General features: G+C 49.8%; 2 protein-coding genes across 7 annotated transcripts; one reads left to right on the forward strand and one right to left on the reverse strand.

The window, feature by feature from the left end:
* The first annotated feature begins 1,172 nt into the window (after positions 1-1,172).
* Positions 1,173-42,017, forward strand: Evi5l (ecotropic viral integration site 5 like). 6 transcript variants are annotated; one of them, XM_027415821.2, is made up of 20 exons: positions 1,173-1,369; positions 17,579-17,763; positions 20,355-20,544; positions 21,724-21,948; positions 22,057-22,131; positions 22,769-22,894; positions 24,918-25,061; positions 25,290-25,379; positions 26,781-26,878; positions 26,967-27,027; positions 33,565-33,618; positions 34,806-34,838; positions 35,779-35,919; positions 36,928-37,056; positions 39,282-39,422; positions 39,544-39,699; positions 39,790-39,936; positions 40,033-40,128; positions 40,212-40,307; positions 40,480-42,017. In XM_027415821.2, exons 2-20 carry the CDS (start codon positions 17,612-17,614, stop codon positions 40,771-40,773), a joined length of 2,448 nt encoding a protein of 815 aa, XP_027271622.1. In that variant the 5' UTR covers positions 1,173-1,369; positions 17,579-17,611; the 3' UTR covers positions 40,774-42,017. The 6 variants fall into 6 exon arrangements, with proteins under 6 accessions (XP_027271622.1, XP_027271624.1, XP_035299112.1 ...); XM_027415823.2 differs by having other exon boundaries at positions 40,418-40,640; XM_035443221.1 differs by lacking the exon at positions 39,282-39,422.
* A 3,151-nt stretch (positions 42,018-45,168) lies between these two features.
* Prr36 (proline rich 36) lies at positions 45,169-50,194 on the reverse strand. Its single transcript, XM_035443219.1, has 5 exons — positions 49,924-50,194; positions 49,712-49,814; positions 48,943-49,054; positions 46,787-48,860; positions 45,169-45,722 (listed from the first exon to the last, which is right to left on the reverse strand). Exons 1-5 carry the CDS (start codon positions 50,192-50,194, stop codon positions 45,181-45,183), a joined length of 3,102 nt encoding a protein of 1,033 aa, XP_035299110.1. The 3' UTR covers positions 45,169-45,180.
* Positions 50,195-60,103: the final 9,909 nt, after the last annotated feature.

Raw genomic sequence — 60,103 nt, forward strand, 5'->3', positions numbered from 1 at the left:
GCTGAACCAATGATGTCACCTTTCCTTCTATGACACATCCTTCCCTGCCCTACCCTGTCCAAGGCCCGCCTGCTGGCGGTCCATATACTGTCTTTACCCTCACTTATTAAAAGAATCTGGGGTCCCGTCAACGTGGTGAATGGGAAAGAGGTGGAGGTGGAGGTGGGAGGAAAGGGAGCCCAAGGTCACCCTCTGTTACATAGAAAAGTTCAAGACCATCCTGGTCTACACTGTCTCAAAAGAAAGGAATCAGAAAGGGGGGGGGGGAGGCGGCCGCAAAACAATCATGGGCCCATTCATTCAGTCTTCAAGCATTTATAAAAACAGCTCTCACGTGAGCGGCTCCCGACCTGACTCCCCACCCACCCCCCCCTCGCCCCCCTCTCCCGCACCCCAGAAGAGGTAATGCTGGAGCAGGTGGAGGATGCAACCGGAGTTTCCATGGCAGATTCGCCCACAGCAGGGTGGGACATGCATGACCTAACCGCTCAGCCCACCGCCCAGACCCTGGCTCTCAAGATGAGCCTTTCAGTAACGCCCCTTCCAACGCCCGGCCCTAGTCTGATCCCGCCTATCCTTGCACTGGGACACGCCCCCTCCATCAGCCCCTCCTTCATTTCATTCAGCCCCTGGCCTCAAGTCCCACCGCCCAGGACGCCAAACTCATTCCCAGTCTCATGACTCCATTGGTCAAACACCATAAGAGTCCACCCTCCATCGGCTTCATTGGCCAATTAGATGTCAATCTTCTTCATGGCCCACCCCTCCCATCTCAACAGTTGCCAGGGCTGAGGTTTGAGGGGCCGATAATAATGGACGTCTCTGCACCTCTCATGATTGGGTAGAAATCCCAGGCTCTGGGTGGGGCTTAATGCCTCAGCTAAGGGTTGCTCTAGGCCACAGCCTTCCTTTAGAAGCATACTGCTTGCCCATCACTATTGATAGTTTAAGATGTCAATCAATGTCATTCCTTATTTTGATAGGCAAAATTATACGTCTATCACAGCTTCTCTCGTTTCAATTCGCTCCTCTCCTCAGAGAACCGTAGCCAGGGCCCGCCTCATGGAGTGGCTATGGATTGGTCAGGGCTTCTGTCACTCTTCCACAGTGGGCGGAGCCAGTGGCCTAAGGGGGCGGTGAATTGGTTGACCGGACTCCAGGGGGGGCGGGGCAGCGGCTCCTGTCAGCGGGTGAAATGGCAGCGGCTGAGCCGGTGACGGCTGCGGTCCCCGGGGGCGGCTGAGTGAAAGGGGCCGGGCCGCGGGGTTTGCGGGACCCTAGAACAGGCGCGACCACGGGCGGGGGAATCGGACGACGCAGTGCAGGGACGGCAAGGCTCGGCGCGGCGATGGCGGCGCTCTCCACGCAGGTAGGGAGGCCTCGGGCAGGGCCTCTTCTCCCGGGGGGCGTCAGTGCTGCGGGGCCCCGTGGGGAAGCCGAGCCAGGAGCGTGACCTGGGGTCGCCTCGCCTCCCGAACCCGCGCTTGGAGCCTCGGCATTCCCAGCCCTGGACCCTGGAACTCCGGCCTCCGCCCACCCTCGCTCCCGATCCCCCCACCCCCGGGATCACTTCCAGAGCTCCTAGGACCCCATGTCTCTTCCTCGTGGTGCCCCCCACAGGCTCGGCACCCCTGTACATCTTTCCCAGGGCCCCTAAGAGCCTGTCCAGAGCTTCCCCATCCCCCCAGTCTGTAGGCCTGGCCCCACTTTAGCGCACCCCTCCAGTCCTCAACCCCAGTCCCAGGACCCCTCCCATCTGCACATCCCTTGCCTTTACTACCCCCTCAACCCCTCGCTTGGGTTCTGAGTCTGCCCTGCACCCTCATCCTCTCCAAGGAGACCAAGCTCAGAGCCCTGTACGCTTTCCTTGTGACCCAACAGAAACCCATGCCTCACCTCCTAAATGGGAAGATTCCCAACTGAATCCACAGACATCAATCAGCTCAGCCTGCTCACTTGGCACCCCCCACGTTCAAGGGCACCACTAAAAAAAAAATCACTTGTAAGTCTTCTGAGAGGACCATACACTGTTGCTGATCTGGATCCATCTAGATCCCAGGTTTCTGAAGAAATGAACACTAAGGACTTCCCAAAAGATAATGCTGAACCGCATCCCTAATAGACACACCCTCCCCACCCATCTTCCTGTGAAACGCACAGAGTGAGTTCACTTAGATACCCCTATACATACAGAAACCTAGGAGCTCAACACAGACCAAGCACATGAGTGCTCTCCCTCCCTCCTCCCCCCACCACAACACACACACACACACACACACACACACACACACACACACACACACACACACACACACACAACACACACACACACACACACACACACACACACAACACACACACACACACACACACACACACACACACACACACACACACTGCTTAGAACTACACACCTCCTTGAACCAACCGCACAGCCCAGCACCCTCAACAGGCCTCCTAACTCAGACAAAAGACAGAAGATTGTGAGATGATGGCTCTGTCCCAGCAGCTAGCCTGTCCCTTCCACCCCTTCTCTTTGAGCTGGGACCACACTGGTACTCCCAAGGTGTCAGGACCTGGAATCTACTATCACAGATCTCTTCCCCTTGCTCCTGTATCTCCCTGCCTTGCCCTTTTAAATAGGACAGCATTCTCTCCTACGCCAGTGCCCAGAAAAGAACCAAGGCCCATTCCCAAATATATGGCGCACACACACCCTGACCATGGGGAGTGAGCTGTTCCAGCTGCTCCTGGCCCCAATCCTAAAGTCTGACCAGACTGATGGGACCAGCATCTCTGAGCCTATGGCATCTGCTGGCCTCAGATGTAGAGCCTGTGCTGCCATCCAGGGTGTTCATCAAGGCCAGTTCCTGACAACCCTTGTGAGTTCTTTCACCCACCACCAATGTTTGATCAAAACAACAGCTTTCTCCTAGCATTTCTCCTAGCTTGACCAGGTTGGACCTGCCAGAAGCAAACACCTCTTTGTTTAAGGAATATTTTCAGAAAGGGAAAAATGTACTAGAGAAGAAGGGGATGGGGTAATGTGAAAGGAAGGAGTGCTCTATTTGACCCCCACCCCACCCCCAAGTGTGCCACCCCCAGCCTGTCTGCCATTGGGCCTGGCTCTTTCTTTCATGTTTGTATTGCATTGGTTCTTCTCACCTGTTCTGCCCCACAATTCCTATCCTGGGGTCCCACCTGTGGGTTCCCTCTGGGTTCCTGTGGTTGACTGAGAGTGGTTTGGAAGAGATCAGATGTGGCTTGGCCCTGGCACAAGAGCTGAGGCAAGACAGAGAGGCAAGAAGAGATCACAGCACTGGCTGTAGTTTGTAGGACTGCAGGGTGTGAGGAGAATCCAGAACAAAACCAGTCCTAACTAAGCATTTAGTATGACTGGAAAGACTCAGATAAAAACCCTAGGCTTCCGTGTAGAATGTTTACAAGCAAATTCTGGACAGATATGGAAGAAACTCTCATTTTGGCTCAGAGCCTCAACTTCTCCATCTGGAAAATGGGGGGATAAGCCCTTAGAATAGTATTCAGTGCTGCCAGACAGTCAGTGAGGTTAGGGTGTGGCCTTGTGTGTTTCCTGGGAGCAGTATAAAAGGGAACTGTGGGGGTTAGCAGAACAGACACCATACACAGCTGTTGAAGTTGGTAGCATCACTGCAAGACCTTCTCCCATTCCCCAGAGGACTTTGCACAGACGGACACCGCAGGGTAGAAAGGCTCCCTGGGATAGACTGTGAACTCTGTAGAAAGTGCCTGAAGGCTTCAAGCTTTTGAGTGGAACCAGAACAGCTTTGCTGCAGCCTGAGGATATGGATCCATTGTCTTTTGTGTCTGAGATTTGATAGGTACTGCTAGATCAGAAACATCACAATTTCCTCCAATAGAATGTAATGTCAGTGTTTATGGGTGATGCCCCAGTGTACCCCTAGGGAATTGAGGTGTCCTGTATCTAAGGCCTGCACAGCCAGATTGGAGAGAGGGGAAGAATTGGACCCAAAAGCACACAGTGACTGGCCTCATGCCTTGCATTCACAGTGCCAAGAACCATTTGCATATCATCTCATTTAATCCTCTGAACAACCCAAAGAAGCCAGCATTCTAGTGTGTGCCTTTGCCATCACACCCTGCTGCAGCAGAAGGGATGCAGGAGACAGAACTGCATAGCCTGTGCTATGCAGAGCTATGAACAAGGACCAGTGCATCCCCAGGGCATTCAGGAAGGTGTGGCAGGGGTGACTTATGGATTCAGTCACCAGACAGGCATGGCAGGTTAGGGTGTTCCAGACGTACTTGGACAGGGTCCCTGGAAGTGGGATATGTGACTTCTTCCGAGCATGGATGGACAGGCTTCACCCTTCAGGACAGAATATACCAAATGTAATCCATGTGGCAGAGATGCATCATCAGGCATTCATGGACAAAAAGAGATCTGAATGGGGAAAACTTAGAGAAGGCACAAACTACATCATCTCCAGGAAAGCTGGGGTCAAGTGGTGGGAGTTAGGAAGTTGTTGAGAGCTTGCATGCTCCCCCTGCCATCCCCATCCTTTAGAGGGACATTCCAGTGCCCTTATGCCTCCACTTTACTATCATTTCTCAGCATGCATCAAGGTACTTGTGAAATCTTGTTTGTAGGTAGTATGATGGATGCACATAGGTATTTCACAAATGTGTAAAGGCACATGTGTGCCCGTGCACATGTGGAGTACAGGGATCAACCTTGGGTGGCATTCCTCAGTTATCTGTCCACTTTGGTTTCTTTTGTTGGTTTGTTTGTTTTTTTATTATTTGATGTCTATGGTGTTTTACATATCTGGTGCCCATGGAGTCCAGCAGAGGGTGGATAGATCCCCTGAAAAACTGGGTTACAGGCAGTTGTAGCCACCCTGTGGGTATGGAGAATTGAACCCTGATCTTCTGTAAGAGTAGCCAGTGCTCTTAACTATTGAGCCATCTCTCTAGACACTGTCGACCTTATTTTTTTAAATAAGTCTCTCAGCTGGATGTCAGTGGTGCACACCTTTTATCCCAGCACTCAGGAGGCAGAGGCAAGTTGATCTCTGTGAGTTTGTAAACCAGGTCAGCCTGGTCTACAGAGGGAGTTCCAAGACAGCCAGGGCTACACAGAGAAACCCTGTCTCAGAAAACCAAATAGTAGTAGTAGTAGTAGTAATGTTAAATTTAAAAGAAAAGAAGAAATAGGCCTCTCACTGGGCCCCAGGGACCCTTCTGTCTCTGCTTACCTGTCACTGGTCTTACAAACATCCACCACCATGCCTGGCTTTTTACATGGATGCTAGGGCTTGAACTCATGCTTGCATGGAAAGTACTTGATTATCTCCCTGGCCCTATAAAGTAGGGTTGTTGAGTAGTTGTTTTTTGCCTGTGTATATGTATGGTATACTTCTGTGTTCTCCTGTACACAGGCACAAATGTCTGTGAAGATGCACTTGTTTGCATGTCCATGTGGAGGGTAGAGGTTGACATTGTCGGCTTCTATTGCTCTCCACTTTCATTTACTAAGACAGGGTCTCTTGCTGAACTTGCAGCACTCTATTTTGTCTAGTCTAGCCAGCCAGCCTGCCTAGGGATCCCATCTCTGTCTCCCAGGTGTTTGAATTACAGATGACTACCATTCCGTCTCTGCTTTTTTTAAAAACATTTTTTATGTGCTTGGCCTACTTGTATGTCTGTCCATCATGTACAATGCCTACAGCTAAAAGAAGGGCATCAGATCCTCTGAAATTAGAGATAGACAGTCATAAGTCTCAAAGTGGGTACTGGGAACTGAACTTGGGTCCTCTGCAAAAGCAGCCAATGCTCTTAACCACTGAACCATCTCTCCAGCCCCTCCTGCTCAGCTTTGACCTGCAGTCTGTGAGTCTAAACACTGGTCTTCATGCTTGTACAGCAAACACTTTATCCATGGAGCCTTCTTCTCAGAACCCCCATGAAATGTCATAGATATCTGTCTCCCACATAGTCTCTGAGCAAGTCCCATGAGAGGAGGGTACCTATCTGTATTTTTCACAGGTGAATCAAGATTCATACAGCAGTTTCTCAATAAGATGTGTTTTGTTTTACATGCTAATGGGCTTCCCTCCCTCAGCCATTACTGAAACAGAAAGATGTCAGATCTGTCTACCTTGCTAAAGATAAGGACCAATCTCCCTCACCTAGACCCACCACCCAGCAAAACAAGCCCAGGAAGCTGGCACAGATAGCAGAGAAATACCATCTTCACCTGCGCACTTGCTACAGGAAGCCCTTGTGAAAGGGCTTTGATGTTCTTCCTCTGTCATTTTCATGGCCATTAAAATAGAGAATATGGAGAAAGTTGCTCCCAAATGAACCTGTTAATGGTGGCAGAAAAGGATACATAGAGAACATGAACTTGTTTTTTTTTAGGTCAGATGAGAATCTGTAGGTCACAACAGTCCACCCTTCAGGTTTTCACCTGAAGGTGTGTTGCTGCTACTACCACTGTTAGACCAGTAGCAGTGATCATAGTTTTGCAGTGTTTAGTCCTTAAAGAATATCACTATATAAGGGGCAGTTTGCAGTGGACTGTGGGGACTCTCTCTACAATGGCCTTGACAGCCCCTATCCTCAAGGAACTATTCTTCAAGCAGGGAATAAATATAGGTCACTGCTGATCCTAAACACAGGACAAAAGTGGGAGTGGCAATAATACAGAGGAGAGAGGGGGAGGGGAGGAGAGAGGGAGGGGAGAAAGAGAGAAAGAGAGATTCAGATACTATCATTAGCCCTGTTTACAGATTGAAATTGCATGGTGCTCTGGATCACAAAGGGAGTTTATGAAGGATTTAAATTCATATTCCTGGCTCTAAGGTTTCAGCTGTAAGCCAGGAGAGCTAGAATAACTCCCCATATTCCAAGAATGTGGAAACTTGCAGACCATATTGCAGGAATGACTAAAGCTGATAGGGTATATACTGCCATTGGTAGAATGCACAAAGCCCTGGATTCAATCTCCCGCATGATTAAAAACCAGGCTTGGTGGCTGTTCCACTTTCATTTCTGTTGGTGGGATAAAGTACCATGACCAGAAGTTTGAAAGATGGCTTAGCAGTTAAGAGTACCTGATGCTTTATACAGGAACCAAGTTCAGTTCCTAGCACCCATGTTGGGAGGCTCACAACTGCTTAATTCCAGCTCTGGGGACCTAACTCCTCTTCTGGCCTCCAGGGGTACAAGCATTCACATACATGTACCCACACAGAAAGACACAAATACACATAATTAAAAATAAAATGAATATCATTGGGCATGGTAAGCACAGGTCTTTAATCACAGGACTGGGGAGCCAGAGGCAGGTAGGATCTCTGAATCTGAGGACAGCCTGATTGTCTACCAAGCTAGTTCCAGGAGATCCAGGGCTATACAAGAAAACATGTCCTCAAAATCCAAAATAAATTTTAAAAATTGGGGTGGGGTCAAAACAGGGTTTCTCTGTGTAGCCCTGGCCATCCTGGTACTCACTCTGTAGACCAGGCTGGCCTCAAACTCTGCCTCCTAAGTGCTAGAATTAAAGGTGTATGCCACCACCATCTGACAACAAAATGAATTTTTTAAAAGATTTTATTTATTTATTTATTTATTTATTTATTATGTATACAACATTCTGCTCCCATGTATATCTGCACACAAGAAGAGGGAACCAGATCTCATAACAGATGGTTGTGAGCCACCATGTGGTTCCTGGGAATTGAACTCAGGACCTCTGGAAGAGCAGCCTGTGCTCTTAAACTCTGAGCCATCCCTCCAGCCCAAATTTTTAAAAATAGTCTGACCAAAAATTACTCAAGGGAAGAAGGGTTTATTTTGCTTATAATTCAATTCCAGGGGACAGTTTACCAGGAAGTCAAGGTAGGAACTTAGGTGGTTAGTCACTGTCAAGAGCAGAGAGTGAAGACTGTACCCATGCTGCCTACTTACTTGACTTTTCCTCAGCAAGATTTCTACACTCTCATACATTCCAGGGCCCAGCATAGCGAATGGTGTCACCCACAATGAGATGAATCAGTTAACAATTGACAGTCCAGTAGGTTGGTGGTGGCACAGACCTTTGGAAGACAAAGGCAGGCAGATATCTGTGAGTTCTAGGCCAGCCTGATTTACAGAGTGAGCTCCCAGGACTGCCAAGGCTACACAGAGAAAACCTGTCTCAAAAAAAAAACAAAAAACAAAAAACAAAACCAACAACACCATCAAGACAGTCCCCAACAGATATGCCCACAGGCCAACTTGATCTAGATAATTCTGAAACTGAGACACTCCACCCTAGTGATTCTAGGTTACAGCAAGCAGACATTTAAAACTAACCAGCACTGTGGTCTACATCTGTCATCCCAGCATTCAGTAAATGGAAGTAGAGGATCAGGAGTTCAAGGTCATCCTTATCATCATATCAAGTTTGAGATCAGCCTGGGCTATATGTGATCTATCTCAAATAAATAAACAAATAAATAAATAAAGCTGAAAATGGGGATAAGAGAGCAATCCCCAATACTGTCCTTGTCCCAGGGACTATGTTGCCTACCCTTTGCCAAACAAAAGAACCTGGAACCCAGCCAGACCATTGCCCCAGGACTTGGGGACAGCCACAACAGTGATGGTCTACTGGCCAGTTTGGGAAAATTGGGGTCAGGTGGCACCTTTCAAAGCTTTGGAACTGAATATGTGTTCCCAGTGATCATGAGAGGGAGGGGATCTGTCATGAGGAGGCAAAATAAAAAGGAAATTTTGTTTGTAATGCCATGCACTCCATAGAAGATGCCTACATAGGCTCTCTGGCTCACTGTGCTGAAAAACAATGACTGATTTACCACATGCCAGCTGCACTCAGTGTTCTACATATATCAGTTCTCCCTGGGTTTTTTTGTTCTGTTTTGCTCAAGACGGTTTCTCTGTGTAGCCCTGGCCATCCTAGAACTCAATCTGTAGACCAGGCTGGCCTCAAACTCAGAGATTCTCCTGTCTATGCTTCCTGAGTGCTGAGATTAAAGGCATGAACCACTATGTCCAATTCTGTTTTTGTTTTTTTTTTTTTTTTTGGTTTTTTGTTTTGTTTTGTTGTTCTTGTTTTTGTTTTTTTTGAGATAGGAGAGGGTCTCATGTTAGCCTCAAATTCCAAATGTAGCTGAAACTGGCCTTGAACTCTTGGTCTCCCTGGCTCTGCTTCCTGTGTGTTAAATGACAACCATGCACCACTGTGCCTCATTGGGGGAGTGGGGGGAGTGTGCAAGTGCACATACTTGTACATGTTCATGGATGCCAGAGAAGGGCATCAGGGGTCCTCCTCTATCATTCTGTGCCATATTCCTTTGAGGTAGTGTCTCCCCCTGAACCTGAAGCTCATATTTTTAGACTAGACTAACACTGAGGTAATCTCAGAAATCTTCCTATCTCTGACCCTTACAACACTGGGGTTATACTAGCTTGTTATGCGGCTGCTGGGATATGAACTCTGGTCCTCACAGTTAAGCAGCAAGTTCCCTTAACCAAGGAGCCATCCTTCTAGCCCACACACTTGGTTTTATATGGTGCTGGGAGTAGAACCGAGAACTTCATATATGCTAGGCAAGCACACTGCCAATTAAGCCACACCCTGGCCCAGATTTATGTTGTTTTTTAAAAATAAAAATGTAGAGAGGGTAGAAGTATCATGGGTAAGCTTAGGGCAAACCAAGTTCAAACCCTCCTTCTATGACAGACCTGGGGTACCAACCAGTGACCATGTACTCAGCATAGTACTGCTTGCACGGCATAGTAGTCCTTTGCTTCTCTAACTACCCTTGTACACAGTCTTTTTGGAAAACATTTTGTGGGGCTGGAGTTCAGTAGTAGATCACTTGTCTAGTATGCATTAAGTCCTCTTTGATCACAAGCACCACAAATAAAAGTTTTATTGACATATATATATATATATATAGTGTTATAATTTATTTTTATAACTTAGAGTGTTTTTTGTTTCTTATGATTTTTGCTTTTGTTCTTGCTTTTTTTGAGACAAGGTTTCTTGTAGCCCAGGCTAGATTTGGATTTATTATGTGGCCAAGGGTGGCCTTATTACATTTTTATTAATGTATTTTGTGTGCAAGTGTGTATGTGAGCACATGTCCTCTACAAGAGCAGTACATGTTATTAACTACTGAACCATCCTCCAGTCTCTAAAGATTTATTTTTATTACTTTTTATTCATGTGTGTGTGTTTGAATTTGTGTGCATGTAGATACTTGTAGAGGCTAGAAGAGGACATTGGGTCCCATAGAGCTGGAGTCCAGGCTGTTGAAAGCTAACTGACCTGGGTACTAGGACCCTAATTCAGATCCTCTGAAAGAGCAGCAAAAGCTCTTAACTGCCAAGCAGTCTTTCTAGCCTAACACCCTTACTTGTTAATATACCTTTTTGTTTATTGGATCAATGTATGTGTATGTCTGTATAATGTATGTGTTCAGGCATGCAGGTTCATACTACTTTGTGCATGTGGAAGCTAAAGGACAGCCTCCATTAACTGACCACACCTTCCATCTTGTTTGAGACATAGTCTCTTGCTATTGGGTTAGCTGGGTCTGAGAGCGTCTGTGGATTCTCATGTCTCCACCTCCTGTCTTGCCATTGGAATGCTGGGATTACAGACAGGCACTACTTGTCCAGCTTTACAAGGATGCTGGGAATTCAAAGTCAGGTTTTCATGCTTGCATAGCAAATACTTTACCCATTGATCCTTCTCCCCACCTACCTCTAATGTCCATTTTCTATCCCTATAATATTTAGTTATCACATCTCCTCCAGCTCCTATGGGCTTTGGCATTTCCTCCTAATGCCCTTGTTTCTGATGACCTTGACGGACAAGAGGCCTCATTGATATTTCATGCCGTGTCCCTTCATCAGGACCTGTCTGGTATTCTTCTCATGGTTAGAGTAGGACAATGACTTCAGTGGAAAAAAAACACAGAATTGAAGCACCCCTCCCCATCACCTCCTGTCGAGGGTGTATAGTATCATTGTGAGATTACTGTTGCTGCTGACCCTGATCACCTAGCTAAGCCACATGAGAATTTTTTGTCTTTATTCACTCAACAGATGTTTATGGAGCACCTGCCAAATGCTAATAATACATTAAGGGCTTAGAGCAGAAAATTAAGATACTGCTTTGTCCTCAAATTGTTCACAAACTTATAGGGCAGGCAAGGACAGAAGAATTGCCAGAGAATGTGTGTTGGGGGCTGGGAAGACATCTCAGTGGTTAAGGCTTGTGCCATGTGTGAGGACCAGAGATCAGATACCTGGTACCCACTCAAGTGCCTGATAGGTGTTGTGTGCCACCTGTAATCCCAGCTGTCTAGATAGGCTAGCAATGTAGATGAACTCTGGATCCAAGTGAGAATTCCTGCCTCTTTCTGTAATGTCAATAACTGAGGAAGATGGAAGATACCTGACCTCAATCTCTGCATGAATCCTATTGCATACGAATGCCCCCTGCCTGTGCATGCAGAAAGATATTGAGCTGGGGTAGGGGAGTATTTTCAGGGGAAAAAATCAGGATGTTAGAATAAGGTTGACAGAAAGATTTTGTAATAAGCATGCTTACAGTGGGGGTAGACAGATGGTTTAGTGGTTAAGAGTATTTGTTGCTTTTTCATAGTTCAGTTCCCAGCAGTCACTTGATGGCTTACAATCATCCTTAACTCCAGTTCCAGAGAGTACAACATCTTCTTCTGACATCCAAGGGTAGCAGGTGCACACACATTCATCTAGGCCAAACACGCATACTCATAAAACGAATCTAAAAAAGGAAAAAGGAATGTTCAGAGCTGGAGAGATGGATGGCTCAGTAGGTAAAAGCACTTACTGGCAACCCTAACAGCCTGCGTTCAATCCCAGGGATGCACATGGTGGAAGCACAGAACAAACAGTCCTTGAACCTCCACATATGTGCCATGATACACACATACACACCACTAATTAATTAATTATATGTTTTTATTGAAAATAAAGGAATTCTCAGCCAGGACCAGGGCAGCAGCTCAACTAGCAGACTGCTCATCCAGCATGCTCCAGGCCCTGGGCTCTGACCACAGCACCACACAAAATTGGGAATGATGATGATGCCTGTAAACAAAACACAAAATAGAGAAGGAATGGATGGAAGAAAGAATGTGCTAGAGTCAACTGCATGTAGTAGGCCAAAGGAACCATTCTAAAATCCTACCCTAGCCCACAGGCCCTGAAAGAAAAGTTATGACTACTGCAAAATTGTTCTACTTGTGGTGTTCTAGCCCTCTCCCTTTGTTTTCTGTTTTGGGGTTTTATTTTGTTTGTTTTCTTTTTCAGTACAGGGCCTCATGCATACTAGGCAAGTGAGTTACATTCCCACTTTATTATTTTTTTTTAATTTTGAGACAAGGTATCATGTTTCCCAGGCTGACCTGGAACTCATTTTGTAGCCAGTAGCAGTCTTGAACTTGTAATCCTCCTGCCTCAGACACCCAAGTACTGTGATGGTAGGCATGGGCCATCATGCATGATTTCCCAACTCATTTTATTTTTGGGGACAGGGTCTCACTGTGTTGTCTTGAACTCACCCTCCAGCCCAGTCTGGCCTTAAACTTGTGGTCCTTCAGTACTATCTCCTGAATAGCTGTGACTACAGGCCTGCCCACCAGGCCCTGCCCTCTGTCTTCTGTCTTCTGTGCATAGTTCCTTTGTAGCCTAACTTATCCTTCATCCTTTTGATTGAGGTGTAATTGATAAAACGTAAAAGGTGTCCACCTAAAGTTTAAAACATGCACAGTGTTGTACAGCCATCACCATTATATAATTCTAGACATCCCTTATGCTCTAGGCAGTCATTCTACTTCCTTCAGTCTCTGCCAGTGGAAAACAGTAATCTATTTCTTGACACTACAGAATCATCTAATCTGCATATTTCATGTAAGTGGAAACATACAACTTGTAACTGGATTCTCTCACTGAACGTAAGGTTTTTAAAGTTCACCACGTTGTAGAATATGTCAGTGTACCATTCCTTTTTGTGGCTGAGTAATATTCTAGTGTATGTCTTGTTGAAGCATTCGTGTGATGATGGCTACTTGCATCAATTGTACTTTGTAGCTCCTGTGAGCAGTGCTGCTATGAACACTCACTCATGTGGACACTTGTGAATATATCAGCTGTCTTGGGTAGACCTCTAGTGGGGGGAGTGTTGGATCCTGCTGTAGCTTTTTACTTTGAGAAGCTCTGGCTATTTTCCCATTCCAAATATTTATCTGGATCTATCATAGACATTTTGGATGGTTGTTTCTTACCAGAAAGATCAAGGGTGACTCCTGCCTTAGTGTGGCGGGCCATCAAGTCCTGCGAAGGATCTGGGGAATGGAGCTGTTGTGAGCCAACTGGCAATCTTGGCTATCCCCTGGTAGAAGGAAAAAGCAAGGGATGAGAGTTTCACCTGTATTGGCTAGTTTAAACTTCATGGTTAAGGGCACTGGCTGCTTTTGCAAAAGACCAGGTTCTAGTCCCAGCACCCATATGGTGGCTCACAGCCATCCTTAGCTCCTGTTTAAGAATACCCAGTGCCTTCTTCTGGCCTTCACAGCACCAAGCACACATGTAGTACACTTACATACAAGCAGTAAACATTCATACACAGGAAAAAATACATATATTCAAAAACCCACTATATATATATATATATATATAGTGGGTTTTTGAGACAGGGTTTCTCTGTGTGTAGTAGCTCTGGCTATCCTGGAACTGCTCTGTAGACCAGGCTGGCCTTGAACTCACAGAGATCTGCCTGCCTCTGTCTCCTGAGTGCTGGTATTAAAGGCATGTGCTGCCACCACCCAGCCAGAAAATAAATCTTAAAAAAATAAAATTAAAACTCTAAAAGTGTACCAGGAATGTAGCTCAGCTAACATGCACACAACCTTGGATTCCATCCTTGCATAAACCTGGCAAGACTGCAGAGGCCTGTCATGCTAGCACTTAGGAGACAGAGACAGGGAGATCAGGAGTTCAAAGGCATCCTTGGCTACTTTGTGAGTTTGAGGCCATCAGGCTACAAGAGACTCTACACGGTGATGGAGGGAAAGGTGACTAGGATGCCCTAACCAGAGAAGTAGGAAGATAAGCAGGAAGCATTCCTTATTAACTAGATAGGAGAGGGCTTCAAGAAAAAAGAAAGGATGGCCAGCAGCACCCAAATGCCAATGAGGAAGAAGAGGAAGGAGCTCAGAGACACTTGGAAGTGGGGCTTTTCTATCTATCCCTCCCTCACGATCCTTGCCCACCAGCAGCATCTTTCCCCAGCCCTCTGCTCTGACTCTGCTTCAGAAGCCAGGAGACAGATGTGGTGGCTGACACCTGTGAATCCTAGTACTCACAAGACTTGAGGCCAACCTGGACTGCTGTCTTACTTTTCTGTTTGTTGTGATAAAATATCTAGACAAAAGCACCTTCAGGAAAGTGGGAGTGTTCATGTCACTCCATCATGTCAAGGTAGTCACAGCAGCAGAGACTTCAGGGACACATTGTATTCATAATCTGAAGCAGAAAGCTAAGCTTTAGTGCCTTAGTCACTTTCTCTTGGAACAGTCCACCCACAGTGGGTCTTCCCACCTCCATTAAAGTAATCAAGAGAATCTACCAACCATGCCACAGGCCAAGACAGCTGAGGAATATGGATATCTGTGAACTTCAAGAGAATATGTGTGAGCCACAGGTACCCTGTGTATATTCGGTATGTCTGAGTGTGAAGGAGTACGTATGTACCCCAAGAGTATAAATCTGAGTTTGTGTTTATGTGTTGTATATGTGTTGATATTTATGAATGTATGTTCGTGTGTATATGTGAAACTACATGTACATGAATGTGTGTATGAATATGTATACATCAGAGTGTGTGTGTATGTGTGTGAAAGTCTGTGTAGGAATATGAATGAGGAGAACAAGTGTGGAGCTCACTCTGAGGCTGGGCCCTCTCTGCTTGTCAGACACTGGGTAGTCCCAGGCTACCTCATAAGTGCTCTTTCCCTGATCCAGCAGTAGTTCTGGAGCCCTCATCCTGCCTCTACTGCCTCTCCTGTATTCTCCCAATTCTGAGGCTGGCCCTGCCTAGAAATATCGTTCTGCCTCAGCACTTTGTGGTCACAGACCTGTCTAACCACAGACTTTGACACTTCAAGAGGTCCTGTAGCATCCCCCTCTGTCTCTCCCTCAGAAATTATTAACCCCTAGTTCAGCAATTTACAACTGCTTGCAAACCTTTAGGACTGGGGGTCCCCAGCCAACCTGGCTCTCACAGAAACCTATAACCTGGACTGAGAAGGGATTAAAGCACCTGCTATGCAAGTTTTGGAACTGGTGTTCCGATCACCAGAACCCACATAAATGCCAATGCAGGGAGTCTGCCTGTACTTCCAGCTCACAAGATCTGGGTTTGATTGACAGACCCTGCCTCAATGAATAAGGATGATTCCTGATGTCAACCTCAGGTCTCCATATGCAGGGGTGGTGGAGAGGGAGAGAGGGGGGTGCTCTGCCTCCAAATAGAGTTGGGGAGCACTCGGGGATGGAGATAGACCCTGGATCCCTGGTCCTGTGGGGAGCCAGGTTCCTGAGGACAGATGATTCTGAGATCCTCACAAAATGAAATGAGATCTGTGAAACCCCAAGCCCCACCCACAATAGAGCATTAGTTGAGAAAAGCCCAGAACTAAGCTCATGACTAGGGAGAAATGCAGCTGACCTGGATCCCAGGAGTTCATTGGAGACTATGGGAGGGTGCTCAGTGCAGATGGGTGACCAGTGTTCTTATCTCACACTCTCTCTGTTCCCCACTGCCTAAGGAATCAGATGTGCCTCTGCAAAGACCGTGTGGGGCCCTTTCTGTGGTCACGAGTCAAAACTGGGTCAGGTTGGGTTCAGAACACAAAGCAGACATGAGATAGAGCACAGGAGGATGTGGGCAGGCATGAAGGTACCATGCTCTGTAACCAGGCTGGAGCAGAGATTTCTTCCTGCCTCCACAGCCCCAGGATTCTCCTTGTTCTCAGACCCTGCAACCTGGCTGGCCTCACCAAGAAGAAATAAATACAACCAGGCAAGAGGAACATGTTTCCCAGCCTCTGCTTTCCCTCCTTTTCCTTTTTTATTTTTAATCTGTGTGCCATATATATCTCAGTGTGTGTTTATATGTGTGCGTGAGAGAGTACAAGTACACATGTACCATGTTGTGCATTTGGAGGTCTTAAAGAATGTCTTGCATGTCAGGGTCTCCTATTGGTGCCCACTGTGTACAGCAAGCTAGCTGGCCCAAAAGTTTCTAGGGATTCTCCTTAGTCCACCTGCCGTCTCACTGTAAGAGGGCTGAGATCACAAAAGTGTATTGATACTATGTCAGCTTTAGGCAGATTGTAGGCATCCAAACTTATGCCTTCATTGGTATGTGTTTTATTCACTAAGTCATTTCTTCAGACAGTTCCAAAGCATTTTTGGACCCAGAAATGCCAACTCTGCCCCCAGTCCCCTTCATGCCATAGCAGACCCTAGTAACTTCCACTCTCAGCAAGACCTCCAGCCATGGTCCCAGGATGTGCTTGGTTCATAGCCACCCTTTGAGACTGGTCTTTTGGTTTTTAATGGAGTCTAGTCTCTAGAGACCAGAGAATCTCACTAACTGGCTAAAGTCACACAGCTCATTGACTGAGAGCCAAGCTTCAAACACATGGCTTTATATGAGTCTACAACTTTTTTTGCTTTATTTTTGACAGTGTGTAGTATGTGGGTGAGTGTGCATGTGGAGGCCAGTGGACACCCACAGCTGCTGTTCTTTAGATACCATCCACTTGCTTTATATCTATTTTTAGAGTTTAATTTTGTATGTATATGTGTATCTGTGTGAATGTACACCATGTATTTGCCTGCCCTTCAAGGCCAGAAGGAGGAGTCAAATCCCTTGGAGCTGGAGTTACAGGCAAATGTGAACCATCTGATGTGGGTGCTGGGAACCTTCAGCCCCACTATGTATCCACTTAGGGCACTGATTCCTGGCACTTTGATGTGGCCTTGGCTTCCCAGCCAAGGGGACATTATTGTTCCAGGCATTGACAACACAAGACAATTAACAGTGGAGAGTAACTGCTTCATGTGAGCCAGCAGCACACTCTTCTTGATGAGACAGGATAGGTCAAATGCCACCATGAGGCTGCCAGAGCAAGCCACTGCAGAGGACAGAACACAGTCAGAGAAGGTCACCAGAAAAGGGACTTCTGTACCCCTGAAGTTTTACATAGAATCCTTAAGACCTCCAGTGACAGGAAGCCTCTGGCCCAGGCCCTGCTACTGGCTGAGCTTTGGCTGTTGGTTAGATTGCAGCACATAGAGTCTGTGGTACAACTGGAAGTGGACCAGAAGCGGGAAGTCTGGGATGATGGAGTGTTCTCGGGTTGAGCAGGCAGACTCTGCTGGCCCAGAGCTGACAGTCCACGGTGGGCATCCACCCAGTGCTAACTACATGTATCTCCAACCCCAGACAGAGCTGTAACCTGGCTTACCCTCCTGGCTGATGAGCCTGCCCACCATGGCGAGCCCCACTCTGAGCCCCGACTCCTCATCTCAGGAGGCACTGTCAGCACCCACCTGCTCCCCAACCTCTGACTCTGAGAACCTCAGCCCAGATGAGCTAGAGCTACTGGCCAAGCTTGAAGAGCAGAACAGGTGAGGGGGGGGGAAGGCTGATTCCTGGCTTCCCAGAAACCTTCCTACTCAAAGATGGACCTGGGCTACACAGAGTTACAGCTACCAGAGGATGCTTAAAGAATGGGCTTCTCTTTCATTCTCCCAGACTGGGCTGGATAAATTGGTTCCCTCATTCACAAGAGGAAACCTACATTTCCAAAGGTCAAATGAATGTGGCTGCCACTTACAATGCCATTTTTGAAGGAAGAGGTGAAAGCTCCCACCTGACCCTGTCTTATTTTGTTTTGTTTGGGGGGGAGGCTTTGATTTTTTTTTGTCTGTTTGTAGGATTCCCTCACTGGGGGATTCAAAGTAGGACTTGCTGAGCCATACTCCCAGACCCTCAGTGGAGGACTCTAGGGGCAGGCTATACCACAGAATCATGCCAGCAACACCTCACTGAGGTATTCTAGGCAGGGACTCTGCTGCTGAGCTACAACCCTGGACTCGTAACATTACTCAGGAAAGAAGTAAATCCAGCAGATCAGGAGACACTAGCCACAAAAAGGTACTTTATTACTTACAGTTCCAAAAGGAGAGGAAACAACCTGTCAGTCAGGAGGCAGACCAGAGCCTGAGGAAAAATGCTGGCAAGAACCCTTGTGTTGGTTTCTATGAGCAGGCAAGCATACCAATCACTGACTTGAAGCATTTCAGTTAGCTCCAGCTAAAGGTCTGTCCCTGGATGCTAGGCACTCAACCCTGGGGTGATATTAACAGATGGATAGTGAGCAGAGTGTAAAAGCTTGATGGAGGAAGTGGTTAGGGTGTGGGTGCTAGATTGGGCGATTTGCATATGAAAGTTCACTCACTGGCAGGTGGGCCTTTCCTATTTTTAATAACTGCCTAGCCCTAGGAGGGACCATCTCAGTCCCTCCAACTACCCAGTGTCTATAAAGCTGTCAAAAGTGTCATAAAAGGTCCTAGCACCCCAGCACATGGAGGGCAACAGCAGAAGGATCAAAAGGTTGAGGCCAGTCTGGACTTTGTAACCAGATTCTATTTTAAAATAAAGGACTAGAGTTATCAATGGTAGAACACTCACCAAGAATGTACAGGTCTATAAATTCCATTCCCATTTCAAAAAATAATGGAGGGAGGGAGGCTAGAGATATGGCTTAGTGGTTAAAAGCCTAGCTAGTTGCTCTTCCGGAAGACCTGGGTTCAATTCCCGATATCTTCATGGTGGCTCATAGCTATTTGTTAACTCCAGTTCCAGAGAATTAGATTCCCTATTCTGATCTTTGGTTACTAAGCACATAATGGTTTACAGGCATGAAGGCAAAACAAAATGAGTATTTAAAATAAGAATTATTCCAGGTATTGTGGTACACACCTTTAATCCCAGCACTCAGGAGGCAGAGGCAGGTGGGTCTCTGAGTTTGAGGCCAACCTGACCTACACAGTTAGTTCCAGTACAGACAGGAATACACAGAAAAATCCTGTCTTGAAAAACCAAAATATAATAAGGAGAAAGAGGAATAGAAGAAGAGAAGAAGACTTATTTTTTAATAAAAAGGAAGGAAGGTTGGTTTTATTTGTAAAGTCCTTGAATATAATCCCAAGAATCCACATTAAAAACTAGTCACACCAAGCATTTAATCTCAGCTCTCAGGAGGCAGAGGCAAATGGATATCTGTGAGTTGAGGACAGCCTAGTCTACATAGGGAGCTCCAGGACACACAGTGAGACTCTGTCAAAAAAAAAAAAAAAAAAAGTAGTCATGCTAAAAATTACATATTTGTAATTCCAGCCACAGGGAGGTAGGGACAGGCTCATTGACCAGCCACCCTCACATAATTGTGGAGATGCAAGTTCATGAGAGACCCTGTCTCAAAAAATAATACAGACTCCTGAACAATATCCAAGGTTGACCTTCAGCCTCCATGAGCATGTGAACATCCATGCACAGGCACATACATATGCATATGAAGAAAGAAAAGGTAAAAAGGAAGGAGAGAGAAGAGAGAGAGAGAGAGAGAGAGAGAGAGAGAGAGAGAGAGAGATGGCTAATACAACCCCACAGTGTCCTCAGTACTCTATAATTGCCCTCAGGCAGAACTTGCACTCTGAGCCCCTCTATAAAGTGTAGACCATCCCTAAATCTGCTGGGCAGAGTTAGTCTGAGAATGAGATGACAGAAACACACTTGGCACAATGCCTGGAACAGAAGAGGAATACACCAATGACTTTCCAAGGGCCAGTAGATGAGGGTCATGGCTCAGGCAGGTTAGGTCACTGGTCAATGTCACTTAGCAAGAAAGGCAGCATGGGGGCTGGAGAGATGGCTCAGCAGTCAAGAGCACTTGCTGCTCTCTCAGAGGGTCCAAATTCAGTTCTGAATACCCACATTGGGTGGGTCACAACCACTGTAGCTCCAGGAGGTCCAATGCTCTCGTTTGGCCTCCACATGCTCATATACACACATCACATACACATATAGAGATAAACATTTTTAAAGAATGGAAGGCAATGAGGATCCAGTCTAAGAGGTCAGGCACTCCAAAGGGCCCTGTGTCCAGGACTCACTGGAATTTTCTGGCCTCCTCTCTCCCACCCTTCCTGCCCAGGCTCCTGGAAGCCGACTCCAAGTCCATGCGCTCCATGAATGGCTCCCGGAGGAATAGCGGCTCCTCACTAGTATCCAGCTCCTCAGCCTCCTCTAACCTGAGCCACCTGGAGGAGGACACGTGGATTCTCTGGGGCCGCATTGCCAACGAGTGGGAAGAGTGGCGGCGCAGGAAGGAGAAGCTACTCAAGGTGGCCTGAGGCAGATGTGGGATGAGCGTGAGTCTGGCCAGCCTGGTCCTTTATCCACCAGGCAGGGCCAGGTAGCCCAGCACAGGCAAAAGGGCCAAATCTGAGATGTACAGATGGGACACAGGGACAGGAGAGAGGGGATAGGATGGGGAAGATCCTTGTGTCTGCTTGCTTTCTGCTCTAGTGTGATGGTGAATACCTATGACCCCTGCACTCAGGACGAAGGCAAGAGGCTTGCAAGTTGAAGGCCAGTGAAAGTTTGTGTCAAAAAGCCAATGGCTTAAAAAGAATGTGAGGGGGCCCAGCGGTGGTAGCACACGCCTTTAAACCCAGCACTCGGGAGGCAGAGGCAGGCGGATCTCTGTGAGTTCGAGAGGTCAACCTGGTCTACAAAGCTACACAGAGAAACCCATTCTCGAAAAAAAGAAAGAAAAAAAAAAGTATGTGAGGGCTGGGGAACTACCTCTGTCTCTAAAGTGCTTGCTGTATAAGCTTGAAAACCTCAAGTCCATTCCCAGCACCTGTAAAAAGATGAGCATGCTGGCACATGCTTGTAATCCCAGCACTAGGGAGGCAGATCCCTAGAGCTCCCTGCCCAGTCAGCCTAGCCCAATGGGCAAGGGCCAGCCTAGTAAAAGACCCTGTCTCAAAATACACTATGGACAGCTCAGCAGGTAAAGGCACTTGCTCTCAAAATTAACAATCTGAGCTTTATCCTCAGGTCCTATATGGTAGGAAGGAATTAATTCCTTCAAATGTAGATGCAAGTTGTTTTATGACCTCCACATGTGAACTGTGGTATACACTACCTACACACACACACACACACAACGAATAATAAATAGATGCAATTGAAACTGTAACAATAAAACAAGAACCAAGGCAGATACCTCTGGGAAATGACAACTGAGACTGACCTCTGACCTCCTGTGCATGAGCACATGCACATATGAATATGCACACACACACAGAAGCTAGGCATGAGAATTGGGTTTGTAGCTTAGTGATAGAGGAGTCACTTTAGGATGGGGGAGCCCAGTAAGCACCATGACTAGTGACTAGATGTCTCCTGTACCATCCTAAACACATGGATTGGGTTGGCTTTGGGAAGGCTGCAGTACACCGGGCAAAGTCCAGCCCTGGCCTCCCTCTCCCCTATTTCACCCCTCCACATAACAGGAGCTGATTCGAAAGGGCATCCCACATCACTTCCGGGCCATCGTTTGGCAGCTCCTGTGCAGTGCCACAGATATGCCTGTCAAGAACCAGTACTCAGAGCTACTCAAGATGTCCTCACCATGCGAGAAGCTAATCCGCAGGGACATTGCCCGCACCTACCCAGAGCATGAGTTCTTCAAAGGCCAGGACAGCCTGGGCCAGGAAGTCCTCTTCAATGTCATGAAGGTAAGGCCCAAGCATTGGTTCTAGCCACCTTTGCAACAATCCCCACTTGAGATGACTCTGTGGGGGCTAGTGGGAACTCTGTCTTCATCCATCCTCCTTCCCTTCCAGGCATACTCCCTGGTTGATCGGGAGGTGGGCTACTGCCAGGGCAGTGCCTTCATTGTGGGCTTACTTCTCATGCAGGTAAGTGCCCACCCTGGGGTTCATCTCCAAGAGATGGGCACAAGAGCATTCCCTATATCCAATGGCCTCCTAGGGCCAGAGCCTTCCTCAGCAGCCAGCTCACTGTGACCTCTGACAAAGGCCAGGCTAAGCCCCCAATGAAAAGATATAGAGGGGCTAGGCATTTGTGATACCTGGGTCCTGATACTGTACTATCCAGGACAGGGACAGGGCTTAAGGGGCAGTTAGACAGGCAAGAACTATGGGTCAAGGATTTGGGTGTTTATGGGGGGCTTGGAGACTCCTCCAGAGAAATCAGAAGGCATAGGACAAGGAGGAGACAACTAGGAGTGAATGGGGATGTCCCAGCCAGGTAGATGAGACTAGGGTATTAGCAAGGTTTAGGTACAGCTTCATTGTTTCCTGTCAGTGACCCTCAGCAAATAACATCAGCCATGGATTTTCCATCAGTAAACAATACTGACCATATTTATGGTTTATTGGATGGGTCCCAGTAGCCAGGTACAGTTACAATAGATACAAATGGGACAGAAACTGGTCCCTGTGTACCATGACACAGTTCAGAGTCTAAGCATGCCCTTCCCATCCTTCTGTCACTCAACACACACACACACACACACACTGCTGGTCCCTCCAGATGCCTGAGGAGGAGGCCTTCTGTGTGTTCGTGCGGCTGATGCAGGAGTACCGGCTTCGGGAGCTCTTCAAGCCCAGTATGGCTGAGCTGGGCCTCTGCATCTACCAGTTTGAGTACATGCTACAGGTAAGCAGGCCAAGGATGGCTACCCTGAAGCTATCCCAGAAAGCCCCCAAACTGGAAATTCTAGGCCTGAGAAATCACCCTTGGGAGGTGGAAATGTGTCTTGCTTAGTAGGATACTTGCCTAACATGCATAAAGCCCTGGGTTCCATCCCCAGCACTTCATAAACTGGGCATGGAGTCCACATCTGTCATCCTTGAACTTGGGAGGTTGAGGCAGGAGGATCAGAAATTCAAGGTCAGTCTCAACTACATAGGAAGTTCACAGTCAGCCTGAGCTACATAAGACCCTGTCTGAAAGAAAAAGGGAGTGGGGGGGGGAGGTGGCAGAGGTAACATGCCTGGAGCCTGGCAAGGCGATATATACCCATGATCCATGTGCTTGTGTTTATGAGACAAGATAACAAGTTCGTGGTTACCCTCGGCTACTTAGTGAGGTTCTGACTCAAAATCTAAGAGCTGGGAGGTTGGAGCATGGGTCAATGGTAGAGAACTTGTTTGGCATGTCTAAGTAGTCCTGGGTTCAATCCCTAATTCTGTGGAGGAGGAGAAGGAAGAAGTGAAGGGAAATGGAAAGAGAGAGAAGGAAGAACAGAAGGAAGGGGGAGGACGAGAGGCAGGCCCAGAAAGGGACTCCTGTCCTGTCCTGTTCCCCAGAGATGACAGAACACAACCCTGGAGCATGCTGGGAGGGACCTGGCCGGGAAAGGGGCCCCTTGACTCCTAAAGTGGCTCCCAGAGCCACTAAAGCAGAATGGGAGGAGGGCTGGCTCCTTGTGCTAAGGGTGTCGTGGAAGGAGGAAAAAGTGTTGTCTGCCTGCCTCTGCTGATTACAGGGAAGCTGCAGACGTATGTCTCCATTTATAAATAGCAGGTCTCACTCCTGGCTGACAGACAGAACTGAAGTGTTTATGCTGCACACACACGCATGCACACACCATCCTTACACTCTTATACACACTGGCCAGCTCCAGAAGCCCATGGTGAGAGAACTGTGCCCTCAGTGAGTTATCAGTGAAGCTGTTTCAGGGTCTAAGGACAGGGTGGGAGAACTCCGTAGGAGCTGATAGTTTCACAAACAGGCCAGGCACCTACAAAAATAAATGCAGAGGGCTAAGACAGCATGCTTGCCTAGCATTTGTGAGGCTCTAGGTTTGATCCCCAATATCCTTCCCTAACCCCCCCCAAAGAAACTTCATGGCTGGGTATGGTAGTTCATGAATCTTTTTTTTTTTTTTCCATTTTTGAGACAGGGTTTCTCTGTAGGCTATCCTGAAATGCACTTTTTCAACCAGGCTAGCTTTGAACTCACAGAAATCCACTTTCCTCTGCCTCCCCAGTGCTGGGATAAAAGACAAAAAAAATAGGTAGAAACAGCTGGACATGGTAATGCATACCTTTAATCCCAGCACTTGAGAGGCAGAGGCAGCCAGACCCCTGTGAATTCATTAGCCAGCCTGATCTATGTAGCAAGTTCCAGGACATTCAGGGCCCTATTGTGAGAGGCTGTGTCAAAGAAGGTAGCAGTATCAACCTCTGGCCTACACAAACACCCCTACACATGCACATACATATGAACAGATGCACACTTCCTCCACATACCCACAAATAGAAAATAATTTGATTCCCAGAATCTACCCCCTCAAAGTTAAGTGATTACCCCGGGCTGGAAGGCCTAAGACCTTCACAGCCTAAGATTTAAAAGCCCAGCAGATGTGTAATCTCTAGTACAGAGACTCCCTGGCTAAAGGAGGAAGCCCAGGGCTCTGACACCCTCCCCAGCCCTGGTTTCCCCAATGGTCTGCAACTATCTAGCAGCAAGTCAATCACACTTTAACAGGCATTTCCTCAAGATGTCACTCAAAGTTCCAGTATGCCTCAGCTTCCCCCAAACACAGTAGTCAAAAGAGGACCTAAGGGAGACCTAGGTTGCCCAGGGTGGGTCAGCAAATGCTCCCTGGAGGTGAGAGACACTGGGGCTCAATACCTCCCTCTCCATGCCCACCAGCCTCCCCCTCCCCACACAGGAGCAGCTTCCGGACCTGAACACCCACTTCCGATCACAGAGCTTCCACACATCTATGTATGCGTCCTCCTGGTTCCTCACACTTTTCCTTACCACCTTCCCCCTGCCTGTTGCCACCCGGGTCTTTGACATCTTTATGTATGAGGTGAGTGCCCCATAGGGCATCCCTGTCCACTCCACTCTGCATGTGGAGGGAGTGACATCCCACCCCAAGAAAGAATCATGACCAACCAACTGGACAAAGGACAGGCTAGGTTATCCTCTGGGGAGGACAGGAAGCTCACTGGTAGGGGGACAGGGGGTTCACTGATGGGAGGACAGGGACCTTTGGGGGGAGGATGGAAGGCTCATGGGGCTATGATTGCTTTTGCAGGGACTGGAGATCGTATTTCGAGTTGGCCTGGCTCTGCTGCAAGTGAACCAGACAGAGCTGATGCAACTGGACATGGAGGGCATGTCCCAGGTGAGTCAGGATGGCTGGGCAGGTGAGGCTGTCTCTACTGAAGGTGACAGGCACAGGAAACCTTCCCCTATGACAAGAAGGGAGCTAGAGATGTGGCTAGTTGATTGAGTGCTTGCCTAGCATGCATGTCGCCCTGAGTCCCATCTCTAGCCCCACATAAACAGGCACAGAGATACATGGCTTCAGTTCCAACACTGAGAAGGTGGAGGCAGGTGGACCAGAAGTTCAAGGCTAACCTGAGTTGAACAAGATTCTAAGTTGTGAGGGCCTGGCTTCCCAATGGAAGTCATTCCTGAGCATCTGGGATCATTTCTGCTTTCCCCTGAGGCCTTCCTGAGGAACCCCAGACTCTGTCAAATACAGCCCAGAGCCACCAAACAAACTAGCACTGGGGAGAAAGGGAGGCCCACACTCAACTGATAGGGAGAGGTGCTATTCACCCCCCCACCCCCACACACACCCCACACCCCCACCCCCGCCGACTTGTTGCCAGTTCCCAAAGCTTGCTTGCAAAGTAACCCTGGCTGAACTGGGAGACTTTCAAGATGGTTTCATCCCATCTCTCAGCCTGGGGAGTATGGGAGGGATGGCCTCCTGCCCTGCCCCTCCCTGCCTGCCTGGGCCTGCCCCTGGCACAGTCTGCTAGAACAGAAGCTAGCTTTCCCCTCACCACAGTTTCCCTATCACACAGGCCCTTACCCCCTCCCGGCGGCTTCCAGCTGGTGCTTCAGGAAAGAATGCACAAAAGCCACAGTTGTGTCTGTGAACACGGGCATCCATTGTCCAAGACTACCCGAGGGGGCCAGCTGGGCAGAGGAACAGGACCTGTTGTCCATTGGGCTTGTCTGCCCCCTTCCTGAGGAAGGTTCCCCCATGCTCAGACCCCATTCATCCCAGCCCTGCCTTCAGAAGGTCCTCTAGCCTGATTGTTTTAACCTAAGTTTATTTATTATTATTATTGTTAGTGTAGGGATTAGGGGGAGGAAGAAAGAGGGAGGAGGGCTCATGGCCAATGGTCAGATCACAATACTCACAATTCAATTCTCTCCTTCCACTCTGGGGTCTGGGGTTCAAACTCTTCTCTCTTTCCACTGTTGGCTTCAGGGACGCAACTCAGGTCAGACTTGGACAACTAGCCAAGTTGATCCCCACCCCCACCCCGGCCTGATTTTCTCAAGTTTCCCCCAAAGGCATCCTGGGAAGGCAGGCCTTCCCGTCTTCCCCAGCTGTTCCTTCTCATACAGTCATTCATTTGCACTACAGATGCTGTCTGAGTAGCCAAAGTCAACAGCCTAGGGGGAGAGACAGGAGAAGCCCCAGGCAGTAGCAGGATTCAGTGACAGCTCAGGCAGACCCTGATGGTCAGGACCCATGTGACAGTGACTCCCTGTATCCCCACAGTACTTCCAGAGAGTCATCCCCCACCAGTTTGACAGCTGCCCGGACAAGCTGGTCCTCAAGGCTTACCAGGTCAAGTACAACCCTAAAAAGATGAAGAGGTCAGTGCCTGGGAATGGAGACCCTAAGAGGGAAGCCCTCCCCAATCCTGGGAGACGGGGACGGTGACCGCATGCCCTATCCCCACAGGCTGGAGAAGGAGTACGCAGCTATGAAGAGTAAGGAGATGGAAGAGCAGATCGAGATCAAAGTGAGTTCCTGAGGCATGGGGGAGGGGCAAAGATGGGCGCCCTGGAGGCTTTCCCTCGCAACTCCAGAGCTGGCCGCTAGAGGGCAGTCCTATCCAGCGCATGGATGGACCGGGCTGGCCTGGGCAGACAGCCTGAGGCTCCTGATGACCCTTCATCTGCTAGCACCGCGTGGGAGCGCCTGTCCTAACTGGCACATCCTCAGAGCTGGCCACACAACAGTAAACGAGACAGTCAAAGTTCCTTGTCTTCGTGTCCCCGAACCCCCTGTCATGGGCGGGCGTCAATAAATCAGTGAAATAGTGTGAACTCCACAGAGTGCTCTGGTTATAATCATACTAGAGAGAGCCAGACGCGCCTGGGAAGACACGCCGAGTCCAAGAGTGCAGTGCAGAGGGCCTAGGGTAGCAGGGATGTTCCTGGTGGGCAGGAGGCTGAAAGGACAGGGAGCCTTCGAGGTTGGGGGCTAGGAGGAGAAAGGCTCAGGCAAGCAGGAAGTAGGCTAGAGTATGGGCGCCCACTGAGGGGGTCCTGGTTGCGCTGGTAGCTGATCTGCCAGCCCATCGGAATCAGTCCCTTGAGTACACAAAACCTGAGTCCAAACTCACCTCTTGATGCCCTCTGCTTCACTCCTCTTCATGGGATTTTAGCTGTTCACCCCCAAAAACACTGATTGAAACAAAGAAGAGACCTGGTCTTAAGTGATAAGGACCTGGCTTCCCAGATAAAAGCACTCTTGAGCTCCAAGAGTCCTCCTACACCTCCCCCAAGGAGCCCCAGGCCCTGCTAAATACATTCCGGGGCCAGGATTTAGAAGATGAAAGAGGAAGGCTCATACTCAGCTAACCCTTGGGAGGCCCCACCTACTCCAACCCACCAACTAGTTACATGTCTTCAAAGCCCACTGGCCAAGAATGAGGGCCCTGCCACCCAGTATAGATAGGACAGACAGGGACTTGGTTCTGTCCTCTCCAGTTGATGAGTCAAAGTGGTTAGCACTGATGTCCCTAGCAGGTGAATTCACCTAAGCATAGAGGCCCCATCTGCAAAATGGGGCTTTTGCTGTGCTGTTCCTACTACTATCAACCTTGTGGTCATTATTTCCACCTCCTATAGAAAGTCAGGGGCAGAGCCTAGATGATCCAAATCACCTGCCACCTGTGACTGTAAGCTGACACACCTGGCCCTGCTTGAGGGTTCCAGAAAGCTTTCTATCCTGGGTTTGTGAATCATCTCACAAGGAAGGCCGCTTAGGTATTGCACCAGACCAAAATGTGGTTCTTGCTGTGTGCAGACTAGGAGCCTGCAATTGACAGATATGCCCACAGACCCTTGGGGCCACAAGCCAAACTGAAAATATCCCCTGAGAGTTCCCTAGAGGCCTTGAAGAGTCAGGTAGATGCCATCACATAGGGCACAGGTGTCCTGCAGTTTTGTCTTTCACCTTTAGCTTGTTTTAAAACATTTGATTTGATGCTGGGCAGTGGTGACACATAACTTTAATTCCAGCCCTCTGGAGACAGAGGCAGGAGAATTTCTGAGTTCAAGGTCAGCCTGGTCTACATAGTGAGTTCCAGGACAGCCAGAGAAATCCTGTCACAAAACAAAGCCAAACAAAATCCTTATTTGTTTGAATCGGGTAAGGCAAGATGACAAGTGCATGGACAACTACCTTTGAAAGAAGAATGTATTGGGGCTGGGGCTGTAGCTTAGTGATGAGCATCTGCCCAGCATACACAAGTCCTTGGGCTCTGTCCTCAGCACAGAACAAAAGGAAAAGAAAAAAGAGGCAAAGGGTAAAGTAAAAGAGGGCTCAGGGGGTAAAGTGCTCGTTGTGCAAGCATGAGGACCTGAGTTCGAGCCCCAGAACCCACATAAAATGGCCAGGGGTAGTAGTCTCCATTTAATCCCAATCCCTGGAGATGCAGAGACAGGCAGAGAGATGCCAGGGTTAGCTGGCAAGCCAGCTTAGCCTAATTGGCACATTCCAAGTAAAAGAGGAAAGGTAAGGCTATGGAGATGCCTTGTTAAGTGCCTGTCTCTTAAGCATGAAGACCTGAGTTCAGATGTCTCAGAACCCAACAGTAAAAGCCAGGCAAGGTTGGTGTGCATTTGCAACTTGGGGTCAGGGTAGGTAACAGGCAGATCTGTGGAACTCATTAGCCAGCCAGTCTAGCTCAGACCATGTTTCTAAAACTAAAGTGGAACAGGTATGGTGGCACATGCTTTTAATTCTAGCTGTCAGGGGGTAGAGGCAGACAGATATTTATAGGTTCAAGGCCAATCTTGTCTACATAACAAGTTCCAGCCCAACCATAGCTATGTAGTGAGACTATCCCAAAATAAACCAACAAACCCCGGCATGGTGGCACAATCTTGTCATCCTAAGACTCATGAAGTGGACTTGAGAGGATCAAGAGTACACAGTCTTCCTCAGCTATATGGCAAATTAGGGGCCAACCTGGGCTAAAGGAAACCCTGTCTCAACAAAAGAACAGACCAGGCTGGAGCCAGGCATAGTGGCACACATCTTTAATCCCAGCACTTAGGAGGCAGAGGCAGGCCAATTTCTGTGAGTTCCAGGCCTGCCAGGTCTTAAAGAGAGACTTTTTATCAAAATATAAATAATAGTTTAAATGCTGACCTCTGGCTTCCATATGTGTATGTGCACTAGAGCATGAGCTTATACACACATGCCTGCACATACACATATATACACACACAAGAAAAGTTGGTTACTGTTTCAAGAGGGAAAAAAACAGAATATATCAGAGAACATAGAGGAGGCATGGACCAGAATCTTCAGCATGCTTTCTACAAGAAGGAAGAATAAGATCAGGGCAGGGTGTGTGAGCAGGCTCAGCACCAGGCAAGGTAGGCAATATGAGTGATTTTCTCAGCTTGAAGTAAGGGTGGTATCTATTCAGTAAGTATCAGACAGGTTGAGGACTTAGGTTCTGGACTTGTTGGTTTTGTGTTGGAAAAATGACAATGTACCTGCCCTCTAGAAATTGGCTAGTTCTGGGAAGGATTCTCTCCCCCAAGCTAGCAAGGCCTTGGATGCTGAAGCATCATAAGATATAGAGACTTTCAGAGTCAGCAAGTTGTCTCAATGGATGAAGTCACTGCCACCAAGTCTGATGACCTAAGTTTGATCCCCAGGACACACACAATGGAAGGGGAGAACTGACTCTTTCATGTTCTCCACAGGTGGACCATGGCAATCATGTGCATGTGCACATACAAAATAAACATAAGTGTAAATACATAAATACAAGACTTTTTTAAGGATGTTGGGTTTTTTCTTTGGTTTTTGTTTGTTTGTTTGTCTGTTTAGATAGAGTACTTCCTGTGCAGTCCTGGCTGGTCTTGAACTTGACTCCCCAGTGCTGGGATAACAGGCATGTACCACCATGCCCAGCCTCATTTACTTATTTTTTATTGTTTGCTTTTCATTTTTAACTTTAACCAAAAAATGTGAGAAGCAAGGAGTTTGTTTGTTGTGACAAGGCCTTTATGTATGTAGTACAAGCTGTCCTCAAATCTGCAATCCTCCTGCCTTGGTACTATAATTACAGATGTGTGCCAGCATCCTCAGCTGGAAAAAAAAGGTTTTGAGACAGTGTCTCACATAGAGCAAGTATATGACCTAAACCTGCTTTATAGCCAAGGATGACCTTGAACTCCTTCTTGATCCTCTTGCCTCCACCTCATGAATACTGAGATTAGAGGCATGTGCAAAGCACCCAGTTTGAAAGGTCTTTCGCATTGAAACAAGGGCTTGAAGCATGCCAGGCAAGCATTCTACCAACTAAACTACATACCCAGGCCTACACTCCCAACTTTTTGTAAACTGTGGTCAGTGTACAACCCTGTGTACCCCTCATTCATTTTGCTTCCCTTCTTTCCCTTTTGGGTAATCAGGAAAGAGGGGACTCATCAGCTGGGCCTCCCTGTCCAAGCTTCTCTGTGGGTGGTGGTGCTAGGTGCAGTGACCTGTTGTGTTCAGATTAGTCAGAGCAATCCAGGAGTTACAGGCCAGGGATGGGGACCTAATCCTCCTTGTTCTTAAACAGTTCTGACCTAACTGAGTTGGGAAGCTCAGCTGAGCTCCACTTCTCTCTGACTCAGCTCCTTACACATGATGTGAGTCAGTGACCATCAGATCCATGATTTGCTCCAGTTGCTTTCTGGGTGTTTCTATCACCATGTCTCCCCCCCAGAAGTAACCCAGGAGATATAGGTGTAACCAACCTATAGCAAGTATTCCAGTTTCATGTCTTCTGCTATGACAAAATATTCTGACAAACTGAGGCAGTCTTGAGAAATGGCCAGAAAGTTAAGAGGACCTGTGTTCACAACTATCTTTATCTCCATCTCAAGAGTCTGATGCCCTCTTCTGGCCTCTGTAGTCACTCCATGCACATTTAAGACAAGAAATTATTTTAGTTAACAATTCCATGTTACAGTTCATTACGTCCAGGGAAGTCACAGCAGAAAGAGTTTGAGACAGTTGGTCACATGGCAGCCAATCAGGAACAAAGAGATGCTTGCCTGTTGGAATGCATGCTTGCTTGTGGTCAGCTTTGTTTCTCCACTCATGCAGTTTAGGATTCCCTGCCTGGGGAATGGTACCTCCTACAATGGGCTGGCTCCTCCCACATCAATTAAAGGTAGTCAAGGAAATCTCCTGCAAATGTGTCCATAGGCCAACCCAATGTAGAAAATTCTTCATTGAGGCTGTCTTCCCAAGTGAGTCTAGGTTCTGTCAAGTTGAAAACTAAAATCCTACAGCCAGACAGGACTCTCAATCATCTACTAATACGAATGATTTCTTCATAACCAAGAGGCTGAGGAGGCTAGCTACAGCACATCTACATACATCAATTTCCTAGAGAATCATGAGAGACCCTAAAACCACAGATACTTACCCTAATTTCCTCATCATGGAACAGAAGACAGAGCCAAGCATGGTATAATCTTACCATACTCAGGAGGTAGAAGGATTAGGGTTCAAAACTGACTACACTATGTAACAAGATTGTAGAGGGCAGGCATGTAATATATAACTATCTAACAAGACTACAGGGGGCAGGAGTATAATAACCAAGGAAATGTCTCCAAAGTGCCCTGGCTTTTATCCACACCCTGACATCACAACATATACACAGCATCATGGTATACATCTACCATCTTAGTTCTCAAGAGGTGGAAGCAACAGCATCAAGGAGTCCAAGGCAACCTTGATTGCACAGCAAGTTCTAAACCAGCCTGGGACGTATGAAATCCTGCCTCAGAGAGATTAAGGCAAAGACCACCTACGTGTTCAACACAGGAAAGCCAAGTTCTGAGAGGGGGGTTGTTCCAGAATCTAACTCAGGGGCTGCTGGGCCAAAGCAAAAGGTGGTCAGGACTACCTGGCATCAGCTTCTCCCCAAAAAAACAGAAGCCTCTGCCCTTGAAAGACCAAGGCAGAAGCAGACTTCTGAGGACAGTGTAGATGCTAATGGTTCCTTACATACATGGGGTCGGGGCAGGAGACGGGGAGAGAGAGAGAGAGAGAGAGAGAGAGAGAGAGAGAGAGAGAGAGAGAGAGAGAGAGAGGGAGAGAGAGAATGCCGTGAAAGCTCCCTGGGTTGTTTCTACTGAAGGTTTGGATTTTTTTTTTAAATCATTTTGAACCCAGGAGGCAGATCTCTGTAAGTATGTGGCCAAGCTGATCTACAGAGCTAGTTCCAGGATAGCCAGGACTACACAAAGAAACCCTGGCCAGGTGGTGGTGGTACATGCCTTTAATCCCATCACTCAGGAAGCAGAGGCAGGTGATCTCTGTGAGTTCAAGGCCAGTCTGGTCTACAGAGCGAGTGCCAGGATAGGCTCTAAAGCTTCACAAAGAAACTCTCGAAAAACCGAGAGAGAGAGAGAGAGAGAGAGAGAGAGAGAGAGAGAGAGAGAGAGAAACCCTGTCTCGAAAAACCAAAATCATAATTATTTTGAGACAGTATATTTTGAGACAGTATCTCACGTAGACCAGACTGGCCTCCAATTCACTATGTAGACAAGGATGAGCCTGAATTTATGATTCTTCTGCCTCTGCCTCCCAAGTGCTGGGATTACAGCATATGCCACCAAGCCAGGGTTTTGTTACAAAAGCGCTCTACCAGGTGAGCCACACTCCTAGCACTAAAACAATTTTAAATTTTATTTTATTTTGTGTATGTGTGTTCAATAACATGTATATGAAAAGTCAGAGGACAACTTGTGGGAGTCAGTTCTCTTTCCACTATGTGAGTCCTGGGCATCTAACTCAGGTCATCAAGCTTGGCAGCAAGCACCTTTATCCAACAAGCCACCTTGCAGGTCCTCAGTATTTTTAATGAGCCATCCAGACAGGAATATGCCTCATCTTCTGAAATTTCTGACCCAGAACATAAGGTCTCTAAGGGACTTTCCTTGACCTCTGTGGTTGGTAAATGAGGATTAAAAGTACCTGTAAGTGTTCGGGCATGCTCTGAAATGTTCTTCCTCTTCCTCTGTAGAGGCTTCGAACAGAGAATCGACTGCTCAAACAACGGATTGAGACCCTAGAGAAGGTGAGGAGTGTGGGTACCAGCTGCTGGGTTCCAAATCTCCAGGCCTCAAAACACCCAGCAGCCATTAAGACTGGGACCATTGCTCCCTTCAGAACCAGCTGACTTAAGCCTGGATAGGGCAGACCTTACTCTTTTTTTTTTTTTTTTTTTTTTTTTTAAGTGGGAAGTTTTACTGGGGGAAAGGGAAGGGAGTGGAGAAAGGGAAGGGGGAAGAGAGAGAGAAAGAGACAGAAACAGAGAGACAGAGAGAGACAGAAAAAGTCCTGTCTGCCTCTTCAGAGGAACCAGGCCTTACTCTTGTGATCTCAGTACACAGGAGGTGGAGGCAGGAGTTCAAGGCCAGTTGGCTCAGTTGCATGAGACCCTGTCTCAACAAAATATACGGGTGGCCTTTTCTTCAAACGTCCCCAACCCCACTGAGATTTGGGCTGCCCTGTTATTAGGGGTTCTCTGAAGACTTCATCCCACTCCACTCTGGATCTCAGTTCAGCCCGTAGGGTTGCAGCTGAATTACAACTCAGTGGATGGCAATCACAAACTACATGGGTGGGAGGATGAGCTCTGTCACTGGACCACAAGGAAGCCCAACCTGTAATTTGTCAGTCTCACCCTAGAGTGGAAGGGAGACAGAAGGGGGGGGGGAGCCTCACCACTTGAGGTGGAGAGGCATGGACTTGACCTTGAATCCTACTAGATTAAGGATGGGGGTGGTTTGGGTGATTTATCGTGACTCTGGGCCCCAGTTCCTGCTCCTTTGTGCTCCTCCTTTGACTATTCGCCGACCACAAGGGGGCAGTAGGCCATGGAGAGGATGTTATTACCACACCAAAAGCCTCAATTCTTGTTTTCTCTCAAGATTAAAATGCATCCCCCGTCCCAGCCCTCCCAGGGACCTCCTCCTCACACAGTGAAGAGAGACATTCCTGCCACTGAGTTTTCTCAGCCCAGTGCACCCCGACCTCCCCACTCATATGAACCCCCCTCCAGGACGGAGCTGGCTCTGGCTTTGGTCTTTCTCCGGGTCCTCTTCTGCTGGTTCTCTGGTCTTCACTCCTCTCTCCCCTGCTTCTAGAGGTAGCCCACTGCGTTAGTGACAAGTGGTTCTTGTCTGTCTCTCCCCCTCTCCTGTCCCCTGCCTTCTGCTCTGCCTCCTTCCCCTGTTGCTGGGAACCCCCTTCGCCTGGTAGGAGAGCGCGGCCTTGGCTGATAGGTTAATCCAGGTACTGTAGCCTTTCCATATACCTCTGCACTCTTCATCCCAGACCCTTCCTGGGTCCCTGCACAAGACAGCCAGTAACCACCTCTTTCCTGGCCACTGCCATTCTGGGGGCAAGGGGCAGGCCTGGCAACTTGCATGGAGGGAGCAGCTTTGAGGGAGACGAATGCTTTGAGGGAGGGGGCATGTGAGCTGGAGACAAACACCATGATGGGAGGCATTTGTGGGAGTGAGTTTAGGAGAAAACTTACACTCAGCCTAGACAGCAGGCTTCCTCCACCAAGGGGCAACAGATGCCGCCCCAATAGGGCTCTGGACTCTGAGAGCATTTGGTTGTAGGCCTTGACATGTGTTCTGCTAAGCTTCCATGAGCGTGCTCACCCACAGGCATGCATGCACGACTGCAGGCACACACACAACCCTTTGACTCCTTTCTGCTTCTGCTGCCATCCCATCACCATCTCTCCCTTGCCTGCTTCTGCTGCTGCTGCTTCATCCTTGGATGGCTTTTCTAGAAGCTTCTGCACAACACCCAGGGGCTCCGAGCCTGGAATGGGGGACAGGGAGTATCAAGTTGGGTGGGAGAGATGCGGGTGGAGGAAGTGGCCCCCAGGGAGAGGTGTATTCCACCTCACAGAGGCAAACAGCCAGAATGGGGAAGGAGCTCAAGCTTGGGAGTTGGGGGCATTTGTCACTTAAGCCTGGCAGTACCTCCACAATGTCCAATACTCCCAGGATCCTTCAGGTGGCCTGTCCTTGCCTGTCTCCACCCCTACATCCTGAGGCCTGCTGTGGGACACCCCATCCCAGGCTCTGAGCACCAAAGGCAATGCCTGTCTCACTCTACCCCTCTTCTCATCCTCTCTGAGCCTCCCAGAGGCCAGGCCTGGGACCAAAGCAGATAGTCACGGCACCCTTTCCACCCCCATCCTCACTGTGCTCAGGGGCAGGTGACACGGGCACAGGAGGCTGAGGAGAACTATGTCATCAAACGGGAGCTGGCAGTGGTGAGACAACAGTGTAGCTCAACTGCAGAGGACCTTCAGAAGGCACAGAGCACCATTCGGCAGCTGCAGGAACAGCAGGTACCAGGCGTGTGGGTGGGGTTGACTGGAAGGACCACACCTCCCATAGGTCTTTGTGTCACCCCTACCTTCTGGCCCTTGGGGACTAAATCTATAATGTGGATAGGGGTATCCAGAGGCTAGTGTGGATTTGCTTCCCCTCACAGCTAACCACCCCTAGACTCCACAGGACAGCCTAAGATTACTATTTCCCACCCTGAGGTGGATTTGCCTTATCTTGACACTAGGCAGTAGAGTTCCTCTGAGAAACAGAGCCTCTGAATCCTGCTATGGGGCTATGAAAAGGATGATCAGGTCCAGAGCTGTTGTCCTCAGGCTCAAGAGGAGCACTGAAAGGAGGAGGTCTCCCAGAAGAGGGACACCTCAGAAGGCCTGGAGTCTGTCTTGACCAGGAAGAGATGCTAGCACAAAGAATCAGAGTTCCTAACAGGACAGAGGTCAGGGAATAGGGGCTGTGGCTGGAGAAGGGTGTGCCTGCCAAGACCAGATTGGGCACCAAATTGGGGTGGTCCCCTAGAGGAATTCCCTGCCAGACCACCAGAACAGAAAGAGAGGGTCTTGGTTTCCACCCAGAAGCTCAAAGGGAACTTCCTTCCTTCCCATTCTTCCCTGTCTTGAAGTGGGGCCTGAGGGGGACAGGTAGAAAGGTCCCAACCCTGCCCGTGGTCCCTGACCATGCCCATGTGTATGATTCCACAACTGGCCACACTGCAGGAGCACATGCCCTACCCACAGCCTGTGGTCCTGGGACTGAGTCTCGGAGGCTCTCAGAAGGCAGCCCAAAGTCATGGAAAGTTCCATTCCCAACATTCCTTCTGTGTGGCTTTCCCTGGAAAGTAGCCAAGTCAGGTCCATTGCCTCCAAGTGCCATGAACAGAGAATGGATTCAAGCCAGGATGCCTAAAAACTGAGACCCTCTTCCAGCCCAGGCCCTCTTGCCCACTAGCATGGAAGCTGTCCACCATGCAATAGGCTCCACCAGGGACCAATGCTGTCCTTTGTCTTCAGGAAAACCCACGCCTCACAGAGGACTTTGTGGCCCACTTGGAGACAGAGCTGGAGCAGTCACGGTTACGCGAGACAGAGACTTTGGGGGCCCTTCGAGAAATGCAGGACAAGGTTCTGGACATGGAAAAGGTATGGCTGTGAAAAGCGACAAAGGTCTCCAGTGATTTTTTAGAAGCTTCAGCAGCCAGGCATGGCCACATACACCTATTATCCCAGCACTGTGGCGAAGAGATGGGAGGATATCTGGCTAGGTGGTCTTTAGACTATCTCCAGGTTCCATGAGAGATCCTATCCAAAGGGAATAAGGCAAAGTGATAAAGTGATGGGACAGGCCTCTTCGAACATACACACATACACACATGTGCATAACACACATGTGCATAACATACACACACACACACACACACACACACACACACACACACACACAGAAGAGAGAGAGAGAACCAACAAGAGGCAGCCAGGGCGATTGCCCAACCCTCCCTCAGTCAATCAGTTCCCATGGAAGAGGAGACCTCTCCATGCTGCTTTAGAGCCCATTGCCCCTAGGCATTGTCCCCTACACCACCACCATCTCCAAACAGGGATCTAAGGGTACAGAATTTGGAACCCTCATCCCATGCTCATATACACAGCAGCACAGCCCTGCCCTAAGTCTCACCGTCAAATCACAATGTGTGGCAAGCTTCATAAGCTGCCTGAGTATCCCACCACTGCACTGTGCATTGGGGCTGAGGTTGCAGGATGTAGGGAAGGAAAGACTGCCGGGGAGGGGAGGGGATCATTAGCATCTTCTCTCCAGAGGCAAACTAAGGGCCACACTTTCCTGCCTGCAGCCCTGGAAGTGGGCAACCAGACCTGCGTGCCTCTCCAACTGCTTTGTGAGCTGATACAACTCAGGCTAGGATGTACCTCAGTTGATGGAATGCTTGCCTAGCATATATGAAGCCCCAGATTCCATCCCTAGTGCATACCTGTTATCCCAGCTCTGAGGAGATGGAAGAAGATGATCAGCCATTCCAAACGATCCTTGGCTACATAGCAAGTCTGATTTCACCCTGAGTTACCTGAGATCATGTCTAAACAAACAAACAAACAAACAACTACAACAAAACTCTCCTGGGAGCTGCCACAAAGTCCTTGATGTTGAGAAAAAAAAAACCCTTCCCCAATGTCAGCTACTGCTGTGTAAGGGCCAGAAGCCTCAACCCCATCAACACACCTCCTCCACACAAGAGGGAAATGTGCCTGGCCTAGACCCTGTCTTTGGTCCCACATACAGACCTAAACAAGGGTCAGGAAAGACCAGGCCTACCAAGTTATGTCATGATCACCACCACACCTCCAATCATTAGGCCCTCTCCACACTAAGACAGAACAGAGGCTGGTTCCAGACCTGTCTGTTTTGGAAAGAGGCTCCAGGTCTTTCCTCTTTGGCTCTTTTGGGAGGCCTGCCACCCAGCTCCCAAATAAACCACACGGAATCTTACTCTTTCTTATAAATGCCTGGCCTTAGCTTGGCTCATTTCTAGCCAACTTTTCTTAACTTGCCTCTGGACTTTTACCTTTCTTTATTTCTATATATCTTTTTTTTTCCTTCTTGTTCAATATCTTGCTCTGTGACTGGCCCCTTCTTTTCTTGCTTCCTTCATCTCCTTTGCTTCCTGATCCCTCCTTTCTCCTGTTTATTCTCTCTGCCTGCCAGGCCCACCTATCCTTTCTCCTGCCTTGCTATTGGCTGTTCAGCTCTTCATTAGACCAATCAGGTGTTTTATATAGGCAAAGTAACAGTTTCACGGAGTTAGACAAATGCAACATAAAAGAATGCAACACATCTTTGCATCATTACACAAATGTTCCACAGCATAAACGAGTGTAACACATCTTAAGATAATATTCCACAACAAGACCAGACCGGGGTGAGCCCCTGCTGATGTAGTTCTCAGGACTGGTCATGGGTCCTGAAAAGGTTGAATATTGGAGCTAAGAGCAGACCTGCACTCACCCTAGCTGCCCCAGAGTGCATTATGTATTTAACAGTAATATTTAGGGGAGACCACAGTTTAAGGCGGTTTCCCAAGGCAGACTTGAGAGAGAGTAGATGCTGTTTTTGCACCCATTTTGCAGATAATGAACCTTGGCTAGGGTTACACATGAGGGTCCTTTTCCCCTGGGCTTAGTCCCTGATCTCTTGGATGTGCTGTAGACGAGGGTGTCACCATCCCTTCATCATCCTTCATCAGCTGCTTCAGGCAGAAAAGGATCCCGAGAAAGGCTGGAGGTATGGCTAGTGCGGCTTAGGCATGGAGTTTTACAGTGGCTTTCCTGGTTCCTCACTTGCTGTCTCCCTGCAGAGAAACAGCTCACTGCCAGATGAGAACAATGTAGCCAGGCTCCAAGAGGAGCTTAAGGCGCTCAAGGTGCGGGAGAGCGAGGCTGTAGCCTCCGCGCGGGAGTTGAAGTTGCAGCTGCAGGAACTCTCGGACACCTGGCAGGTGGGGCTGGGTGATGAGGGCGCCCCCAGCAGTATGTGCCTGGAGCAGCTGGTGGGCCTGTACCTCGGGGCTCATCGGAGAACAAGGCTGGTCTCTAGAACCCTTCCACCCTTCCTTTTAGGCCCATCTTTCCCGCGGTGGCCGCTGGAAGGAGTCGCCGCGGAAGCTGGTCCTGGGCGAGCTGCAGGACGAGCTCATGACCGTGCGTTTGCGCGAGGCACAGGCGCTGGCCGATGGCCGCGAATGGCGGCAGCGCGTGGTGGAATTGGAGACGCAGGTAGGCCATGCCTGCGCGGGGACAGGGACCCCCTTGAGCAAATCGTGACCACCCCCTCCTGATGCTGTGCCCTCTGGTCCTCCTTTCCAGGACAACATCCACCGCAACCTGCTGAACCGTGTGGAGGCAGAACGTGCGGCTCTGCAGGAGAAGCTGCAGTACCTAGCGGCGCAGAACAAGGGACTCCAGACTCAACTCAGCGAAAGCCGCCGCAAGCAGGCGGAGGCTGAGTGCAAGGTGCAGCCCCTGCCGGGACCCCACGATCCCAGATCCCACCTGCGACCTTGCCACCTCCTTAACCCAACCTCTGTACGCCCCCCTCCGGCATTTCAGAGCAAGGAGGAAGTGATGGCGGTGCGTCTTCGGGAGGCTGATAGCATGGCTGCAGTAGCGGAGATGAGGCAGCGCATCGCAGAGCTGGAGATCCAGGTGAGCCGAAGGAGCTGGGAGGAGGGTGGTCCCCCTGGGCTGGCCACGCTCTCTGACTGCCAGTACTCCGGCCTTATCGGCAGAGGGAGGAGGGCCGCATCCAGGGCCAGCTGAACCACTCGGATTCCTCACAGTACATCCGTGAGCTGAAGGACCAGATCGAGGAACTGAAGGCCGAGGTGAGAGCATGGGTTGTTGGCGACAGGCCAGACTCTGGTGCAGGGACCTGGAAGAAGCATGAAATTAGAAGGGCAAGGGAGGAGGGTGCCTGATGGCCGGGCTTTTGTAGGGGTACATCAGTCTACATCTCCAATGCGCGGGTGCCCCCTCCCCCCTCCCCGCGCACCCCAGGTGCGGCTGCTGAAAGGCCCACCAACCTTCGAGGACCCGCTGGCTTTCGATGGGCTTAGCCTGACACGGCACCTAGACGAAGACTCCCTACCATCTTCTGACGAAGAGCTGCTGGGCGTGGGTGTGGGCGTGGGCGTGGGCGCAGCCCTGCAGGACCCACTCTACCCTCTGTCACCCCGGGACGCACGCTTCTTCCGACGTCTGGAAAGGCCAGCCAAAGACAGTGAAGGTAGCTCAGACAGCGATGCAGACGAGCTGGCCACGCCTTATAGCAACCAAGGCCTGGACAACTGAGGCTGGGGGCCCACTCTCTGGGAGCCTGGAGGCCGCAATCACCGCTTGCCAGGAGAGAGCAGCAGTCAGTGACCTTGCTGCTTCGCAGTACTAAAAAAGTCTGTGCCACCATGGCTCCCGCCAACCGTGGGCCAGGTGGAGGAGGCAGCACAGAGGGCAGGGCCTACTGGCAGGCCTGCCCTACATAGCAGTGTTCACCCGTTTTGGTCCATACCGTCCAGGCCCTCCTGAGTTCAAGGGGTGCCTAGGCCAGTTACCTGGAGGGTGTTGCTCTCCTAATATGGACAAGGGCCGAAAGTGCAGAGGTCCCAGGACTTGCTAAGCAGGAAGCTTCCTCCTCCCAGTTGGCTTCCCTATGGGACAAGGGTGGCCCTGCTGGGTGGGGCCCAGGAGCTGCAGTGGGTCTGAGGAAGGAGGGGCAACTTGGACTGGATATTTGCACTCCAGGACAGGTTCTCTGGACACAGTGATTTTGAACAGCCAGCCCCCTTGCCACCAGGGTCAGATGGCCAGGCTGGGCTTTTCTGCCTGGTGCAGGCATCACGGCCCCTGCAGCAGAAACCAAAGTCCCCCCAATCCTGTGTGCAGGGCCACCTGGGGTGTGAGTAGTCAGTGGGAACCAGCTCAGGCCTGGGCAGTGTCTCCCCACTCTCTAGTGCTGCAGAAGCTGCAAAGAAGAGACCCTTACCCCAGAGCCCCCATCCTCCCCTGGGGAATACTAATACCACACGTGCTGGCTGGCTGTGGAAGAGAACCCCTTCCTTAGGAGTTCTCAGCCTCAGTCCACTTGTTTCTGTGTCCCTAGCCCCACTTCTGGCCAGAGTTTCCCAGTCAGTTACCTCCCTTATCTTCTTGAAGTGTTTCCGTGGTCTCTGCCCAGTCAGAGTTGAGAATGGTGCCAAAGTCCATCGATGCTCCCAGGCTCCTTTATCCCTCATCCCTGCATCTTGGGACCCTGGGGGCTGACCCCCTCACAGTGCTCCTAGAGCCTCAGGTAGAGTGGCATCCCAAGCTATCCCTGGGTGCTTCCTGGGTGGCCCCCAGCTCAGTCTCCATTCCTGGTGGTCCACTCTTTAAGTGTTAAAAAGCCTGGGGGCCGGGGCAGGGTACCCTGAGGAGGCCCTCTTATGTGCCCCTCATGTGCCCCTCCACACTGCCCACCACCATTTTGCACACTGCCTGTTCACACTCCATGTCTCCCAGGCAGGAAAGATGGAAAATAAAGTGTATTTACACAGTCACAAGGGCTGATGAGTGGAGCAAGGCACAGGGCTGGGAGGATCACAGCAAGAAGGTGCTAAACTCTCATCCTTGTGTTCTGGAAGTTCAAAGATGCAGTGGCTAGTCTGTGAGAAAGGCCACAAGGATGGAGAGAGGGTTTGAGCCTTGCCTAATCAAAAGTCCAACTTCAAGAAGAGCTGGGCCGAAGGGTGGTGGTGGTGCACGCCTTTAATCCTGGCACTGGAGAGGCAGAGGCAGGAGAATCTCTGTGAGTCCGAGACCAGCCTGGTCTACAAGAGCTAGTTCCAGGATAGCCTCCAAAGCCACAGAGAAAAATAGAAGAAGAAGAAGAAGAAGAAGAAGAAGAAGAAGAAGAAGAAGAAGAAGAAGAAGAAGAAGAAGAGAAGAAGAGCTGGGCCCAGTGATATCCATTCAGTGGAGACTCGCGGAGGCCAGTGGAGTGTTGTACCCTCTATGGAGTCTCTGGTGTCATGGGAATGGGCACTGAGGGGTTGGAGTGAACTGCCACTAATGTAATGCCAAAGTAGACAACCTGAGCAGAAAAATCAAAAGGGCTTCCTGGAGGAGGCAGGGTAAGAGGTTTCCCTGAGGGCAAAAGCACAAAGGCCAGATGCCATGGGAACTAAAGGGCATTGTCTGGGGAGGAGCCAGGATATCGGGGAAGAAGGAACAGATCTTGGTGAGACCAGGAAGATGGTGTGTGACTGCTCCAGTCAGGATCTGAGTTTGGGTTTGAACTGAGGGCAGGGTGGGCCCATGGAGAAGGCTGAGAAGTGAGTCTATTGAATGGGAAATCCCCTACTGAGGATCAGTAACCAGACCAGTGCATCAAACAGCAAACTGACTCGGGCAATGGGGACATTGCATTGGAGGGTTGTCTGAGAGAAGAGTACCAGGGTTAGCTCCAGCTCGTGGCGGGGGAGGGGTAAGTATAGCCAAGGGCACTAAAAGACAACTTTTTACTGCCAGTGGCACTGAGCAACTGGACACAACTCTGATTCCATGTCAGAATAGCTGAGCTCCCTACAAATGGTCCCATTCATTCCACTCCCACAGATCTAACACTGATACTCATCTGTCACTGTGCCTACTGCTCCCATGGGGTCACTAATCATCCACACACTCCTGTTCCCAAGTTGGCTCCCTGAGCTGGGGCCTGGCAATGAGGAAAAGTCCTCACAGAAGCTGGCCTTGAGGTTCTAGCTGCCCAGTGTTGAGTCAGCTTTTTTCTGGGCACGGTGACATCTTTAATCCCAGCACTAGGAAGGCAGAAGCAGGCAGATCTCAGTTGCAAGCCAGCCTGGTCTACTGAGTGAGTTCCAGGCCAGTCATAACTACACAGAGAAACTCTGTCTTTGGTGGGGGAGTCAGCTTTCAGCTCTTGACATCTAAGAACAAGGATATCTGGGGTTCCCTCCAGGGCTCAGCTAGAGAAGAAATCTGGCTTGCCATAAATCTCAGTGCTAATTCCAGCACATGCCCCTGCCCCAACAACAGAGGTAGTTGAACAGAGATAGCAGTGGCCCTCTGAGATGGGACCCTTTTCTCTTTGAACTGTAAGCTAGGAAGTGGCTGCTTCAGGATGAGGACAGAGAACTTAGTTGTCTGTGCCTGACAAGTACCTGACTACACAGTGAGGTAAGGGGCTCAACAAGGACACCGCCATTTTGGCTCCCACAGTGTTAGTGCCAAGCAGGAGATCCTTGGCCAGTAACATTCAAGGGGGAATGTCATGCAGGGGCAAGAGTCTTGCCTGAGGTTAGGGCCTCCAGGGCCAGGTGGGAGATGGAAAGCAATTCTGACTGGCAGACTTAAGTGAAGATGGTAACTGGGGAGAACTCACGAGATCATCAGGACTAAGAGAAGGCAATGATGCCCCCATGAGTGTGATACATAGAGTAGCATGGTGTCAGCTCCTGCGTCTTCTGCACCCCACACACACCAGGTGTAGCCAGGTCAGTCCACTCCAATCCTACATTTGTAGTTCTTTCTGCAAGCCAGGGAGAGTTACTGCCTCAACACGATAGCCTCCTTGGTGAAAGGAGAGGGAGATTATCTTGGTTTATTTTCCTTTAACTGATAAAAAAAAAAAAAAACCTTGACGAGCAATGTAAGGGAGGAAGGGTTTATTGTGGCTCATACTTCAGGGTACAGCCTATCACTGTGGGAAAGTCCAGGCAGCCAGAGCTGGAAGCAGCAAGTCACAAAGAGCAGTGAATGCATGCTGCTGCCCAACTCTCAGCTCACACAGTCCAGGATCCCAGCCAGGGAGAGGTGCCACCCACAATGGGTAGGTGTTTTCCACCTCAGCCCAAGCAAGCATGCCAAGAGGCCTGCCTTTCAGGTAATTTCTACAATTTTCAACTTGACACTGCCCATCACAGAGGGAGGAGGTATCAGCTGAAGTCAAGGACTCACCATTCCTCTCCACTCAAGTTCATCCTCCAGGTCCAACTCTCAAGCATGAAAAAGAAGGTACACACAGGACAAAGGGGCTGTAGCAAGGGTACCCAGGGTAAGAAGAGCCTTGGTGGCTCCCCGATCTGGTCACCAACTTATCCACTCAGGCCTTCCTGAGCCTAACAGTTTTATTAGAAGTGAGACCCAGAAGAGCACAAGGCCATTGTAGGCTGTCTCACCAGCCTCCTTACTGCAAAAAAGTCACACAGTTCAGCCATAACTCCCAACTTAGTCAGGTATACCCAGCAGCTTGGTGTAGCCTGGTCCTTCAAACTGTGTGGTTCTTTCTCAGCTCCTATCACCATGGCTCACAGGTGCCAGCGTCTCTGGTTTTACTGCAAACGAGGCTACTGGTATGAGAGGCTATTTATCCACTGAACATAGGGTGTGGTGTGGCTCCTTAGAGAAAGGCAGTGGCTTAGGCTAAAGAGGAGAAGCTCAAATGAAGGCCTAGGCCTAGGCCTAGGTGTGGGTGCATTCCAGGCTTAAGCCAAGGAGGAATAGGAACATGGCCTGGGCCCAAAGACAGTTTAACAAAGACAGGGGTAAATAAAGATAAAGGCCCAGAGACAGAGGTAAATAACAACAACAACAAAAAAATTCAATCCATCCAGTTGTCTCAGTGGAGACTAAGACAAAAGATGTGTAACCAGAGGAGTGGATTCTAAAGCCGTATGTGTATGGTGAGCAGGACTGGGGTCTGGCTCAATGAAAAGTCTCCACTTCCACTACAGTCCAATCACCCTGTGGGGAGGCCACATCGTCCGGGGAGAAGCTGGTGACTGACGTGATACTGGCACGTGACTCGTCCAGGGGAGACAGCAATTCGGCCCAGCGGCCCAATTCGGCATCGCTGAGCGGAGCCCGGGATCCCCCCGGGACACCGCCACCCCCTGCGCCTCCTGAACCACCTTCGCTGCCTGCAGCTGCACCCTCTGCTGCAGCTAACAGCAGAGTCCGACTCAGTAGGTGCTGCACAACGCTCGCCTGCAGCGCCCCTAGCGGCAGCTCACCCAGGCGAGCGGACTTGGGGCTTCGCGAGGATGCTCCTGAGCCCGCTGCAGCAGTAGTCTTCCCACCGCCAGAACCCGGCCTCGGCTCCGGCTCCGGCTCCGGCTCCGGCTCCGGTTCCGCTTCAAGGGATCCAGGGGTAGGGGCCACCGACTCCGGTCCTTCAGCTTCATAGATGGTGCACAGGCCGTCAGAGGAGCCGGGACAGGCAGCGGGAGGCCACGGCAGGGGAACTCCTGTAAGAAAAGAAGTGGGACCAGCAAGATTGGCTCTACGGGTAAGGATGTTTGCCACCAAGCCTAACAACCAGCGTTTGCTCTGTTGAACCTACATAGAGCAGGAGGGAAGGAACCAACTCCCATAAGTTGTCTAACCTTAACATCAGCTCTGTGACACACGAGCCCGCACAAATATCCAAGAAAGTGGATAAATAAAAAATCATGATGTGAGAAAAAAAATTAAGGACCAGCAGGGGGGCTGGAAAGATGGTCCCGTGATTAAGGACACTAGCTGCTCTTTCAGCAGACCTATGTTCGATTCCCCCGCACCCACAACGTGGCTGCTCACAACGGTCTGTAAGTCAAGTTTCAGGTATCTGACAAACTCTTCTGGCGTCGGTGCACAAACATACATTCAGGTAAAGCAGCAATACACAGAATTTAAAAAAAAAAAAAAAAGGCTGGAGAGATGGTTCAGCCGGTAGGGCACTTGCCACTATGTCTGAAGGCCTGAGTTCAACCCACTGGTAAGGTGAGAACTGAATTCCACAAGTGTACCAAAGGAGTGCATACTCACAAAGAGAAGCAAACACATACAAAATAAATGAATAAATGTGATTTTGCGGGTGTGGGGGGCTGGAGAGGAGGCTCAGAGCTGTAAAGAACAAAGCGCTGTGGGCTGGAGAGATGGCTCAGTCGTTAAAGGCCAGGCTCACAACCAAAAATATAAGAATAAGCACTGCTCCTCCAAAGACCTGAGTTCGGTTCTAAGCACGCATTTCGGGCGGCTCACAATCGCCTGTAACTCAGAGCCACACACAAACATACACATATATAAATAAAATAAAAATAAACTCCCCAGACAATGCCCTTTAGTTCTCATGGCATCTGGCCTGCAGCCTGCCTGACGACCCAGTAACTCACACATATAGAAAGAGAATATACTACTGCAGGTTGCCCTCTGACTTCCATGCACATAGACACACATACAAAATAAATATAAAATTTAAATAAAATAAAAAGACCAGATATGGGGCTTGACGACTTCTTGGGAAGCTCCGCCCGGAGCCTGGAATCCTTACCTGGAGCGCCTCGAACTGCCAACGGTGGAGCAGGACCTCTACTCCAGGAGGCCGGGTGGCAGGCCGCTAGCTCCGCGTCCGCGGCCGGGGACACTGTGGCGCAGCCCTCGGGCCCGCTGTCGTAGCCACGGAGCTCCTCCGGCGTGCTCGTGGCGCTGCTGCTGTGGCCTGCCAGGTCCGGGCCGCTCAGCGTACTGGACGGGCTTCGCGAGGGTGGCGGCGGCGGGGCAGGGGCCAGCGACAGGGTCAGCCGTGGACTTGAGATCGGGACATCCGGACCTGGGGTCGGGGGTCGACGAGGGGCTTGCAACGGAGGTGAGGCGGGAGGAGAGGGAGGCTGAACCACGGGCGAGGTCAGGCCAGGGGAGGCCTGCGGAGGGGGCGTGGTCTGCAGAGGAGGCAAAGCCAAGACGGGAACCTGTAGCGGAGGTGCGTCTGTGGCCAGCGGGGAGGTGCGAGCCTGCAGAGCGGACACAGCCAGAGAGGACAGGGCCTGCGGAGGGGGTGAAGTCAGAGGAGTGGGTGAATCCGGCGAAGGTGGGGCTTCTGGTGGGGGAGTTGCCAAGGGAGACAAAGGTGAGGGTGAGGGTGAGGGTGAGGGAGAAAGAGGGTCCTCCAGAGGAGGTGAGGCAGGAGGGGAGAGAAGAGCTGGCAGAGGGGGTGAGGTCGGGGACGAGGCGAGAGGCAAAGGGTATGTAGCAAGAGAAGGCGCCTGCAAAGGAGGCGAGGGTGGAGAGTGTGCCTGCATAGGGGGTGTCGGCAGGAAAGAAGGCGAGGCCTGCAGAGGGGGCGAGCCCAGAGAGAGTGGGGCCGAGAGCGCGGACGAGGCCAAAGGAGGAGGCGTGATCTGCTGGGGCGATGAGGCCAGGGAGGGTGTGGAGGTCAACAAAGAGGCCTGTGAAGTGGGCAGAATCAGAGATGGTGGGAGGCTCAGAGGAGGCGTGACCACGGAAGAGGGAGGGACATGCAGAGGTGGTGAGGAGGGGGGAGAGGAAGAAACTGGAGGAGCAATGGCCAGAAGCAGAGTGTCTTGCGAAGAGGGCGTGGTTAGATTAGAGGGCGTGGCCTGGAGAAGGGGTGGAGAGACAGAAAAGTTGGCCGGGGAAGGGGGAGCCGTTAGCGTGGACAGAGTCGACGGAGAGGGTGCGACAAGGGGAGTAGGCAGATTCTGTGGAGAAACTGGCGGAGAAGGAGGGACTTGTGGAGGAGGCGTGGCTAGAGGTAGAGGCGCAGGTGAGAAAGGCGTGGCCAAGGGAGTCTCCTGAGGGAGTGAAGCTGAAGAAACCTGGTTGCAGGGCATTCTCAGCGTAAGGGATGAAAGGGATGGAGAGATTGGTGGGGGTGAGTCAGAGGCCTCTTCAGTACCCAAACTTGTGGGTGGAACTTGCAAAGGGGGCGTGGCTGGTGGAGAAGGGAGGTTCTGCAGAGAAAGTTGGGGAGGTGATGGAGGGCAGTCTGTGGCCTGTGAATCGGCTGTGGCATGGGTAGAGGGCTGTGCCTGGAGTTGAAGTGAAGCAGGTAGAGGCGGGGTGGCAGGTGGAGAGGGAGGGAGCGTGGCCTTCAATGGATCCTCTGGGACCTGGGCGGAGGAAGCCTGAGTTGTGGTGGCTCCAGGTGGAGCGGTGGGCGTGACTAAAGATGAAGCAGAAGGCAGGCTCTGTGCAGAGGTTCTGTCCTTCCTCGGGACTATGGTCTGGGGTGGGCGCAGAGCTTGCTGCCCTTTCGACTTGAGCTGCGAGGTGTGCACAGGACCCCGGGGAGTTACACGCGGAGAGACCCCAGAGCGAGCTGGGGAGAGCTGAGGGGTAGCACTGGAGCTCAGGGAACGGGAGGCCGGCTTCTGCAGGCTGCCACCAGCGGCAGAGCGCCTCCTGAAGGCTGGGCTCAGCTCTGTGGCACTGGGTTCTGCAGCACTGCTCACAGATTTCCTGGGTGCCTCGGTGGTCGGGGGACGCTGCCGGGCAGTGGGAACTGATCTAGGAATTCCCACCTCTGTAGCTGGGGCCTTGGACCGACGAGGGATGGCAGGAGAGGAGGCTCCTGACGTGGGCCCTAAGGAATCTACAGACAAAACAAAAATCCAAAAGAAACATGGCACCGGAGGCTGGTTGCCCTCAAAGACTGATAGAAAGCTGCTTGTCTCCAGGTCACATACCTCTTCGTGTTCCAGAGCTCAGAGTATTCCTTTTGGGTGCCTCTGGCGCTTTACCTCTGATCACAGGTTCCTTAGTCGGGGGTTGGAGTCCTTTCTGGACAACAGGGCCTGGTCTGGGAACAAGAGGAGTACCAACCATTGTTGGTATTCCCAATTACACATTTCCCTACCTGTGAAATGGAGTTGCTTGCCTTCTGTAGCCCAACTAATGATGGCTTTTGCCCAATTTGACCCATTATCTGCAAGTGTTCCTGAGCTAACCTGTGTGAAATATTTCCGTGTATGTGTGTGCACCTGTGTGTACCGTAGTGCTCACCCATGCACACACATGTGGATATCAGAGGTAAACACTGGCGTCTAGCTTGTTTCTATGCCTTATTTTGCATTCTGCATTCTCACAGCGGTCCATATGCTTCTGGCTTCTGAGGGGGTGGTATTAACAGCAAGTGCCACCACACCCGGAAATTTGGGGGGATAGGATCTCTCCCTGAAGCTGCAGCTTGACACCTCCTCTGTCGAGCACCAGGAACACACCTCTCCCCACCTCCCATTCCCATCCAGGGCTGAGGTTACAACGGTGCAACACCCACCGAGACAGGCTTTTCCATGGGTGCTAGAGTTTCAAACTCAGGTCCTCATATTTGTGCAACAAGCACCTTACCACACTGAGCCACCTTCCCAGCCCATTCTTGTGTAATATCAAAAGGTACCAGATTGCTAAACTAACCCTTGCTTGGGGAATTAAGGAGTTAGGGGAATTAGCATGATACCTGGTGATCCCACTGCTGGCACGCCCAGGGCTAGAAATAGAACCCTGGCCAGAGATCTTCACAGGGGCCCTCTCTCCTTTCCCAGAAGCTGGGGGCCTGGAAGCTTCAGGGAGAAGACAAAATCAATGGTATTTCTGAAAGGGGGGAGTATCCGAGAAGGAAGAGGGAAGGTGAGCGGTGTGAAGATGGAAGTCACAAATGAAGCTGAGTACCTGGGCTTCGAGGACCTGCCCCAGCGCTGCGCGCTTGTGCCCCTTGAACAGCGGTCTGTGGAAGAGCCGCTTTGCCGACACCCGCGGCTCGCTCCACCAAGGGCCTTCTCCCCATAGCTCCGTTTGCTTCCAGCACTTTAAGGGCAGCGGTGGTTACAGGGGGAAGAGGTCGTGGGGATCCTGGAGGAGGCCTAGGGCTCAGAAGGCCAGGAGGTCGTGAAGCTGGCATCCGCGGGGTGGCTCCTGCCTTGACCCTATCTCTCTTGTCCATATCGCACCTGATGAGGAAGACAGAAGGATCAACATCCCAGGTCCTGAACCACCCACTTTAAACCATCCTGGCGCCTCCCCGGGCATCCTCCAGGATCGCCACCGATGGGTGCCTAAACCTCAGCCTCAAGAGCCTCAATTTGCTTTCCTTTCAACCACCCACACCCGCTCACCAACCCGGCCGCTCAGTGTTGTCCTCAAGTCCCACTGCCACCTTCATCTCCCAAACCTGAGGCGCCCTGTTCCTGTTTCCCCCGCCCCACCCACGCCCAAGCCTCGGCCTTCTTACAAGAACAACATCCATGCCCTTACCCCTCGCCTCTCGGAGACCCAAATGACCAGTCCCCCAAACAGGGGCTTCCAGATTCAGGGTCCTCCGAGTGCACACCGAATGGGATTCACCAGAGTCCTTCCCCAGGTTCCCCAGGCACCTGCAGGGAGAAAAAGAGTGGCCTCGTTGCCCGCGAACGGGCTCGGGGAGACAAAGAGCTGCTTCCCGGCCCCGACCCCTCCCCCAGCCCGGTCCCCTAAGCCAGCGATCCTCCCGCTCCACCTGCTCACAAGGCGCGCTCACCTACGCCTCTGGCCACGAGCTGCTCCACGCAGGGTCGCCTGGGGTGGGGCTGGGCCGGAGCAGCGGTGGCGGGGAGCGGCGAGAAGGCAAGGGGAGGGGGCTGCAGGCGACAGTGCCTGGGGAGCCCGGCCGCGGCCCCGCCCCTCAGCCGCGGGCGGGGAGAGCCCAGGATGCGCGCGCGCTCTCGATCCAGAGCCGGGAACGCGCCGAGGGGGGCGAAAGAAGAGGAGTGCTGCCTCCCTGAGACCACCTCGGCGGAGGCCTATTTTAGTGGCTCTGTCCAACGATCACAGACTTAAACAGTGATGCTTAGAAGGGAAATCCTTTAAGGACCCTCACAGTCCCCTACTCAAGCTCTTGCACCTGCTCCTTCTCAAGCACTGGGAGACCAACATTCTCCTGGACAGGGATAGGCTGGGCCTTGGCAACCAGTAGGGCGGGATCACCGTGCCTCTGGCCCACCAACCAATCCAACCACTCTGTGTCCTCCAGTCCCCGTCTCCCCCCCGGCCCCTCCCCCTTCGTGAACTTGACGGCTATGGAGGCTAGATAGTCCTGGGATGTCTGGGCCAGTGCACCTATCTTGTAACCCCGACTTTTCTCACACCCTAGATAACCCCTTACCTGCCGCAGGTTGGTGGGTGTTGCTGGAGAATGCGAACCCTGGGAGTTAATTTTTATTACATTTTATTGACTTGTTTATTACAAGTCTCTCTCTCTCTCTCTCTCTCTCTCTCTCTCTCTCTCTCTGTGTGTGTGTGTGTGTGTGTGTGTGTGTGTGTGTGTGTGTGTTTGTGTGTGTGTGTGTGTGTGTGTGTGTGTATGTGTGTTCCTGTGTGCACATGCCACTGCACACTGTGAGAAGTCAAAGAACAATAGTAGGACTCAGTTCACTCCTGCAACCAGTGAGTCCTGGGGATGAAATTGAAATGATCAGTCTTGACAGCAAGCATCGTTATCCATTGTTATCTTGCACTTAGAAAATTCTCAGCAGAGCCTGGATTTGGGGAAAAGAGAGGAAAAACAGAAGGAGGAACGGAAGGGAGGGAAAAAAAGGAAACATGGTGGGGACTCTGCCTTTTGTGGGGCAGGACATCTCTACTTAGGGGTCATAAAGGCAGTCAAGGCCTCAGACGTCTCCTGACAGAGCTTGTGGGTTGTTGAGGAACGTGACTATGGAGGGTACTCCCTCCATGTGAAGAAGCTGAGAGCATTCTGTCTGATGGTCTCAGCCCAGCTGAGCAAATAAAAGGTGTCACTTAAGTAGGTCAATTCACAGACCCCATGGGGACAGGTGCGCCTCACAGGAGATCTTACCCATAGAGGATGTTAAACCAAAATTATGGTCTCTGATGTATAAGGGCTCTTTGAGCTGGGCATTGTGGGCTTCATAGACAGTACTCCAGAGATAGAGGCAGGAGGCTTCTGGGTTCCAGACCAGCCTGGGATACCGAGCCATTGCATTGCTAGCTAGATAATAGAAGTGAGTCCTGGAGCAGCATCCTGAACGTTCCAGAAGAAGGGCTAGAGAACTACTGGAATGACGTCTGCTGGACCCAGAGTTAAGAGCATTTTTAGGGCCAGGTTATAGGTCAGTTGGCAGGATGCTTCTGTAGCACACAAAGAGCCTTGGGTTCTATCCCCAGCAACACATAAACTTGGCATGATGGTATGCAGCTATCATCCCAGCACTTGGGAGGTGGATACAAGAAAATCAGGAGTTCAGTGTCATCCTTACCTAGAGATAATTTGAGGCCAGCCTCAAAGGCAGGAAGAGAAGGATGGGAAAAGAAAAGAAAGAAAAGCAGGCAGAATTTTGAGACAAGGGTGTAGTTTACATAATAAGTGCATCTGGAGAAACTGGGATGGTAAGCAGGATGCTGTTTGGGGTGGGGGGAGTATCTGGAGAGTTCTGAGAAGTGTTCGGTTTTGAGATCAAGTCTCAAGTAGCCCAGGGTAACCTCAGACTCCATTTGAAGCCAAGACTGACTTTGAATTTGTGTTCCTCCTACACCCACCTCCCAAGAGCTTGGATAGGAAGTGTGTGCTGGTGGTGCATGCCTTTAACCCCAGCACTCAGGAGGCAGAGGCAGGTGGATCTCTGTGAGTTTGAGGCCAGCCTGGTCTAAAAATCGAGTTATAGGACAGCCAGGACTGTAAACAGAGAAACCCTGTCTTGGAAGAAAGAGGAGAAGGAGGAGGAGGAAGAGAAGGAGGAGGAGGAGGAGGAGGAGAAGGGGGGAGGAAGAGGAGGAGGAGGAGGAAAAGAAGAAGGAAAAGAAGAAAAGTGTGTGCCATCATACATGTTTTATGAGGTGGTTTGTCAAACCCAGAGTTTCATGCTAAGCAAGCATGGTCCAACTGAAATATAGTCTCAGCCCTTAAGTCTAATATATATGGGGGGGGCAGATAGCACATACCACAAGTGAAAGCCAAGACCAAAGGCCAACTTTGTGGAGCGGGTTGTGGATCTCCAGGCTTGCCAAGCAAGCGCCTTTGCCGACTGAGTCATCTCCCAGGCCTTAGCTCAAGGGTTTAACATTCAGGAAGATATCTTTTGTTGTTAGCTTGGCTCACAGGTCTTAATTAGTTTGCTTCATCATTTCTCTTGCCCCACCTTGGGCTTCGATTAGGTTGAGTATTCAGGTGGCCTTCTGATGAGCTCTCCCTGTGTCTGGGTGTCCAGTGTTATCACATCTGTTGGCTGAGTGTCATCTACCTATAGTACTTTCTGCTTTGATCCAGAGCCACTCCCAGAACTAGCTCCCTATGGCCTGTCACTCCAGCTTACACACACAAACACACAAACACACACACACACACACACACACACACACACACACACCAGACACATGGGTACACACATGTAAGTTATTCCTCTCTTCCCTGTCACTCTAGCTTACACACACACATACACACACACACACACACACACACACACACACAGAGAGAGAGAGAGAGAGAGAGAGAGAGAGAGAGAGAGAAAAGAGAGAGAGAGAGAGAGAGAGAGAATATTAATGGGTACACACATGTGAGTAATTCCTTTCTTCCTGGGATTCAGAGGGTTGCCTAAGTAAGGTGTGGCTAGAAGCAAGGGATTGAGCTTTCTCCATTCAGGAGTTGTAACCAGTTGGATGAGGTAGTACATACTTGTAATTGCAACTCCTCGTGCTTTGGAGGCTAACTGATTGCCACTGACTTGATACTAGCCTAGGATACATAGGGAGTTCCAGGCCAGTCTGAGCCACAGAGTAATACCTCGTCTCAAAAAAAGCAAATAATGGGCCAGTGAGATAGCTCAGCAGTTAAAGAGGCTTGATGCCAAGACCAAGTTTGTTACCCAAGACTCACACTCTGACCTCCATACATGTGCCATGGCACATGTGTGTACACACATGCCAAAGTAAATAAATGTAACAGAAGTTGTTTTGTTATTTTTAAGCAGACACATGTTTCAGAGGTGACTCATTTGGTAAAAGCACTGGCCTCACAAATGTAAGGACAGGAGTTCCATCCTTAGAACCCATGCAAAAAGCCCAGTGTGGTGCCTGTACCCCAGCAACAGCAAAGTGGGAGGCGATAAGTGGGTCCCTGGAAACTTGTTGGCTGGCTAGTTTGGCTTATTTGGCAAAATCGCAAGCTAATAAGAGACCCTGCCTTAGCAAAAGGTAGAACTGTGACAGAAGATCAACCTAAAAGAAGCCTTTTGTCATCTGGACTTTATCGCACAGACAGCTTAAGGAACATCTGGATTACCTAAAATGGATGGAGCAGGTGCCATGTTAAAGCCCTATAAAGAGTTACATGGTTCAGGATTCTCCGTTTTGGGCTTTTCCTCAGCTCACTAGCCCACTCCGGCTCTCAGGTGTGTTCTCTTCTTCTCAATAAACTGTCTCTGTCCTCATTTCTAACCATGTGTCCTTGGTCTAAGTCTTTGCTGTGCAACACAAGAACCTGGACACTATGACAGGTGCTTGAGGGCTCAGGTCCATATATAAGCAGATGCACCCCATGGCATCTGAGCTTGTCTTCTGACTTCCACATGTACAAGTGTATGGACATGTACACCCACAGAAAGAAACCCAAAAGAGAGTTGTGCTCATACAAAGATACAGAAAGAAGTAGAAACCCTCACAACCCAATGTCCTTCTTGGACTCGGGATCCCATCACCTCCCAGACCTGCTGATTGTCATCCGTGTGAGCCCCTGGCTCCCCTGCCTCTTTGATCACATGTCCACACATAGCCCCTTCCCTGTATTACATCCACCTGCCCTGGAACCTGATCTCCCACATTCTGACTGTGGTCAAGCCATTGTCCAAGCATTTATTAAACCTGCTCTGTGTTAAGTGGAACTGTTTGAACTCTCCATGGGCTGGAGAGATGGTTCAACAGTGAAGAGACTGGTTGATCTTGCAGAAGACCCAGCTCATTTCCCAAAACCCACATGGCAGCTCACAGCCATCTATAACTCCACTTCCAGGGCACCCAGTGCCTTCTTCTGACCACCATGGCACCAGGCACACATGAGGTACACAGACATACATGTAGGTAAAACACCCACACACATAATAATGATTAAAACGAAGACAATAAATTAAAAAAAAAACATACTCTCCAAATGCCCATCAACTAGGAGATGAAGCCAGGCAAATCAGTGTGCAACTGTAACAGCAGCCACTTAGGGAGTGGTAGCAAAAAAGTTCAGTTCACTTGAACTAAGGAGTTTCATTTAGACACAGCAAGATCTTATTTATACTTGAAGATTTTATATACTTGGCAAAATGGCTCAGCTGGTCAAGGCATCTGCTAGCAAGCCTGATGACCCAATGACTTGAGTTTGATCCTTGGAACTCACACAGTGGAGAGAGAGAGCTAACTTCTGAGGGTTTGACCTACACAAGCACACACTGTGGCACAGGCACAGCCACTCACATACATACAAAATGAGTAAGTAAAAATGTCATACAAAGGCCAGGTGTGGTGGCACATGCCTTTAATCCCAGCACTCAAAAGGCAGAGGCAGGAGGATCTCTGTGAGTTCCTCTGAGCCCCAGAACAGTCAAGGCTGTTACACAGAGAAACCCTGTCCTGAAAAAAGAGGCAAACAAAAGTAATAAAAAGAAGGGCGGTCAAGATGACCCAGAGGGGAAAGGTCCACACTGCCATGCCTGACAATTTGGGTTGGATTCCCAGTTCACACATAGTAGAAGAAAAGACCTGACTCCCACTCGTCATCTTCTGAACTACACACACACACACACACACACACACACACACACACACACACACACAGGGACAAGGGGTTCCAGGGAACCTCTCAGAGAAGCAAGGAGAGGCAACCATTCTTAGATGTTTCCAGCTCCATGAAGGACTCGGAAAACCTTTTCATTGGCTTCTGCTTTATTATCTGATTTATTATCTTGCAGAACATATTTCATACTAACATTTTTTGTCCCTGTGTTTTTATAGGATTTTTTTAAATAAAATTTTCTGTTCTTTTTTTTTTCTTTTGCTTGTTTGTTTTTCAAGACAAGGTTTCTCTTTGTAACTTTGGAGCCTGTCCCTGAACAAGCTCTTATAGACCAATCTGGTCTCAAACTCACAGAGATGGGCCTGTCTCTGCCTCACGAGTGCTGGGATTAAAGGCTTGCACCATCACCAACCGGCTTAAAATAAAAATTTTTAGGAAGTGTTCTGAGTTTTGTTTTTTATTTTAAATTTTCTTTGAAATAGGGTTTCACCAGGTTGGCCTCAAACTCATTCGGATCCACCCAACTCAGCCTCCTGAGTGTTGGGGTACAGACAGGTGCCACAATACCCAGCTAAGTGTTCAGATTTTTGTTATTGCTGTTTTGCTTTGTTGTGTATGTTATGGGTATGTTCACATGTGTTAATGTGCATGTGTGTGTCAGAGATTAGGGTCATGTCATCCTTGATTGTTCTTCATCCGTCTTCTTTTTTTTATGTGTCTGTGTGTTTGACGTATGTGTACCACTTGTGAGCAGTGCCCATGGAGGCCAGAAGAGATCCCTGGTGACTGGAGTTACATACAATTGTGAGCCAACACTTGGGTGCTAGGAACTGGACTCTAATCCTTTGGAAGAGTTGCCTGTGCTCTTAACCACTGAGCCACCTTTCCAGCCCCTTATTTTATTTTATTTTTAATTTTGTGTTTGTGTGTGGGTGGAGTGCAGTACCTGCAAAGGCCAGAAGAGGGTATCCATGATCCTCTGGTGCTGGGCGATGAGATTTTTTTTTTTTCTTTTTGAGATCTTTTTTTTTTTTTTTTTTAACTCAGGGCTCCTGCAAGAGCAGTATGTACTTTTAAGTTCTGAGCCATTTCTCCAGCCTTCTTTTCCTTATTTGTTTGTTTTAGGCAGAGTCTGTCACTGAACATGGATCACACCCATTTCGGTAGGGTGGGTGTCTGGCCACCAAGCTCCAGGGATCTACCTATGTCTGTCTCCCTGACTTGTACGTGGGTACTAGGGATCCAAACCCAGGTTCCATGCTTGAGTGGCAGGTACTCAAAGCTGAGCTACCTCCCCAGTATTGTTTCTGTATTTCTGAGAGTTTCAGTACATTCAGTCTGGCCTCAAATTTGAGCTCCTCTTATCTGAAGGAGTCCAACTAGAAATCAAAGGGTAGAGCAGAGGATGTAGCTAAGTTGTAAAGTGCTTGCCTGGCATGATGAACCCTAGGTTTTGTTTTGTTTTAAGATGTATACAGTGTCCTGTCTGCATGTATACCTGCAGGCCAGAAGAGGGCACCAGATCTCATTATAGATGGTTGTGAGCCACCATGTGGGTGCTGGGAATTGAACTCAGGACCTCTGGTTGAGCAGTCAGTACTCTTAACCTCTGAGTCATCTCTCCAGCCCCCATGAACCCTGGGTTTAATCCCAGCAGCAAATACACTGGGTGGGGCCACACACACCTGGAACTCCAGCCTTAGAGACTTGCTTGGAGGTAAAAGCATCAGGAGTTCATGCTCATCCTTGGCTACACAGAGAGGTCAAGGCCAGCTTGTACTTGTAGCCTGGATTCCATCCCCATCACTAGCCTGTTCCACATGGAGAGTCTCAGGCCAGCCAGGGCTATGTAGTGATATCCTGTCTCAAAAAAAAGGGGTGGGGGAGTCAAACATAGAAGCATATTCTTGCCATCCAAGTGCCAGAGAGGCTAAGGCTAAGGTAGAAAAATGCTAGCAGGAGTTACATAAAAAGACAGATCTTGTCTCGAAACAAAAGACACACACACTGCCGCACAGGACTGATCCAGACCCCTGAACATGGATGTCAATGAGTAGACCTCCGCACTACAGGGGGGCCCTGGTAGTGGATTAGTATTTTTCCCTGGTGTAAGAAGGGACTTTGAGAGCCCATCCCACATGAAGGGATGCTCTCTCGGCCTGGACACATCGGGGAGGACCTAGGCCCGGCCCAGGATGATGTAGTGGACTTTGGGGAGCCCCTGTCGAGGGCCCTGCCCTGCCTGGGGAGTCGAGAGTGGATGAGGTGGGGGGCAGGTGGGGATTGGGGAGAGTTGGGGAGGAGGGGAGGGAGAGGGAGAAGGGATTGACATGTGAAGCAAGCTTGTTCCTAATTTGAACTAATAAAAAATTACAAAAAAATAATAAAAAAAAACAAAACACACACATACACACACACACACACACATATGATTTTGGCACGTTTGAGGCCATCCTAAGCTACGATATGGTGACACCCTGTTTTAAACAAAGATCAATAAAACATGACACTGAAGGGCATAGCTCAGCGGTAGTACACTTGCCTAGCTTAAGGAAGGCTTTAGGTTTGATGTTGAATACCAGGAAGAAATAAAGGAGAGGAGGAGGGAAAGGGGGAGCCTGCTAAACACAGAAAGTTTTGTTCTTGGGCTGCCTGAAGAAGTACTCTGGGCTTAAAGAATTCCAGTTGGTTTCCAGTCTCTGATCTGGGGGAAAAATGGGTCTCACTATGTAGCCCTGGCTGTCCTGGAATTCTCTACATGTGTAACAGGTCCCAAGACCCCTAGCACAATTGACTCCATGATGGACATAACATCCAGGCCCAAAACCTCAACACATAGCTCCACTAGCCAAACGAGAACAAAGACCTAATCCATCAAAGTCCATAGTTCTGGGGAAAGTCTCTAAATGTACTACCCTTGCTTTGTGGCTTCTGTAGTCTTCTGTGGTGGACACCCCATAGCAGTGTGGACCTGCCTCTTCCTCCCAAGTGTTGGATTTTTCTTAAAAACGTTTCTTTCACTTAATTATGTATATGCACAAGTGTCTGTGGAGAGTATGTGCACATCAATGCAGGCACCTACAGAGGCCAGAAGAAGGTGTCAAATCCCCTAGAATTACAGTTGGTTGTGAGTCACCAGACATGGGTGCTAGGATGTCCTCTGCAATAGCAGTACACACTCTTAACTGCTGTGCCTAAATTCCAGCTCCTAAATTCTTTTTCTCTCTGTGTGTGCATCTTCCTGCGTGTGTGTGTGTGTGTGTGTGTGTGTGTGTGTGTGTGTGTGTGTGTGTATGGGTTGGGTGGAGGGCACATTCTCTCTCCCACTTATTAGTCTAAGTGGGAGGTTTCCCATTGAGAAGGTATTTTTCACACTGAGAGAACATGAAGGCACAAACTTGGCTGCCTCCAGATGGAGTATTTGATGGTCTGTGACTGGAGTTAAAGCCTCCCTTAGCTGCTGATGGTGAGACCTAGGTAGCCGTGGTGATAGTGGTGAGCCAGGATGAGTTTGGTTGTTTTGTTTTTTAATGGGGCTCTCAGAGGTGACCATTCAACTCATCTGATGGAGTGCTTGCCCAGCACCTAGATTCCATCCCCAGCACGACATAAACCTGTGTCATGATGACACAAGCCTGTAATCCCTCAGCCTGAAAACCCTCCTGTAATCCTCTCGGTGGAAACTCAGATGCTGGAGGCAGGAGGATCAGAAATTCAAGGGCATCCTCACCTATCTGGAGAATTTGAGGGTTGTTTGAGGAGGAGAGATGGGGGGAGAAGGGGAAGGTAGTTCCAGCCCCCATCCCTCCTCCCTCCCTAAACCCTCTGGCCCTGCACACCCATGTCTACCACGTGTCACACCCCAGGCTGAGGACAGAGTTTGTCCTTGCCCCAACCCTCCAACCTTCAGGATGGGCCAAAAGCCTAAGTAGAGATCCGAAGACTAGTACCCACACTGTGGCTTCCTGTGGCCGGGAACAGCTCCTTATGGCAAGCCAGCTCTGGAAGAGGGATAGCCTTCTGCTCTTGGTCTTCCCCTGCCCGAAGCCTAAACTACCCGGGCCTCGGGCCTCGATTGAGCTT

Source organism: Cricetulus griseus, chromosome 4 (assembly GCF_003668045.3).
Source record: "Cricetulus griseus strain 17A/GY chromosome 4, alternate assembly CriGri-PICRH-1.0, whole genome shotgun sequence".
Lineage (NCBI taxonomy): Eukaryota > Metazoa > Chordata > Mammalia > Rodentia > Cricetidae > Cricetulus > Cricetulus griseus.

Excerpts from the sequence above, each read along its gene's own strand:
- Evi5l (XM_027415821.2), top strand. The coding sequence starts at position 17,612 with ATGAGCCTGCCCACCATGGCGAGCCCCACTCTGAGCCCCGACTCCTCA. Across the intron at positions 39,423-39,543 it reads AACTCTCGGACACCTGGCAG|GCCCATCTTTCCCGCGGTGG; the intron begins GTGGGGCTGGGT and ends CCTTCCTTTTAG. Across the intron at positions 40,129-40,211 it reads TCGCAGAGCTGGAGATCCAG|AGGGAGGAGGGCCGCATCCA; the intron begins GTGAGCCGAAGG and ends CCTTATCGGCAG.
- Prr36 (XM_035443219.1), bottom strand. The coding sequence starts at position 50,194 with ATGGACAAGAGAGATAGGGTCAAGGCAGGAGCCACCCCGCGGATGCCA. Across the intron at positions 49,815-49,923 it reads GGCAGGTCCTCGAAGCCCAG|CTTCCAGGCCCCCAGCTTCT; the intron begins GTACTCAGCTTC and ends TTCTCCCTGAAG. Across the intron at positions 48,861-48,942 it reads TGAGCTCTGGAACACGAAGA|GTTTTGTCTGTAGATTCCTT; the intron begins GGTATGTGACCT and ends TTTTGGATTTTT.